The following is a 72,089-nucleotide window of genomic DNA, read 5'->3' as shown; positions in this document are numbered from 1 at the left end:
AGTTAGTAGTAGAACTATCGTGGTTCATGTAATTTGGAACATGCTCAGCAAAAGCGCACCAAGAGTAATCTACCATGTAGGAACGGTCATGGACCTTTAATTAGGATTAATTTTTCCATTCTTCTCGATCCCGGCATATTATAAGGTTCCAGTCTACGTTCTCCGTCGTCATCAAAAACGATTATAAAGCACACAAAACTTAACTCCACATTAAAGATACAACGGGTTTTTTTCATAGTTTTCCACTGAAATCACGCCCATTTGGTCCTTTTTGTAAGTAGGTCTTTCATTATTGCATGTCTTCATCTAATATTCTCAGTACAGCTCCTATTATTTTTCAAACAAACTCCAAATCCAAGGAATTGCATCTAATTCAAGAATTATCCCTTTCGCAATTATGTCTTCTGCCATAGAGCTCCCACATGTTGAAGAGCATCAGGAGTAGCCTGGAATTTCATAGACCTTTACAAGTGCTGCTCTGGCGGTGAACTTATAAAGGCTACCATCTTCAGAGGAGCGTTACAGATTCTATGTCGCGTTAAATAAGTTCGCCATTTAAGCAGAATTTAGAGTCAAAATAGGTTTTTAAAAGGTGATTAATTGAATCCAGAGATAAAGTTAATTATCGTATTCATTTCGCGGAAGAGGGACTCTTGAAGCGCTCTCGACCGCTTCTTGGAAGTGCGGCGGTTTGCGGTTTGCAAAGGCTCTTACACAAGTGGGCCATGTCCGCCTCTTACCCGGTTCCCTTCTTTCCTTCACATCCCATGAGAATAATGATTAAAGTAATGTTAAATCAATATATTGATTTGGTAATATTCAGCTGAAAAGTGATCAAAGGGTTTGAATGCTTTCCTCGTATTTTAAAATTTCTGGTTCCTATTTTTTTGCTAAAATACACTTGATATCTACATAAATTTAAGTTTTATCATAAATCCCACTGAAATTTTTGTTACCATTCATCTTGTGTAATTTTTTATAATACTGAATAAAGTTTGTAAATCAGCCTGAGTTTTTAGTTTTTCTAGTGATACTAGGCAATAGTCATACATATTTTTAATGGCTGGAGCATAAGTTTTTTTCAATCAATGGTGTATTTGCAGCCACGTTTACATTTATAAGCTCTTTAGAGAATGGGTGAGAAAGGAATATTTCACATGAAATCTTTAGGAAAAAGACACAAATGAAATTCAATTAAATAGGAAAATGTGGAAACATCTTTATTAAGATCATGTCTTGAAAATAAGGAGTGCCAATCAAAGTTACTTCAGCAATAAGACTTTTCATCATAAAAAAATGAGAAATTATGACATTTGAAAGCAGACTTTTCTTCACCTTGATCAACTACCTACATTTAGCACACGTTCAATTAGTCGATGAAATAGGACAACATTCACTATTCTCTTGTTCAAGGTGTTTTTGGTCTTCTCAACCATACATAAGTCTACGACTTTGAAAACTATTCTACGACCTTTTTTTAGGGACTGATATTTCATTTTTTGAGCAAGATCTAATTAAGGCATTGAAATTTCACACATAATGGAATTTAGTCTGAAAAATCAACCAGACTCAACAACTCGAAGGTTGGTTTGGCAGGTATAGCTTACCTAGTACTAAGCCCAACGGTGTATAAAATTCACACATACATGTATCTAATTTTACATAAAATACCAAAATGTACAGTGCGGGTATGCGGCGGGAGGTGTTAGGTCCCAAGCAATTTTTGCACGTATATGAGTTCATGTGTATATGCATTTGAATATACATACGGGTACACTTGCCGCTATATTAGTCTGTAATTATTATCTGTCAGTGACGGTGTCTACCTCTCTTCTTTTATCCCTGTGGCCGAATCTTCCAATATCATTAGCAGCATCGGTGTGAAAAAGTGTCCTAGAACTAAGTACCAAAGCCATTATTGTTTACTTGATAACAGTTCAATCATCAATGAAAAATTTTACCCTTCTTGAAGAGAGCAATAATCCAGTGATTTGTCCCAAAAATGGCTCTAAAAGGAAAATTAAGTGTTGCTAAATTTTTGTTATCAATAGATATGCATTATAAATTCAAATAATGAAAATCATTTTTAAAACAATACATGCATTATGGGTCCAAAGAGTGGTATACTTCTCTATGCATGCGAGTTAGAAGAACAATGCAATATGTATTGAATAAATTAATGAGCACACATTAGGCTACTTAACACCAAGCATTTCCTTTCGTAGTTCAGTCGTTTTCAGTTATTCTGATCCCTTATCGTCCCTGAGACAAAATCGCGTTAACAGGTTCTATAGTATACGTATGACAGAATAAGTAATACGCTTTTAACATCATTACAAATTATCACATTTAATCCATAAGTGGCAGCAATTTGATAAGAAGAATCAAATTAAGTTCAGTGGATTTAATAAAAACTTCGTTGCAATTTTCCACAGTTAAAACTTTATTTCCGACCATGGTTTCGATACACTGTATCATCATCAGGTCCACACGTGATGATGACACAGTGTATCAAAACCATGGTCGGAAATAAAGTTTTAACTGTGGAAAATTGCAACGAAGTTTTTATTATGTCTCGATTCCACAACATCACGCCTGACTCGTCACTTTTTGTCAGTGGATTTAATTTCTTACACCAGTATGTGCGTGAAATACAAAGTTACTAAGTAAAATATACAACCAGAAGAACGGTTTAAAAAACTTTATCATTTCCAAAGATGATGAAGTGCTTTACGAAGGAAATTTATTTTCAGCCCATTTTCATTACACATTGTCTAAAAAAATTGGATATCGTCACGAAATCAAGTTTTGTGGGTTTGATTTTACATTGGATGCATAAATATTTTTGATGTGGTAAAATCAGAATTATAAATAATTGAATTATTTATTGGGGGGTCGTCATGTCATTCGGAGTAGCAATCACCCAAAATTGAGAAAAAGCATTTGCATAGACCATTCAATTAAACTATACCGTGGCAAAGGCTAAGAACTTTTCTTGTTTGACGGAAAGGTTAAGCTAAATAGTGTTCAATTCCTTTGGATCAATATACAATATGTCCGGTATATCCGCTAAATCTAGAATATTAATGTGACTAGTTCCGGTTCTAAAAATGTTTTTTAAAGGTTCTGAGAAAGACCAAAACTCCGTGTTAAAAATCGTTTTTGGCATTGCATACATATAAGTGCGCGTACACATAAGTGCGAAAGGGGTGAATATTATTACTCATAGCAGAACAGCAACACCTAATGGTGAATTTGCTGACCAATTAAGGCCATCTAATTAGAAAATAATCCTAAAGAATCACACACTTGTGCGTCAAAAAATAATGAGAAATTTAGGGAACTAATATATCATTTATGAGAAAAGCCTTAAAAAATAATTTGTCATAACGAATTTTATTCCCACTTCGAACCAGCTTACTAGAACAAAAGGACCTAAGGTTCAGAATAACAGACGGACAGGCAAAAGGAAAAACGTAAGCATAGATCACAGAGAAATCGAGACGACGACAAACAAGTTAAACCAAATTCACTAGATCAAAGCGGAAGCAAGTAGGGCGCTGGATTGGGAATTAATTTTGACATCATTACTAGAAATGGTTGGAGAAATTATTCAGAGGGTTTTTCCTTTGATTTCAAAAGGCTTTTAACAAAGTTGTGTGGCTAAATTAATGAAATAGTCTTTGAAATTTAACTTCAATACCAAATTGACTTTAGTAATGAATGAAATTAAGTGGTGAGCGAAATAATTAGGTTAGATTTTCGGCTTAAAGAGGATTATTTCGAAAGCCAAGAGGACATATTAGCCACTTTGCGAACATTACAGGATTATTGGATGAGGAATCAGACAAATTATAAATGAATTCATCGAGACTCTCGAGAAAAAGGAAGGTTGGCGTTTTCAAATTATTTGAGCATTCTTATTGGAAAACATGTAAGGAAACTATAGTAAAAGTGAAAATTGAGAGAGTATCAATGTATTAAAGAGGTGATTTCCTTAGAGGAAATACATGATGACAGGAAATAAGTAAGAAAATTAAGTAGGATATTAAAGACTATTACTGAGCGTTTTATTTTGTTGCGAAAATTAGTGTATGGTAAGACATGGATAATTTTTTAAAAATATAAAAGGCTAATAATCTTAGACATGCATTCATGAAAACGAATGAAAAAACACAAGGCGGATGTTGTGAAAATAAAACCAAGAAGTGTGAAATGAGGTGGTGGATGAAGAAGAGTCGCCAAAGGGAATTCGAAATGGAGGAGAAAGTGGACGGGAGAAATATTGAGGGTAGTGGACCACGGAAAGCTATGGGTTTAGGGAGAACGTATTTTAAGGAAACTTTTAAAGGGAAGAAAAGCAATAGGAATGATGGAATAAATAATAAGATATTAAAATATGAAAAGTTTATAGCAGGAATTGCATTTTGGAAATATGTTCATTCTGCGTGAATGTTTTCGAAATCAGTTCGATCAATTTATGAATTTATTATCGGAGACTACCAACTTAAGTTGGAAGGCCATCTTCAATGATAGTGATAACTTCATTAATATTTAGTTTTTATTTTTGGTAATTTTCTATCCTTGGTAATATTACATGTACTTCGCATTTCTTACTGTACCAATTTTTTCTCTTCAACTGCTTCATAATACCTTTTAATGTTTCTTTGGCGGCGCATCTCACCTAAGATATCCCCAGTCCCTAGTTTATCTAGTCTCCAGTTATCCCTATACCTTATCTTCATTTACATATACACTTATAAAAATGTAGATTCAGTATAAGATTTAGTAAATCAAAAACTCAAGGAAAATAAACAAAAAAGTAAACATTTCGATATTTTCTATTCAACTGGAAAAATTCAACATAGGCCCCGGGAAGAGCATTAGATATTTCAACAGATTCAGGCTTGAGGTCGTGGTTCATCATAATGTCGTGGAAGTTCATCATAATTGTCCTTATTTCATTAGATATTTCTTAATGGAAAGAAGCATAACGGTTTTCCGTAGAACTAAATCGTTGAGTATTTTTCCTTTAAAATGCATCCATGAAATAGCAATTTTGTGCTGTTAATGTCTGAATGTTTTTCTGCCAATGTCTCGGATAATGCTTAGTAAACAAAATTCATTTACGCTTCTTATACCGCCCTCACGGCGCTGATACGTCTTTAGCTGAAACGTATTCACTTTTAACTCAGTTATCGAACATTGACACGGTGAAAAATTGGTTTAAATTTTGAATGCATATTACTATCAGCAATTTATGCGTTATTGTTTACCGTCAATTAAAACACTCCAATCGGAGGGCAAGCGGCAATCTGCTCCGCCATTATTCCACTTTGCGTCTAGAATAACAAGTGTATGCAGAAACCTCGTAGACATTGAATTGAATTCTATTCTTTCAAAATATTATTTAAAAAGAATTGTAAAATACAGTAAACAATTCCAGAAATTGCTTTATGCAACTGTAAAATGTTCGGTTTCGGAAAATTGTGCTTAAAATCCTCTTAACAAAGGTAAACCCTTAAAAACAGTAACTCAGAAATTATGAGATAGAGATAAACTAATTTAAACTGGAGACTCCAGTGTAAATGCTCAAATTTAAGTCAAATCATTGAAAAATCTACTTCAGTACGTTATTACTACATTATGCCTTTTTATTATCTGCTTGGCTCAGATTTTCATTCTTAAACCAGTGTCCTTCCTAGTATGCACCAGAGCTGAATACTATAGACAGTATTTGTGGACTTAGTGGCGGTGATAACGCATCTTTCCTGATTTTGTTTTAAATTTGCCGCGTAAATGAAAACTGGATTTTTCATGATGCTTCTCCCAAATAGTTAGACGTGATGAGGTACTTCTAGTGAATAATGCCTGAAATCTACAAATTACCACATCACATAGGTCCTACATGCGTGTAGTCCTGCTTTTATCAGTCTCCACGGTCTTTAGCAGTCATTTGCTACCAAATCTCACTACTAAAATTGACGATGAAATTTTCCTTCATCGGCAACTCCCAATTTGGATATAATATGCCTTTTTTTGAAAAAAGATAAAATCTTTTATCAGTTTGTTTCCCGGGGTGTTGAAGTAAATTCATTTATTTATCAATACCTCAACAACTCCTGATTTTTTCGATTTTACGGGAGTGGCTGTGCATGGAATGAGCCACAGAGCAAACAAGTAAATTTACTCCACAGGTAATGTTATTTACAAGATTTGTATAAAAAATATCGGTAACAATATTTTCCTGATATGTGCGTGAAATGCTGAATTCAGACTGTCGGTTAAGTGTAAGCACAATTGTAGATCGTATTGGCATTGATTAGATGACAGTGAACACCATTATCACTGAAGATTTGGTGACGCGATAGATCTTCGCTAAACTCGTGCCAGAAGGTCTTGGCGGACGACCAAGAGCAGAGTCGAGTGTCTGCTTGCAACGACCTTCTGCAACGATATTGCGACGATTCCCCAACCTCCTTACAGTCCCGACTTGGCACCAGCAGAATATTTTCTATCCTCTAAAGTGAAATTCTTCCTCAAAGGACACCACCATGGGACCGTAACTGCCGTCAAAGAAGCTTTCACGCGTACCCTTAAGGACCTTCCGGAATCCGCCAACAGGGAGCCTTTGAGCCGTGGAAAAGCCGCTGGCAAGTGTGCCGACGCTCAAATGATGTACTTTGAATAATTTTGAGGCATTGTAGCATTGTCAGAAATCAGTGTAATTTTTTGTAACCTCTCCCGATGTTTTGTATGCAAACAATGTGTATAGATCGATGAAGTAAACAGGGCATTTAGCTAAATTGAATCATACGAGTATTTTGTCATGATAGTTTTGAACATTTATGTAGTAGTGCATTTTTACTGCTGAAATTTTTTAATTCGAGATAATTAGACGGGACATTTAATTCGTATCTTGAAATTATATTTCAAGCAACGTAATTGGTGAAACTAATTCACAATAAATTCTTTGCGCTAGCGATAGGGTTAATTCCTGACTTCTTCCTGTTTAGGATATTGTAATCAGTGGCAAGTTATGGCAGCCTTTTATCTTTCAAATAATATCAATCGGCCGCGTCTCGCCGTCATTGCCCCTGCAAATTTTATCATTAAAATATTACATAAAATGGTTTAGAAGATAAACGAGTATCATTGAGTGGTAATGCAGGAATGAATGCGCAGTAAGTCAGTTGAATTGCATCAGCGCTCTCGTCCCCTCGTTTGATCCCGGGGCCTCAGGTGGCTCCCTATTCCTCTCAATCCCTTAATTTGGTATCAAACAGACCGGATATTGTTGGCCTTCAATTTCTTGCCATCCTCCAAAATGCTTGGTCTCATTTACCTCAGTGCGACACAACCTGGCCCCTCTTTTACTCTGCTCTTCACAATAACAATGCTCTCTAGTTTAACCCTTCTACATCTACATAATATCCCGCAAACCACCGCAAGGCCGTGTGGGTGGGGTTTTGGGTGCATGCAATACTATTAAGATCACCAGCTATACATGAACAATCCCACTCGTGACACCTCTACACAAATACAAACAAATTGTAGACACAACATTAAGCTGCAGTTTCTTATATACGACGGTCGGATGAAAAGTAATGCACGCATGCTTGTAGAGCGCGAACGAAATGACCTTTAGAAGCACGCCAGGTGCCACGTGGAAGTAACTTCCCCCTCAATACTAATGCAAAGGTTTGAAGTCGTTGCGTTTACCCAGTGTATTTCGAGAAGTGGAAGTATTAAGACGTTTTCTAGTACATGCCAACGCGAATTAAACAGCGTGCTATAATTGAATTTTTAAACTGCTGAAAAACTGACTCCTAATGAGATTCATCATTGTTTTAAGGCTGTTTATGGTGACGATGCTGTTGATAGGCCTACTGTAAATCGATGGGAAGTAAAATTTCGTGGTTGCGAGCCTGGAAAAGCCATACTTTGTTGATGAAACTTCTTTTGACTGTGTTTTGGGATGCCCACTAAGTTTATGTAACCTGGAACGAGGGGCAACGGTAAATTCTTCTCAGTATATAGAGATATATATTAACTACCTCCGACGTCGAGTTTGTCTTGTTGAAGGCAGCCCCGCGCCAATAATCTTGCCTCATGATAACACTCGTCCACATAACTCGTGCGCAACTGGAGAGGCTCGGCGAAACCTGAAATTTGAACCGATTCCACACCCTCCGCATTCCCGCGATCTTGCGCCTTGTGATTTTTTTTTCCTAAACTCAAGAGACATCTCTAGAGTAATCATTACACCTCGTACAATGAGGTGAAGGCAGCTGTCAAGTTCGAGAAAAGTCGGTAGAGTTTTTCAGTGGAGTAATGAAAAATCTTGTTACACTTTGGGTGAAATTTGTTAGCCTTAACGGTAACTACGTTGAAAAATAAATATATGTTTTTAAAACTTAAGCGTTGTACCTAAATGTACTTTTTTCCCGATCTTGCTATGTGTTTTTGTTCGCGCTCTACAAGCATGGTATGAGCAGGTCTACAAGCATGGCATAGGCAGAAAAGTAGTGCAAAGCACTACTTTTCAGCCTACCCTCGTATGTTGTTGTTTCGATTCGGTCGTACATATCGCTGAAATGAAAATTTCGTCTATATTGTCATTTTAATAATGCAGAAAATTTACAAGGTTATTGAGCGATATTATTACTCGTCTTTTAAAAGCAGTCATTTCGATCTGGTTGATATGAACAATTATTGACACTAAGTCATGATATATCATATTGCAGAGACCCCCGGCCACCAGATAATCGTGTCCTGAGTGGATGCCTCGCTTTAATTCCCCGACTCCAGGTGGGGATCCTAAGTGACCTACATCCCGATCGAGCTACTTTGGAGGTAATATTAAATGGGTTTAACGATTTTGTTACCTATAAAATTACAATGAGGTGGTGGTCAAATACCGCGGACAGAGAGTGACTTTTGAAACGTATTCAGATCATTTTACGAAGATGTTTAGATATTTTTTGTCCCCGTAACTGTAATCAGTTTGCAACGAGTTCAATGACCTCAAGTTGCTGAAGCGAGTTTTGAGCAGTGCTCACGTGAAAGTGAGAATGCTGTAACAAGTGAATCCTTGGAAAAAAGAATGTTGGCCACGCTGAGGGTGAGCGTGGGAAGGAGTTTTTGTTTGGCGAGCTCGAGAGTGGTTTGGTGGGTTCCCGGTCCTTTTTGGGGCGAGAGGAGGGGTTCTCTCAAGCTAAGTTCACCCCCGCCCCTTCACTCTTCCTCTCGGATCTCCATTTTCCACCGCTTCATCCCAGACCGGATCCCACGATCCCACCCTTTCCCGCCGGACGCGGAGAAGCCGCTTTTTCGGCTACGGGAGCGACTTCCACCGCATAATCACTTTGTCTCATTTTCGTATGCTCCTGACCATCCATCCAGATAACAGGTACCTCCTTGGCACATTTAACCCCCCAAAATTTGGTGATTCGAGGGAGGGGTTTTTAATTTTCCTTCCTTTATAATTTTTGGTCATGACCGTAACGGATTCCAGTGGCTTGTAGAGGTGCCATTAACTGTATATGCCACGTTTTAATTCAATTTAACCGTTGTTGCGGAACCATCCCGCAATTTCTCGGCTCTAAAAAGAATTATGAATCTGAAGAATTCTGCATGTCCGGGTTTTCACCGCGTTGTTGTTTGAAGCCGACAACAGTTTCGCCGAAGTTTCATCCGGCGTCTTCGACCTGAAGACGCCGGATGAAACTTCGGCGAAACTGTTGTCGGCTTCAAACAACAACGCGGTGAAAACCCGGACATGCAGAATTCTTCAAGCCACCGCCGCGAAAATCTACGCAGCGAATTATGAATCTGTTTCTCTAATTTTTATTACATTAAAATAACCTGGATGTGGTGTATTCCTTTTGCACACTGCTTTAAAAAAATCTGCGGTACTTAGCTCGAAGGATACTAAAATGAAATTTAAAAAACACTTATGAAACCAAACGTCGGTTTGATAAGTGAGAATAACGCTCATCTAGTAAAATTTTACTACTCCACTAATGCGTGTAAAATTCACGCATAAAGATATGGGGGTAAGTTCCTTTCCCTGTGCCGCCTATGGTTTCCTGTGAAGATCTGATGCTCGAAAAATCACTTAGCTTGGGTAAAGCTTAGGGTTCCGGGAAGAGTCCTCAGGATTCACCATATAATTGTGATGATAATTATGCTATAATTTTTCATTATTTTCATAGTTTAAAAGGGTAAGTCTCTTCAAAATATTTATTACATTGTAATTTTACTTACTTATAATTAAAGGCAACGGGTGGCTAAACTTTTCTCACCGAATGCTGATAGATCTAATCTAAAACAATCATACATTCAGCGCCATGTTAAACTAGATAGGTTGGGCATTATGCTTTAAGGCAGGTCAGGTTCTAGAATCCTTTACTTTTGCGGCCGGTGATTTTTCTAAACGATGATATCCAGAAAGTCGCACAGCTGTTAATGTAAATCTACGTCTACACAATACCTGGCAAGCCATTGCAAGGACGTGTGTTAAGGGGTGGTAGGTCACCCGCCATTTCTCATGTATTACCTCTATTTCCTCATACACATGGCATCACGCGATCCACCCAAAAACCACGTGGAAAGGGGGTGACCAAACAGTATTCATGCAATATGCTTACATATTTAACGAGTATTACATGGTTAGTAGCTGTTCCTGTGCCTAACAAAGAGGAAAAGAAAAATCATTAATAGAGGGCAGGCGAAAATGCAATTCAGATACTTATCACCGGTTAGTATTCTATATATTCCGGACGAACAATTCGCAAATACAGTGGACTTGATCTAAATTCACCTACCTAAATTCACCTGGCACAAGGGCGCAGGGCGGGGAGCGTTAGGACGTCAGTCTTGAAGAGAGTTCTGTGGAAAATTGAATAATAATAAATTTGTAAGTTCCACTGATTTTTATTTAAAAAACGACCGGTTTCGTCGAATAGTCGATATGATGATGATGTCGACTGTTCGACGAAATACATGAAATTCCATCAAGTTGAGCTGAAAACCATACTCGGATAGTTCTGTGGAAGTTTAATCTTGTATACCCCTATATTTTACAGCGTACTTTCTTAGACTCTGCCCCTTTTTTGCTGTCGCAAATAGTGAGTGGGACAAACGAATGTTTGACAGTCTAAATTTTTAATTTTTTGACAATTGTCGACCCTGCCGATGAAATTATGGGCCTAATAATATCTCCAATGTCGGATGTGAGACCAAACTCTTTATTTATTTGTTGTAATTTTATTCTAGCCCTGAGGGTCTGCATATCTGAAGGTTCTCAACCCATGTAGATCATAAGCATCACAAGAATGAATAGTTAAAAAAATCAGAATTACTTCTGTTTGCATAATTGTGCAACTCTGCATTAACTATGTACATAATAGCCGCAGTATAAATATAATTGAGAATAATATATCTTGCTATCTTCATTGAAGTGTAATAGGGCCGCCTCTTTTTTTTAATATGCATTAATGACTTAAACTCACACGTTTGTGGCAATCTCAAATTATTTGCTGACGATACCGTAGTAAACAGGGAAATAAGGGGCTCATCAGATTGAGAGCTACTCTCTAGTGACCCTGACACAATATCGGATTGGTGCAAGGATTGGAGATGAGTACTTAACATTAGAAAAAGTGCAGTTTTGTAATTTAGGAACTAAGGAAGTGACGAACAGGACTTAAATGGTCAAATAGGGTGTTCAGTACTGCTGCAGTAACAACGGCTGATTAAGCTAAATATTTGGGGGTAGTTTTAACAAATTGAAATTCATTGGGAGCACATATCAGGACAATATGCGGATCCGCATAAAAGAAACTCGGCTTCAATTTAATGAGAAATTAAAAGAGAGGTGTTATTTCACTTTAGTGAGGCATCATTTGGAATACTATATGCCTTTTAGGGGAATCAGGCTGGGAGCCACTTGAGATTCGAGGAGAACTAGCGGGATTGAGACATTTAGAAAGGCTCAGAACGAACGAGTTTAACAATGACACTGAAGGAATAATTATGGCTCAATACCATTTATGTAGGTTAAAACACAAAGATAATATAAGGAAGATACATTTCAGTACATAAAGATACAAATATTCATTTTACCCGGAAAATCAGGAATCATACTAATAAGAAACCAACGTCACCATAGAAGTATGACAGAAATTTGATTTACAAATCAGTAAAAGAGTAAACGTTGCATAGACATTAGGTATATTCGTTGGTGTGTATGTATGTTAGTTGATAGTATGTGTATTGGCATACGTGTGGGTTCTTTAGGTTTTGGCATGAATATATACGGGTACGACTTTATGGGTGCAGATTGGCATGAATTTGTTGATTTTGTATGCAGTTTAATTCTCTTTTATGGGCAGTGACCTATTCCCCCCCGGCACACGCCCTTGTGGCAGCTTGCTGGGTACCTCGTAGATGTAGATGTATATGTATTTTATCAAGAAAACATAATACGAGAACGTAATGAAAGTTATTCCCGAAATACATATGAAAAAGTAATCAGGTAACCACTCATCAGTTTTTGCCATAACCGCCTTAAGCAATTGTGCGTAAACTTAATCTAATACCCTCCATATTTTTATGCAATATTATCCCAATGTTTAAATTAAAATTGTTAAAATGAGAATAAAAATATCGCGACGCTTTCTGGTTTTTTGGATTCAGTGCATGATCTATACATTATCGTCTTTGGTGGGATAAAAACCATTCTAGACTTAAGTAAGTGATGAAAAACACTCTACACTGAGGTAGATAATGCATTAAATATTGCAAAGAAAGTTACAATATTCATTCATTGTTGTAAAGTTTGCGCGGTAAACAGTGATTCGGGTGTTCTCCTCACGGCCAAAAGATTCAGGTTTCGTGCCTGGTGTTCCCTCTTGGTACCACTGGCTAAATTAAATCCATATGATACTCACCTCCCACAAACTCCCCTAGTTTTTCCCCGTATGTGTGAAGTTTTCATTTTGAAGTGTTCGATAACCTTTTAACTTGTCTAGTCCTGTCTTTGGTGTGAATACAGTGGGAGCTGGAATAGTAAATTCATTTAATATTGAAAGATTTTACACAGGTACTGAGAATGTGAAGGCAAACGAGAAATCCAAACCCTTTTGCTCACACGGGAATTGCACTCCCTTCTCATTCGCATTGACACTTAACAGAACCTGAGCACGAATAATTCTGTTGGATTTCATGGAAACATGCTTTGTGGAGGTTGTACTATTTAGGCTGCTAACAGTCTTCTGCTTTCCTGAAGTTCGCGAGTTTGAGGTTCGTCTTGGGTGTAGATCAGTGCGGATGTTTTCGTCCCTGAGACATTCAGTGAGAAATTAACGCCGGATTCTTCGTATCCTAGGAGAGCATATCTGTTCAGCAGATTCGTCCACGTAAACTAAAAATAATGAATTGCTCTTTCAGTTTTGTCATAAATCCGCCCACAAATTTAGTGGGTTCAATTAGTAGCACCGCAAATAAGAAGAGGCAAAGCAAAAAAATATGAATTATCTTCCAAAGAATGCGCTGAAACATAAAAGTTTAGCAAAAAAACTCCCGTTTTTCGTGTGAAAGGACAAAAGTCTACCATATATGTAGGTCGAAACCAAGTTCTCTTGATGTATTTTCACAGAGAACCTTAACAGGGTAATGGAGACTAATTGTCCTATGAATATTGATTTAAAAATATTTTTTTGAAAAATAATCAAATATTTATAGAAAACTCCGCATTAAGATTGATCGAATATTACCATTGAAGATAGATGCATTCTATTCAATTTGTATGTCAATGAATTAGGAAACTTTGACTATCGTATTTCAATGAAAGGGAAATTTGGGAACAGCCATCAAACTAACAATAATATTCCTATGATTTAAAAGTTGTTTTTTAAGATTTCAGCAGAAAACTCTGCTAGACGTTTTATATTTCACCTTCATTGGGAATGCCTTCTCGTTTATAGCTCGTAAGAGATTCCCTATCTGCTTCGAAGCAGCAAAGATTCCGGGATGATATATGTAGTTTGTACTGGTGGCTGGAAGTAATAGGAGCATAAGATTTGTCTGCAGACCGCTCTATTGCCAAAGGCTCGCTCTTCCCTCATCTGACTGCCGGCCACTCGTTTCTCCCTTCCATTCTCCCTCGCATTCTTTCTCTAAGGAAAACTTCTCAAGCCCCGGAAGGGTTTGATGTAAATGCAGTGAATGTATATGATCTGGGTTTTCCTTTTTTTTCAACTTTTGGCAGCCACTGATGTGGGAAAATCAACCCCAAAAAGGAAGACTCAAATGTTTTGGAGGAAAATGCAGAACGATGGGACTCATTTTTATTAGACATTTTTCTTATCAAATTCGTGCATAGATTTTATTGTTTTAAATTCAAATGTGATGAAATTCACCGAGAAACACTTTCCTGAATGTTTTTATCCAAAGTGGATTTGTTTGCAAGAGATTTTTAAGTATAAAATTACAGAAATAATTCTTTTTTAAATAATAATTTGTAGAAATAATTCTTTTCAAATTTTATTTTTCCTTCGGTCATGTGACTTTACTTGAGTTACTCGGGACTTTTTTCCGTTTTAATAATCGCACGAAAAGTAGAAGGAGCCGATGTCAGAGATAAATTTGGCATGAAATGCTGCGGTAACTTAAAATATTGGATACTATCCTCTAGCAGCGAAACATTCGTCAATGCTTTCGCTCCATAATTTAAAAAAGTGAACTCAAAGCTGTGTAACTAAAATGCTTGAATGCATGGTTTCGGCCAGCGAAGTTCATTTGGGAGAAAAGAAAATGAACTAACAGCGTTATGTTTGGTTGGGAGGGAAGGGAAATTTGGCCTGTAAAATGGGGAGAAGAGAAAATTTTTAGGGGAGACGTTGAGCGGTGTCGTCCCGATGAAGCGTGTGCTCAACGGGAAAATATTAGTTGAGGGGGGAAGGCGAGGGGAAGAGAATTTGTGGATCGGAAAACTGCGCAAAAAAGGGTAGATTTTAGGGCACGAAAATGAGGACGAAGAAAGCATAAAAAGTAGTAGATGGCTTTGGTGAAAGATCAAATGCGTTAGGATATTTGGCAATACTTTTTAGGTGTTTTTTTCATTTTTGGCCTAAGTAGAGCATCCTGTATGGGTTGAAGAACAAGCGTGGCCCAGAGATAAAATTTTTAAATGCCCAACTTAGTCTTCCGGAAAGTTGTTGCCACACGGTGATTATGAAGGGGTGAATGGAAAGTGGTCAGGATTCCCAGTGTGGGCAGTTCCATTTTCCTCTCTTTTTTTATCCTAAGGATAAAGCATAGGATTTGGTAGAATTTGCCACAGGGATCGATAAAGGGAAGGAGGGATAGAATATCCTTTTTGGGGCTAGAATGAACCCCTTTTGATGAAGATAAATGGCTGACGCTGCCGCATGCCTTCCAATTCGTTGGGCCCGACCCAAGAACCTCCTCTAGAAAAGAAATCCTGGGTCATTAGGGGCGGCTGTCGGCGGAGACGGCGGTGGGAGAAAGAGGTGGCGGGGAAAGTTGGCTGCTGGCGATATCCGAAGGTGGAAGAGACATTTACGGATGCCGAATGGTGAGTTTGTATTCCTTATCTTGGAAGACAAAACTCTCGCTTCGATTGTCATGGATATCGGGGATCGCTACAGTTCGCCAAAGGATAATTTTACTTGTAACTTCTTAGGTTATGAAAATATTAGTATTTGGGCACAAGTCGATCAAAGAAAGTAAATGAATGAGCATATAATGTAAAAAGTTTAATTAAGTTATAAAGAAAAAATGAATAGTATACTTCTACGCAAATAAAGTGATGGATCTATTTCTTTTATCTTTAGAGAATGTAGAAGTTTATGTTAGCCGAAGGAGCCGATCTCTTGAATTCGTATACCTTTCACTTAACGGCGATCCTAATGGAGTTACAATTCACCCCTATTTACAGAAAAATAATGTTAAACATAGTTTTCGATCATGTTTTTGGATTATTTCATGGTTGCTAGAAAATATGGCTCAATTATTGAAATTTGATGAAAAATATAAAAATAGACATCATGATCTAATTTTTCTGTGAAAGAAACAAAATGCAGTAAAATGACCTTCTTACTTGCGCCGACATATTTTTCCGTAAACCTATCTCAATGTATGCTCTCAGTAAGTATTTATTAATAATATATTGCAAAACAACATATTGCCCGAAACCTTTACCCTTAGCACTTAGACCCTTAACATTTCATTTGCATAAGGTGCAGACTGATTCGCTAGGGATATATATACTATATCAACCTCTTTACTCAAGTCTTTACCGCTTCTCATTTCATACAAGAGATTTAATATGTAATTTAAACTTCGCTCCGTGAGTGATTTCCCACCCATTTTGCCTAATTACCTTAACACGATGATCAGATTATCACAAAAGTATGTTTTGAAATTTATTTCTTTTTTTCCCAGTACACAATCTAATTTGACTACCAGCTGACTTTGTGATGATCCCTTATGCTAGCAACATATTCTAAATGAGGGTTAACTAGCGAAAGAGCACCATTTTTAGCTCTCTCGTCATATTGACTCAATATTCTTCTAATGAATCCTAATTTTTTGTAATTATCTCAAAGCATTCCCCGTATATGCTTGTGTAAGGGTAAAGTTTAACTTTTTAATCCAGTCTACAATGTTAAATCGATATTTTAAATGAAGTAGGAGTTCTGGAAAGAACTAACCCTATTCCCAAGTTTCATCACTACACAATTAATTAAGTTTAATTGGAATGTTTTGTGCCAAAGCTGTATTGAATTTGGGCCGTCCGCTAATGGTATTTTATCCCCAGGGTACGGGTATATCTGTAAACTCATGTACGACATATTATTTTTCCAGGAAAAAAATGAAAAAACACATCTCCAAAATATAAAAACTAAGCCCCCATTCTTGAATTAATTCCTTTTAGAATATTGATGGAACTTGTACTTTATTCAAAAGCAACTTTTATAAGTCGATAGTAAAAGGTTCCGTTTTCGCTATTGTATACTAACCCCCATAACCCACCTCTACATAGTTGACGATGAGGAAGAATGAAATAATACCGAGCGTTTTCTTTGTCATCGATATCCTGTAACCTATTAGAACATATCATAGTAAGCAATACCTTCGTCTGTATTGACAGTAAGAGCACACTATGAGGTAATCATACGGGATTAGGAAAAGGATATCATGGTAAACGAATTTGCATTTTTTATTTATGATAATGCGAAACTGGGGGAAGGGAATATACAAGTGGAGAACGGTATTATAAGATTACAATGAACCCTAAGACCAGATCCCTCTCAAGAATTTGATACGCAAACTATGATATGATGGTTTTCTTGAGTTAATGACGAAATTTATTGGGTATTTTGACTAGGTGTGCTAGGTATGCACCGCTACATAAAATGTCCAGCTGTTTCAATTTATAAGGTGAAACATGTACCTAAATACTTAATTACATGGTGTATTTTTCAGACTCTACTAGTTCATAAAATGTTGCGTGTATTATTTATGCGGTAGCTTAAAAAAACGTTCTGGAACGTATGATACCATTCAGTATTGGAGTTAAAGTAGGATTGGAGGGTGCATACGTACGATTGTACGTGGCAGAAATGGCATTCCCCTTGATTATCCAGACGAGTTTTCCACTTGGCAGTATACTTCATGTCACTGCCCTTGTATCCAACATTGCTCGTCATTTATTGAATATTTAGTGCTATGAAAATATGGGATCAACCAGGCAAATTCGACGCGTACGATTATCCTTTGTTTACGTTAATTTCATCCCAGCGTTATGGCTGAGAAATTCTTAGTAACTTATTCGTTTATGAGGTACTAAACTTTGCACATTTCAAATAGGTTGTTGTTTTCTCGGAAGAAATCATCACTCACTACCGCGACATACATCATAGCACGTGTACCTGTTTGCCTTCGGTGGGGGGTTTTTGCTGTCTCATCCCCTCTTTTTTCACACAAGCCCTTCTCACTCGAAATACCCTATACCTTCAGAGCACCATAACCATTTCCTCCCAAATGATATAATTCTCTATAAATCCTTCGTTGTTAGAAAATAATGCATGGGTACGCACGCACTCTATGCATACTCTTTTTAATTTAAGATGCGGTATACAGGGTTCGTCCGGAAAATAAGTGTACTGAGCTCAGGAAAAAAAATTTATTACACTTTTACATATCTTAAGCTAATATTTCTCAAAATAGGACCCTTGTGAGTCGATACACTTGTTCCAGCGGATTTCCCATCCATGGAACGCTCCCGCGAAGGCATCATCGGGAACCTCTCGAAGACTCGTCGTCGACCTCTTCTCTGCCCTCCACGAACATCTTGTGCCACCGAAAGATCATGTTTCTGGACATGGCTGACTCCCCGTAAGCCTGGTTAATCATACCGACAGTTTCGGTAGACGATTTCCCAAGCTTTACCGCAAATTTGATGGAATAACGCTGCTCCAAAAACTTCGGCATCGCGTTCCGTGACGTGGGTCGAAGCGTGGAGGTTCGCGTTAACAGAGCTCCTCACTCCACACCACAGCTCAGAGCCGACTGCCTTTTTCAGTGTCGCTTGCCAACATACCCCCCTCCAATTGCAGCCCGTCAGAGCGGTGCTGGGCGCGCCTGGAGCGGCGCGCCCAGCCCAGGAGTCAGTACACTTATTTTCCGGACGAACCCTGTAGAACCACAGTTACAGGCGGGATTTTTTTTATCCCCTCCTTCAATAGTTGTGTCACCATTCCATCCCTGCTATGCTCTAACGCCTTAATATACGTGTATGTATGTATAAACCAGTAAACACTGTAATCAACCCGAAGTTCAGTTTGGTTGGTGAGCTCACCCCCAATACTAAGCCCAGCCCTATGCGGCGTATAACATTCACACATCAGGGTAGAGGGGCCAGTTCCGTTACATCATGTATCGCAGCAGTGAGAATAAACTGCTTTACTGGGGACTAATTGCTTCTTTTTAGGAAAATGAAACTATAACGAATTCCCTTGCATACCCCGGGAATTGGATTGGAGATACCAAATTTTGCCATCCCATTCAAAATAGCTCACTGCAGACTGATGTTCTAGCATCGTTTTGGGAAAAATCAATGCTGAATCCCTAAGTTTCCATAGCACTGCAAATAACTTAAACAATTTAAATCGAACGTGAGCGCCAATTGGAGTGGATCACGAATGATTGAAAATTAGACATTTTGTAGCAGAATGCTCAGCTTCTAAACGCTTCAAATAACATGGTCATAGAAGAATTAAACGTTTAAGCAGAAATAAATAAATCTTATACTTTTAACAAAATTCTTACTGGCTTTCTTCTGTCACAACATCCTCCTGACTAGGGTCCGAGTGGGGACTGATTCCCGCGGTTCTCGAGATTTTTTTTCACTGTTCCGTTCCCGAATCCCGAGAAAAGTTGGCCAAGAAATCGGGCAAATCGAATTTTTGACGCGAGCAACACCCACAATTGGAAATAAACGTACTACTTACAAGGTATCTCTTAGACATTTTTCCTATTTATCGCTATCTATAGTTAAAATTTTGCACTCCACCAGAAATGCATGCGCAACGCTAGAATTGGATACCACACGACCAGCTAATTTTAGCCCTTGTAAATCGAGCGCATTTGATCATTGAGAACAGAAAGCAGTTTTTATTTACACAGAGAAATATGTTTTCACAACCCAGGATTTGAGTAAAAAGTCATCTTCAGGTGAACCACTTCAGATTTCCTTAGCCAGTTCACCTTAAGATGACTTACCCTCTAATTTTTTTATAATGTCCAAATTTATCTACTCAAGATTTGCGTTGACCTATTGCATATACTAGGTGTGTCTAGAAAGCCCTGACAGACTGCGCCGGGGCCAGAAACCCGGTTACTCCTTCTCTACGGTTTTTCTGTTTATTAGCATTTTCTGTCGCAGTCATAACTACGGATGTAAATGAAAATTATTTAAAAAAAAATTTTTTCGGGAATTCTCGAGAATTTTCAGGAAATACGATTTTCCGTTCTCGATTTCCGACGGCTACAAAATGTTTGAGAATTTGGTAACCCCACTCCTGACTATCTACTAACTCCGAATTTCAGCGACCGGTGTAGATACGTACGTGATACATATTTGGTATATATGAAGATTTATAATTGATACGCATGTTGGAGGAGGAGGGGAAATCGTTGGGTGAAATCCAAATGAAGCAGAATAGATGAATACAAATCGTTTGTACATATATATATATATATATATATATATATATATATATATATATATATATATATATATATACATACATATATAATACATTCTCATTGGTGATGGAATGTTGAAGACTAATAGAGGGGAGAACGTTAGGCAAGCGGGGAATGGATAGGATAGGGATGTTGGACGAAATGAAGAGGGGAAGGACGTATGCAGAATTGGAAATGGGATTATGGTATTGTTGTCAGGTTGTGTCATTTCGGAAGAGGCAAAGCTATGCATCGTTATACTATTGTATAGTCTGTATCAATCAAAGATCTACAATAAACAGTAGAAAGCTAATAATAATATATCATACTTCTTTGTTAATCTTTTAGCAATGAATTATTTGCACATTTTTTACTGTTGCTGAATCTGTCAAGATTTAGGATATTTAATGGAGGGATATTAGTTTAGTTTAATCGTCAGCGTATACATGAGAGCGAGCGTCTGACTCTCCCTCAACGTCATGGCGACTCACAGGTCAGTGGTAGAACATCGAGGTGCTTCGGTGGCAGGTGCGGGGGACAGACAGGGCGGGTGCACGAGACGAGGACACTACCCTGCGTGTGTCCCCGACCTTGACTCTGACAACGGGAGAGCGCGTGGGATTTTCGCGGCCGCGTGCTCCTTCATGCTCAGTGAGATTCATTCCGAGAGGTCAACGAGTCTGTTTTCTCCCATTCCCTCCCTCTCACCCTCCCCCTCCTCGCTCGCTTGCTGGGCCTGGGAGAGAGAAGAGTATTCTGGCGCCGGTGGCACCACCGTGTGGACGCTGAAGGAATCACTATATGACTGCGAGCTTCGAGCCGTCGCCGCTACGCGCGCAGCTGGCTTGATGCGAAAATGAAAGAATTAGTGGACAGGTTGTCGTGTAGATAGTTGTATAATTTTATCTGAGTAGTAGTAGTAGTTTTGAGGGGAGGCGACCGACAGCTAAGGTCATTTGCGCCATAGGGGATGGATAGGAAAGGATGAAGGGTGGAGAGAAACCCGGCGTCGGCATTAGCCTACTCTTTACGAAAGGCGCCAAGGGGTCCACAGTTTAACGTCCCATCCGACGGACGGCGTACTCACTCAAAGTGCCCTCCACAAAGCACCTCAAGTAGGGATCGAGATACCTCTGAAAAATATTCAACACCGCCGGGATTTGAACCCGCGCCTTCAGGGTGGGAAGCCAGTACGTTAGCCCCCGCACCATCTCGATCCCCCAATTTTATCTGAATTATGAACCAACGATGCACTGAAGGTCGTTAGTAAAACGCGGAGGCGTTTAAGTCTTTAACTAATTTAAAGTATTTATTTTTTCAGGATATTCTTTTTTCATTATTATAAAATGAATTTGAAGATGTTTACCGCATCGTTTTTTTTTTAATTTTAGTTCGACAATTGGGTGACTTAACAGCATAAAATCCTTGTTATACAAAATTCTAATCGACAAACGTTCGTTGAAATCTTAGGCGAGGAAACTCCATGCTATTATATTTCTGAGTGTAACTTAATATTTTTCACATTCATATTCCTCACAAGCCTCCACACGAGCTAGCGTGTCGGGATGTTAGGTCACCTGCCATTAGATACATTGATAATTGGCGTTCGGAAAGTTCGATTGGTTGCTGTGCCTTTTTCCTACTCTTGTGACCTCTAACTATTCCAGGAAAAAATGAGTCCTTCGGTTCGGCAGTCAGTTTACCTTTTAAAATCGTAGTGTTATCGCCTATCAATGTAATGTGACCCTGAAGTTATTCCTTCTCTGTTAGCATTAAACTCAAGCGGTAATTATTTCTCTATCAGTTAAATCCGCTAATCTAATCTCAGTCTCCGAGTCCGTGCTATCCAATGCTTAATATTGTGACAATTTCTGCTCCACAATAACAATGCCGCCCGAAATAGACATTATTTCTTTGCATCTTGTTGATTCCCGTTAGTAAGTCCTATGAATCGTCCCAAGCATGTATTCAAGATGAGATCTAACGAGAAAGATTACTCCTCTTAAAAAAATGCCATTATATGGCTTAACTTGGTGGAATCAGTTTATTAGTGAATATGCACAGCAATTTTAAAATTATTATTTTTTTCACCCCTTCGTAATTATTCGTTCGATTATTTCCCCACTAATCGTTAAATTAACATAAGTTCCATTAATGCAGCTTCACAGATGTTCCTGATGTACCTTTCCCATGCTACAGAGATTGGAGACAGGACTCCCAGATTTGGCATGGCCTACCGATCTTCCCAACCCCACAGAGTTAGTATATTTAAAAGCTTAAGAATACTATGTTTTTTACAAAAAAATAACTGACTTTTGCAATGTGCCGTGCACGAATATTTGGCCATGAGCACATCTCCTGTAAATTATTCTTTAATATTTGTTTTTTTTTCTCGAAGAAATTCATATTCCAGAATTCTATGTGTGATAAAAATTTTTAAGAAAAAATACATCTGAATAATATAAAAATAACCAATCTTTTGAGTGGCGATGAAAGATTTAATCGTTCATTTTTCTCAGAGTATGGTCGCTGAGAAATCACAAGAATACTACAATGGATAATTAAATCTACCTGGCACAATACTCAATGAGGCGCCACTGGTCCTGTGACGTGGGAGTTGATATAAAGGCACCAGCCATACATTTACAAATATGAATTCTTGCATGCCTTTCAATACATATTTGCTCAAATGTACAAACACTCATACACATACACGCTTAGATGAATCTGCAATAATTGGTGTGTTTGACTAAATCATTATATGCTGGTCTTAAAATAAATATATTCAGGCACTTAGGGAGAACGAGTACCTGAAGCTGTCGGTGAACCTAACAGACTTATTTTATCCTGGTGGCCGAATCTACCAATAATTTGGGGTCACAATAATTCCCTAATTATCGCTAGAAACTCAGTTGCCCTATGCCTTTCTTGTAGTTTTCGTGAATCAAGGGACTCCCATTCTAATTCCTTTAATTTACCTGTCACGCGTACCCTCTTCAGCTAGCAATATTTCACAAATCAGTTGGATTCTCTATGACAGTTTTCCGATTCCTTTATTACAAAATAATTTTTCCTAGTTACCGTTGGTCTATATTCCGTCAGCAAGTTTAAGAGGTAATCATGCTTCTCTCAGTTTAATCCTTTCAGAGTTCATTTCATTACTTTATTTTTTAATGCATGCATCGGAAATGACACGGAGTATATGCATTTTTTAAACGAGAAAAAGATAATTTAAAATATATTTGTCGTGCTCATGATAATTTGAACGGAAAGTGACCAGTAATCTCCAAATATATGAATCGGTTTAAATTGTATAAATTAAATTTTTACAATAATGTTCTTACCCAATAATTTGAGTTTCATTATTCAAATACTTACCTTTGTAAAAATTTTGCATGACAAGAGAATAAATTATGTTTTTAAAAGCTTTTCTCTACGCTAACGAGCCAAATCTTGGTTAACCCAATTCATTAAAATAGTAAGATCCTCTTCTAAAATAAAATTACATAAAGTAAAATTTACGGGTCTAATACCCCAGAAAATATTGAAAATGATTCCCGGAACACCTTGTTTCTGTTTGAATAAAGCGATATGAAAAGGCTTCCCTTTTTAAGAGAAACTGTAATAGATAAGAATTCTCCTGGCTTGGTAGAAGTAATTTGGCATAAAGTTATGCTATTGCTGTCGTTATCACTCACTGACTGGTCAAAAAGATAATTAAAATCGAGGGCGAAAATTTCCTAATGGCTCATGTTTTACAGCGCTGGAAATATTGGTCCAAGCGATGAATAATTATAACCATGCGTCGTTTTCAAGAATTAATGAATATGTGTCAATGACTGAAACTGCTGAACCTCAACAGATATCGAGAATTCCTAGAATAATAAAAACTGATATTATTAGATGACTCAAATATGAAAGATTTCATGCTTTTTATTACCCTATAGACATCGTGAATTAGGGCGACTCGAATGATACCGGTTACAGCGCCGTTTTCCGTCGTTCAAGAGTAGTCGAAACCCAGTTTCCCATCCGCTGTTCGCAGTAATCTCCTTGGTTCCTTCGACATCCGTGAAATTCAAAATTTGAGAAAAAATATTGGACATTTTTTCAGTAGCAGTTTTTAATGATTTAAAATTAGATAATCTTGTTTTAACAATATTGTGAACGCAAGCGGCTGCCGCCCTCATTTCCCACATGCCAACTTAACTCTCCCAAAAGCGTTGTTACACTCGACCGATAGAGACGAGCGTGTTAAACACATGATGAAATTAGTGAAAATCAATGCAATTGATCCGGTTCCGTTTATTAATATTTTTTTTTACAGAATTTGTTTTTACTAGTATTGTTTCAAGTTATTATCTTTTACATTAAGCAATTATTCTAAACTTCCATATGAATGAGCTGCCAGAAAAAATTGTTGAGTTTTTAACACTTTAGTTGTTCAAAATAGATGCCATTTAGTTATTAAGTTGCTGGCATCATTTTTATTACTAGGCATTTAGCTCTGGAATTCGGTCATTTTACGACCGTGTTGCCGGCCTCGTTTGGATATTCAGGTTAAGTGTATGCGACCTTTCCACCGGGTGACATGAGCAGTGTTGAAAAATTCGCAATAGTGGAGAAGCAAAGTATAGTACCGCTGAATCTAGCCATAACATGTAAAATGGCATCACGGGTATCGCCAGAATTTACTCTTTTTGGCGGAAGCAGAACCATCAATCACTGTGAATCGTTACCATAATAATAATAATAAAGTGCGGATCGTATTGACGAAAACTTCTTAATCGCTCCTGGCGGGAGCATAACCCAAATGAGAAGTCCAGCTTCTTCGGGCACTTACTCGGGGGATACATTTTTTTACCGGAAAGAAATCTCCCGCCTCTTCATCCATCAGATGGGTGGGATGCCCTCAGGGGAAGGCTCACCTGTGCGGCCCCCTTCCGCCGCCGAAATTCCTCACTGCAATCCCCTCTTCGCTTTACGCGAACGTCTATTTTCTCTCTCGGGCGAGCATGAGCGCGAAATTTTCGTGGGCGTTTCGTATCTCCTACCGCCCCCCTCCCCCAAAGGTGGTCGCACTCGTCCCCCTACCCACTTGGGCCCTCTCCCGCCCAAGAGGAGATCCTTTCTCGGGCGGAAGGGAGACGCAGGTGCGACCCGGATTCGAAGAAAAATTAAAATGAAGATGACGGTTCACCTCTCCCGCGTTGCGTGGCGACGGGTGCGTCTCTCCGCCGCTTGCGTGAGAGAACCGCCCTCCCTAGCCGACACAACCTACATGCGTCGGAAACGGGGGGAGGGGGTTGCAGGGGGGATTAGGGAGACAACATCACAACGGTTTTTTTTTACCGGAAAAGGAGGGGAGAGAGGAAGGAGGGTTAGGGGGCGGGAGGTCGGGGAAAAGGAGGACGTTGACCGAGTTAGACGGGGGGAGAAGGGGGAGGATGGTGGGTGATGAGGATGCTGCCGGATTCTCCCACCTGACGGTTCCCCAGGGGGAGTGAGGGGTTTGGGAGGAGAGGGAATCCCGCCAGTCAGCCAGTCCCCTGGCCGTCCTCCACCTCGTTCCAACTCTCCCTCGGGTGTTTAGTTTCGTCGCCACAGGGGCCCAACTTTAAGGGATACACTTTTACCCCCTCTGACGCGCGCACTCCCTCTCTCTCTTTCTTCCTGGTTCACTCTATCTTCATCCGGGAGAAAACGTCCCTGCGAATGATAGGCGGAAATGCTTTCTCCCGCTTCGGTCACTAAATACTAAGAACACAAGAATGCACGGAGTCGCCCGAATCCGCCGCCACGAAATCCGCCTCGGTGGCCTCCATCGCCCCCAGCCCCCGACTCTCCTCCTCCAACACCTCCCCGGCGATCATCTCCCTCGCCTCCTCATCCTCTCGCCCCAATTGATTCCGGACTCCGCTCCACTTGCCTACTCTCCCAGATTCTGAAAGGAGAGCGAGTAAGCAAGAAGGCACCCCTCCCCTCTTCCTCCTTCTTACACCCCCTTTCTCTCCATCCCTCTTGTTCTCTCTCTTTCTCCACTGCCGAGGGAAACGTCTTTAGGCATCACACGTGAAGTCGACCTCCAAATCTCCTTACCTTACCCCACATCATGCACCCACCCCCCTGCCAGCCGCTCCCCTTACCTCTCCTTCACCTTGAACCTCGGGCGAAGGAGGCGTTATTCACTCACCTTGTTACCTTGTTCCTTCCCCCTCTCCCGTCTACGTCCTCCATCGCGGGATAACAGCCCAGATTTCTCCGTGGTAAAAATCATAGGTGGGAATAGAAAACGACTGCGACTTGCCCTTCTTGAGAGCGGAAGATCCCCCCTCTCCATTCACTTCTCACACATTCGAACTCCACCCCCCGGATTCATACGAGACGAGGCCCTATTGTGGCGCCATGCCACTCGGCGGCGAAAATCATAAGCTAGGGACACAACCTCGGACAACAGATTTCTCGTGATTGTCCCACCCATCAGATTTGCGTATCGTTTTGCTATGTCTATCCGTTGAAATCAATGTCGATTCATTAGTTCTATTATCATTTTATTTCTTGGCTCATCAGTTAAATCCATTGCCATATTTTTTCTTGATGTTGGGCACTTTTTAACGAATATTTCTATAATAATTGGGGATGTTGTATGTAATCGGTGATGCGCTTTAATTTGAGCGTGGAAGGCACTGTTGTAGTCGATAGTAAAACAAGAAATGACGCAGTACCATATTGAAATATACTTTTGTAAAGAGTAATACTGCAAAGATAATTGCTATAAACATGCTGCTTAATCATAATTAGTTATTTGAATCGCCGATAATGGCTTTCATTAAGATTACTCAAAAAGCAGAACAAGCCTTGGGTACTTTCCTATGAGAACGTGTTTATTTCCTCTCAACAAGTGCTGCCACCTATTCTTCCCGCCACCACAGCTCAACTGATGGAACAAAAAGAATTCAAGTCATTCGTTCGTTCGCGGCTAGATCTTCCCTCTACCGGCTGACGAAGTGACTACGTGTTCTTATCCATCATTTTTTCTTCTTCTTCAAGATCGAGTGCTATTCTTCGACTTTCAGGTTTCATATTCTTAGAGCTTAAAATAATGAATAAGCTCAATACAAACCACAAACCTATTTCCACATGAAACCGGTGGAAGCAGAATCGCCAATTATATTTCGGGGAAATTCTTAACCATAATCTACAAAAATAAATAGAATAAATTTTTTATAAAAATTCTTTTATTGTAACAGTTTAAAAACTTATGAATAGACAAAATACGTTAGAATGTCATTCGTTTTGTCGCTAGTCATTTGGTCTGAGGTCGTGGTGATATGCGTCAGTCTTTGGATACGATTAGTCAAAATGTCCGTCAAAAAGAAAACATTCGTCCGTGTCTTAGTCGGCTAGTCGTCAACATGGATTGTACACCACACACAAATCATGTTTTCACTTCAAAGTTTCCTTCAGTGTCTGGCGAAAATTTGTGAAGAGAGGGATGAAGCACACTACTGCAAACACTAGCAAACACAGATGCTACAGGGAAGAAGCAGAATGAAATAATTACAATAGTCGCGAGAAACTTTAAATGTAAGGTAGAAGGAAGACACTTATAATATTTCAGAAAGCAGTTGACGAAGTTCTCTATACACTATTTACAGCGATGCTGGTCAGCACGCGGTATTTTTACAAAGTATTTCTATTGAAATAAAAATATAGTAAACATCAAAACAAAATTTTCTTTCCACATAAAAAATGACAAGATTGTACAATTCTTATGATACAATGTTGGTAAAACAATGGCAACATAGGCCTTGAGTAGGAGTAACGGTATCTTGTCCTCTTTGAGTCTGAGGTGGCAGTAACGTATGGTAATAGTCGTTGGGGAATTTTTTTCTGCATAGCAGGTCGATGACGTCGTGAACGTCGATGAGTAACTGATGATGTCCTGAATTACAGTTCACTGTTCTGAGTGTGTGGAAATAATAAGAGGAAGAGAGGCATGTCTTTAATCACTTGATATACACGTCCGCATAAAAATTTCGTCACAAGTCAAAAAGAGATCAGGAGAAAAAAAGAATACAATAATTCGGTCGTGCACGGCCACTGATCAGGAATGGAAGCCTATAGGCAAGAGTATGCATTCAGTATGCATTCTGGGGACTCTTCTGTGGCACCCAATGTGCCACTCGCCCAACACCCACGGTGCGGGGCGAGCGCTTTAGAAATTTTTTCAGCCAGTGAGAAAAAAACAAAAGCCTTTGGCTCGGGCACCACCTAAAGAGACTTGACGTCGAAATGATGGTGAAATAATTGGCAAGAGGAGTCGGAAACGTTGGGATGGAAGATTGAGTAAGGGTATTGACGGGATATCGGGAGCAGGTTGAGCAGGGATGTCTGCGAAATACTGCGATTGGTTGGGTTAACAAAAACACTTCAGGGTGTGCACACGGAGGAAAGAAGATAACAACTGAAAGTTGAGCGTCGGTTACACAAATATACATAAATACGAACCTTAATTAAGGATATAAATTAAATTGTTATTTTAATGCGTTACATTAATAAATTAATCAAATAAGGTTGGACGGAGACAATCTTTTTCGAATGATATAATGCCGCCGCGGCCAAGCTGTCTGGTGCTTCGGGCGACGCACGTAGTAGGCCATTGGACGTCTTCCCAAGCGTCTTCTTCGGCTGAGTTGTGGACGGAGGATCATTTCTCCCCCACCGGCGGGAGGGGAGGATGTGGGCGGGTGGCGGAGACAGCTTCTTGAAGGGACGAAACGTGGAGGGAGGTACTCCCCTCCTGTGGGGCCGGAGGGGGCTGAGGAATCCGGAGAGATAAGGGGCGGCGATGACTGGATAAGTGTTTGTGTCGTTGACGTCAGGCCGTGCGGCGCGGCGGTGGGTGCGGCGTGGGCGTGGACCCGCACCCTTGGTGCGGCAAAGCGCCTGGAGGGCGCCGGGCCGCGCCTGCCTCGATGATCTGCGAAGGGCGCGGTTGAGGAGATCTGCTGGGAGGAAAGAGAAACGAGAGCCTTGAGAGTGTGCAGGTGACACTTGGGAAGTTGTGACTGTCATTAGGGAAGGAGGGTAGACGGGCGCATTTCCCATTGCGATTCACGGAACCAGGCATAGGTCAAACCACAGTTTTGAAGGTTAATTCCAGATCTAAGGCGAGGGTCATCTATCTGTGATCCTTACGGGATGTGAAATGGAGTATAAATTCAAAGTTGGGATGAGGGAGGTAAAGAGGCCTCAATTCATTATATTTAAAATTTCTGTTATAGTTTAAATAGTATTTAACTTAATAAAAATTCATTATGCAGCTGTGCTGACCATTACAAACAGATTTAATGATTTCGATGCCTTCACTGAAATTTTAACTTAACTTGGATCGTTAAATTAATATCTGCTTATTACAGTGAAAGAGAGAGATATGGTGGATAACTGGTGGATTAGCTTATTATTGATTCTCTTTTTTCTCCTTGCTTATCTGTAACATGTGTTTAAGGTTTAAATAATAACTTATAGTTATGCAGTAAATATTACGTCTCGGTGAGAGTAGAGCTCACCTAGTACTAACCCCAACGACGTGTGAAATTCACACCTAAACAAGGTAGGGGGAGACGTTCCTTTTTATGTACCACATGTTGTTTCCCAGGAAGATCTAGCCCCGGAAAAATCTTACAGTTCGAGCGAAGCTACAGGTGCTCAGAGCCGTCACCTGGACTCGAAACTGACCCCCCAACCATTAGACCAGCGCTCTACCCACTGGACTAACATGTCCCCATGCTTTTGGAATATTTCAATATGTTGATTTTAATGGATAAAAAGCTCATATAGGTCGATATTTGGCTATTTTTTCCTCTGCACTGTATCCGTATTTAATCACTTCGGTTTTTAGTAATATTGATATCAGTAATTATATGTGCACCTATATACGCACTCACATAAATATATTATGCGTACTAGTTACACGTTTTGTGCTTAAATATAATGTATTTATTTTAAATTCTATTAACTAAATTGCGTGTAGCAAAAACTTGGATATTTTAAAATAAAATATAAAATGAAATACTAATGAAATAAAATCTTTTCATATTTAAATGAAACAGTTTCTGGCGTCACTTGGTGTAAATTCTTCATATTGAAATTAAATTTAAAATACTTCGCCTTTCCACATAAACCACTTTTATTACTACCTAGGTTTCGTTATGGTATAACATCATCAGGTAAAAATACAAATACTTGTATTTTTATCTGATAATGTTATACCATAACGAAACCTAGGTAGTAATAAAAGTGGTTTATGTGGAAAGGCGAAGTATTTTAAATTTAATTTCAATCTTTTCATATTTGCCAAGTTTCATTATTATCTTAAAAAATAAATAGATAAAGGTACAGAGGAGCTTTGACTGCATATTGGTCCGTGCGTTAAATGAAGAAAATTTACTCCGAGTTCAAACGTAAATAAATAATTCCATTAAATTTCTCTGAATGAATGCGCCTTAGGGAATAGCATCTGCGATGCCTTTCCTGAAATGGGGAAAATTACTGATAAAAACGATGGACCATTATCAACGTGTCATCTACACGAAAGAAAACAACCTGTTGTAAAGATTTGACCACCTCAAACCATCCCCGGAAAATGGACTTAACTTCCGTTTTAAAAAGAACGATCACAGAACATACTAATGAATATGGGAGGTGATTTTATCTAGCATTAGTTGAGATTTGGCCTGTCGTATCCTTTATTGGACTCAATATAAAATGGAGCAATGTCAGTCTCTATGTGCCCTGTATAATATATAATGGAGTTTGGTCATTTTTTATGCAAAGATATTTGGACACATGACCATTTCCATCGTGATATTCCAAAATGAGAATAATATCAGGAGTGTATTTTCTGTCTTCAATTATATTTGCATCTCCTGATTCCATATCATGGTGAAATCCCAATAGACATAATGTGTGGCTGTCTTGTAATGCAACCATACTCACGGCTATCATTGCTGGCTGTTGGCCTGGGGCTGTGGCTGGTGTGCCCTGTAGGCAAGGTCCTGTGGCTCCCAGCCGGAGGGCGCGGCGCCTTGGACCTCGAAGCTGCGGCCCCAGCCTCCGCTGCTGCCGCTTCCACTGCTGCTGTAGCTGCCGCCGCCGCCGCTGTAGCTGCCGCCGCCGCCTCCGCCCACGGAGTAGCTGTCGTCGTGACCACCGGAGACGATCGAGTGGCCGTGGGAGTGGGAGTGGTGCGGGTGCGCCACCACCTCGTAAGTGACCACCTTCTCCTGTGAGAAGAGTTTCTTGAGACCGAGCACGATGGCCAGCACGAGAGCGAGCTTTCCGATAAGCAGGGCCTTTCCGGCGATGAGGGCGATGGCGGCGATGGCAAGAGGGATGAGGGCAGCGATCTTCAACTTGAGCAGCAACAGAAGAGGCAGGAGGATCTTGAGGGTCTTAACTGCTCGCCGTGGAGGAGAGGGGAGAGAAAGGAGTTCAGTGAGTAAGGACTGGGAAGGCATCCATTCGCTCCAAACGGAGCAGCTCTGTCAAATATCTCAAGAGCTCTCGTCTCCGTAAAGGGGCATATTCTTTTTATCAAACGGACCGAGGGTGGGATCAGGCAAAGAAATTCAGTCATCGTGGAGTTATACGAACTATGTATATATTTTGATTTGGATTAGGTAAATAATGGCAATTTGGCATAATAGTAAAAGGTTACAGGATTTGGTGTAAGTGAACCACTGGAAGAATTTTATTCGTTTCCCAATCGAATTTTCTGAAACTTTTTTCAAATAGTTCATTCCATTGTAATGGCAGGGAAATAAGTTTCTCCAATTATAGTTCTTTAAAGTATCAACTCTTCACTGCAAATGAGAATTCAATATATAAATGCGCGTTGGAAATATTTATCGTGTTCGTCTGGCATTGTTTTATTAGCTAGATATATTTATTCTTTTAAATGTTCTTAGTTGACGCCCACGATGGACTACTTTAACAAGAACATTAATTCGTTATGTGACTTTCAGCTTATTATTTCGATCGGTAATATTTCAAATATTTATGTAAAAGTTTTTATAATTTTAGAGTGAAAAATTTTATTTCCGTTATCTATAAAAAGTACGAATTTTAATATCGCACCTGATTAATCTAAGATTTAATTATTTTTTACGCCTTAAAACATTAACTGTATGAATACGAAGCATGAAAAAGGTATCAAAATAATCTGAAATTCATGCATTTACATTCATTTTCAATAAATGCATGAATTGCATTCATGTGTCTAAATGAAAAGGATGTGCCTTTATGATAGCTAATATGTGGAGCAGTCTCATTTATACGATTGTTTGTCCGATGTCCATTCCTTTCAAAAGCAATAATAAAGAAGAACGTAGGCTACAGTAGTCACAGGTGAGAGATGCACCATATTTTAAGTGAATGAAAATTCAGTGATCTTTAAACCTTATCCAAGGTAATTTAATACCCGCGACGTGTCAGAGATAGCCACTTCAGTTCAACAACCGTTACATATGCCGTCAAGCCTTTCGAGACCAGTCGTTCCACAAGGAAATACCAAATCTCATTTAATCTACTCAGCAAGAGCGTTCCATCACATGCTGACCCAGAGGCCGCGTGTTACTTACGGAAGCGTTTCAACTGCGATATGGTCGGAATGTGACTGTGGTTACGCGTTATATAATTCTCTATTCCTGGCGTTTAGCTTTCATGGCTATGCTACTACCAAGGGATGAATTTTATACAGTTGGCTGCTTACGTTTACTTTAAATTCTGTATAGTAGGTTTTCAATACACTTTAATGAATTACAAAACAGTTTACCACCTATATGAGCTGTGAAATTAAGAAAAAATAGTTTTTAAGAACATCTTATTTATTCCGATATTCGGAACCCACGATTATGAACACTTCGTAGTTTGATATTCATCGTCAGTGTTACCTGAAGTATCCTTATCAAAATTTTCATAACTTTGCAATTGTAATCATCGCATCAACGCAATCATTTATTATTGTCTATTTCTCATATATTATCCCAGAAGGTGATGGTACCCTCGTGAGGAAAATCAAATTAGCCTCCCTCTGTGAATGCTCGGGGAAACACTCAGGTTGTGGAGAACATGGAAGTGGAGCGAAGGTGTTCTTTAAAGCACCAAAAAAAGGAAAAAGAATCTTGTAGTATCCCTTTCAAGGTACAAGGGCTACTCTGAGTCTCTTCCCCAACTCTCCTCTCCCATACCCTTACACTTACCCCACTCCCCTTGAGCTAGTCCTTAACACGCCCACCCCCGTCCTCATCATCCGGCCCCACTCGACTGATCAAGTGTTTGAGGTCAGAAGGAATCTTTCAACTTGACCCGCCCGGTGAATCGCCTCTATTCCGATCCCTCCCGCCCGCCCCAAACACCTCGCTGGGCGCAGTTACGCTGACCGCGCACGGCCTCCCACCGCGCCTCCTCCCCCCGCCCACCCGCCAAAACCACTCGCTTCACTCCAGAGGCCGACGAACCGTGAATTCGGGCGGGCCGCCAGCTGATAAAGTCGGTAGTTTCGAGTTAAGTGCCCATCGCATCTCTGCTAGTTGCTTCAACGGCTGATTCCGCCAGAAGCGTCATTTTCCTCTTCCGACGGAGAAAATATATGGGCGGGGACAGACGCTCAGGCTTTTATCATTTGACCGTAGACAGTGGGGTCTCCCCAAATTTGTAACATGAGTTTTCAACTGTGATAATTTGTATCCCATAATTGAAATTCCAGCGCTCTTGAGAGACGAGATCAATTTCGGAACGGGTTAATTCCGTCCTGAATTTGGAAATTGAGAGCACACCCTAAGGAACCATTTCTCCAGTATCCGGATAAAATCCCACAAAACGCTCAATAAAAAGTTTTTCCGCGAAGTTGTCGATGCCGAGATAGCTTGAATCAATTAATGGGACTTGATTATCTGGGGACTAACGGCGTGGAACATAAAAATTAATTTTGCGAAAAAATCCTCGCATATGAAATACTGAAAAAATATAAGAACTATTTTTGCATGCTGGATTTACGATTGATGTTCAAAGAAATAATTGTCCTCTATAACAGTCAATCGTTATGAATATTTATCGCTCCGACTAATTTCAATCGCCAAGCGTTGTCTCGTCAAACCTCCCTTCTCAAAATTTCAGGTCAAGCTGACTGAGAGAAACGAGGATCCTCACCCTCACTCCCAGTGCGCGCCCTATTTGTGAGCATATATGGGAGTGGATTAATAAGGAGGAATCTGCTTATAAGGAGGGCTGCAGACGACGGGAAGGAAAGAAATGTTTGCGTTCCCGAGTGAATCAGGCGTCAAGGGTGAGAGATTCAAGCTCCCACTCCCTTCCCCAGAGAGAGGGAGGACTCTCCCACCGCCATTAATCTCCTTCACAACATCCCCCACCCCCCAACTAACCCCCCTCCATGCCCATTCCCACTCGTTTTACATATACCCGCGCCCGCTTACTCCCCAACCCACCTTTCCCCCCTTTTGAATCCCATTTGCCGCCCCGCAGATAACCCGTGTCCCCGACAACGGGGTCTCGTATACCGCATAACGGGAGTTCACCTCTGCCCGCCTGCCCACGGGGTGGGAAGTTGTGCTGGGAAGAGGGAAACGGGGAGGGATACGGGGAGGGATGGGGAAGTACGAAAGGGGTTGGGTGGGCAGGAGGGCAGTCGGTCTGCCCTAATCACCTTCCCCTCCCGTCCCTCGTCATTTATCCAAATTCTTCACCCACTTAGTATGCCACTAGTCCGAGTAGGTATGGGGATATGGAAGGCTTCCTCAACAATGTTATCTGTGATCGCGGGAAAAGTCTATTATCTATAATGGGAAATAATGATCTCTCATTTTAAATGTTTATACAAATATCATAGATGAAATCATGTTGCAGTTTATATGATAGAAAGAACTGCTAAGATAAGTAAGCAGTAGTTTAGATTTAACGCGGGATTGAAAACAATGCATTGTAAAATGAGCCGAATGGGTTTTGGATACAAGCCTAACCCCGTGAGAAGAATAGCAATGGCGGGCACATGCTGGAAAACAACCCATAAACTGGAAATACGTTTATTGGCTGAGTTGTCCACCCTTCATCCTTTCGCTTCTTGGCGGCGAGTGCGTACTAATTGCGTCGACCTTTCTCCAAGTTTACTCTTTAGGCTCGAGTTCCCTTTTTACAGTCGGCGAGGGGGAAACCGATCTGGAGTGAAATCTCATTTCCTCGTCCAACTAAGCCATTACCGAATGGTTAGCTTATCGGCTTCCGCGACGTTTTTATTTTAACGCCAGGTGTGCAAGCAAGGAGGTAGAGAACAATGGATTGGTTGAAATATTTTTGGTGAGGAGATTAACTTAATGCTGAATACCTCTGATATTTAATTTTGGCGAATACTAGATCAACTCTGTTTTGTTTTAGAGAAAATATCATCGGAAATTAATGCGTCGGGAATTAACAGTCGGGAAAATAATAAATTAAGGTGAGATAAGCTAAGTGGGTCACAATGATGATGGTCGTGGAATCGCATTTATTTTTCATTTTACTTTGGGTACGATTCTTGAAAAATAATGAATATCATTATTAATGAACTCTTTAAATAAATGTCTTAGGAATTGGAAATTCTAAAAATACAGTAATATGGAGGGAGTTTTAGTCAAGAATTAACGTATAGGCATAGTTTACATTTTCCTTCGATAAAATGTTCTTAGAAAATAAATAAACATATGTACACCCAAGGATAAAAATATCAGCACATAAGTATAAGCAAATTTTATGCTATTTCAATGGCTATGAAAAGCATAAAGCTAGTACTATATTTAACTTGACCATCTTGTTAAGGTATTGAATAGCATTTGGTGAGATTTCACTATTTTTAGTGGTTGCATGAGTCATTATTTTTCAGAAGATTAAATTTGGACGTAATCCCAAGAATACCACGATCCATAGTCATAGCTAGCCAAAATCTGACAGTAGTAGCATTTGCAAAATATTTGAGAACGTGTTTAAGAAAAAAATGTGAAAATGAGAGAAATTATTCATTAGTGATTCGAAATTTGGAATTTATATGCATCGTGCATTAGAGACGTATATAAAAAATAGAGTTAAATGTAAAATTTCATGAGACCAACAACTGAAAAGTTTTTTGAAGAAATGATTTCTTATCGGCCATGTTGGACATAATAGTCTCAGTATTATGAATTTGTGTTTGTCAATATGTTTTTTGGTGCAATGTATGTGCTTAGCTCACCCTTCTTGCGACCACTCTCCTCCACGCTGTCTCCGAATCCTAGGGACTCAGCGACGTCCCCGAGGGTGCGGCCTACGTTGGAGATGGACTCCGCCACTTCGGATCCCTTGACGTCGACCTTGACGGTGTGGGTTCGGAGGAATCGGGAGAAGCGGCTCCACACCAGGTCCTCGATCGGAGTCTGCTCCAGGGACCTCGGGGAGCCGTCTTCAGTCTCGGCCTCCACGGGGGCGTCCGTCTTTACCACCTCCACTCCATCCACGAGGCTGAACCCTTCCTCATTGGCCTTCAGGGCACGGTCCACGGCTGCAAAGAGTTTTCCCTTGACGCACGTGACAAGGGAGTCACTCTTGCGAAGGCAGTCACCCGCGATGCCCCCCACGAGGTCATCGGGGTCCGCGGAGGAGACTACGTTGGCGACCGGAGTCGCGGCGACTAGGGCCGAGGCCAAGGCCAGGGCCAGAAAGAGGCGTCCCTGAGGATTTATCATGTCGGCGGCGACGGTGATTGGGGAAGAGGACGATTGGTTTGGACGGCGTCAAGCAACGCGGTATCAAGTCCCGTGGGAACGAAAAGATTCGGTGGCTCCGTGAGGCTCACCCAGACTCCGGGAATCGTGATCCACAAGCGAATGAAGACTCGGCGTGTGGAGGGCTCTTTATATGGCGGGGCGACCGAAAACAGGAGGTACTCTCCTCTCTGTGCCTCTCCTCCCAATCCCCCCCTCTCCGATTCACCCCCTCCCATTGCTGTCTCTCCCTCCCCGAACCTCTTTCCCTCCCTCCCCCTTCCCAGCATCCCACCATCCGGCACCCTCCTCTCGCAAGAAGGGGCCTCAAGCGGATTGCACCTCCCCTTCTCGCCGACAAGCATAAACTCCCGCTCCTCCCAATTTCAGTCTCTCCCCCCGAACCCCTCCAAGTTTCCCTCAAGGAGGCGAATGAGGAGAAGAGTTGCCTTAGACAAGGTCACAACACATGAAACTCAACAAGCGTTCAGGCTCATCACAGCGGCAAGGAACACGAATGGCCACATGTTCCTGCGGGGGCAGCTTCGTGGGTCAATGGGCAAGCGACGAGAGAGCGAGAGGGGAAGGTCGACTCTCCCCTCCCGCCCCTTCCTCTCCACACATGTGGAGGTATCGGGGGTGGAAAGATAGAGTCAGAGGTGGCCCATTTCACGATGGACATTGGGGGCGAGAGGGGGTGCGGGGAGGCCGAGGCTAAACCAAGGTTTTCTCGCACCCTATTACGCTCCGGAGGACCTTATTGACTCCAATCACCGGTGCGAGGGGCGTAGGGGTGAGTGTACGCAGGGTGGCTGTGTGGAGATGGTGTCGAGGAGGAGATATCGACGCCTCGTAATCGGTGGCGACACACTCGGGAGGAGGGACATATTTCTCGCCATTCCTCTTCGAGATCCCATCGACGTAGTTGGCCGGAAAATTCCACCTCACTCAGTTTTTCGGTCATTACGTGTCAAGTGAGCGAAGTTCAAGGGTCTTTTTCTTACTCTCAAATTGAGCTGCGTATTTTTCTTTTTTATTTTATGTGAATTTTCCACCAAAATTCTAACAAAAAATGTTTTCAGATGTAGCATTCATGGGTTTATAACCATAGGCTCACTTGGGTGAATGTAGTAATATTTATTTTCTTCTTTGAAGGTGTTTGAAACGACATTTTATTCATGATAACCCATTTTTCATTCATGATTTGGATTCTGTCACCAATAATGAATTATAAATTTATAATATGAGAGGAGGCGACGAAAAGAAAAAAAAATGACTATAGAGATCAGTAGTGTGTGGCTGAGTTTTTCAATTTTTCTCTGATCATTTCAAGAATTGTACAATTGAGGTTCGTTTTAAGAATTATACAAACGGTAAATATAAATAATTTTGTCGCGCATTATAAACGTTCAATGTGAATGCTATCAAAGGCATATGAACAGAGGCGAACTAATAGAGCAATTAATAAAATATCTTCCTTTTCCACACAACTGTTGTGTATCTTCATGAATGTCTGAGTGTAAACATTTTCAAACAAAATTTTACCATGACTACATAAAGATTACGACCTAGCACACCAAAACGAAGTTGAAAGCGGGGAAAGAAGTACACTTCAATTTAATGAAGGAAGTTTCGCGTGCGTATGTCGCTCTCACAATTCCCTCATGTACTGGATTTTTTCCGACCGACGACTCATAAAAATCTCCTCCGTCTGCATCGCCTCCCAGTCTTGGTTGACCCGAATGTGAATAGAGCACCGACGCTTGTTTTGTGTCCCCGAGGGAATGGAGAGAATGTGCAACGCTTGCTTCCATTCATCCGGTTGCGGACTCACTCCATTCCCGCCGGGTTTCCGAATCGGACCCGCTTCTCATCTCTCCTCCCTTCAAATCTTCTTCCTCCACCCTTTCCATCTTTCTCCCCACCTCCTTCGCTCGTCCGCTCCCTCCTCCCCTCCTCTGGCCCACTCGCCCCCCCCCCTCCGAAAACATAAACCCCACCCTACTGAAAAACCGCTTACCCTCCTTTGCTCGCCCTCTTCCCAACAATACCCGTCCGCTTCTTTTGAATTGCCTTTTTCCGTCCTCACATTAGCTAGCCTTTCCTTACTCGTTAATATGACTTCATTGACTGTTTTTAACATTTTAGTAGCATTATTCGGACCTGCGGCCAACGGCGAACTGTTGCCGTGCTCGCGGTATCTCCCTCTGCGCCACCAGTGAAATTGCTTATGTGGTCCATGGAGATCGAGGATCGGGGACGACGCCAAGGAGCCCACCACGGGCTTCCGCCGTTTCCGTCCTCACTTTCATCGCCCTCCTCCGGACAAACCGCTCGCCTCTCCCCACCTACCTCCGCTACCCCCTCCTCACCTTACCTCCCCTCGGCCTGAGCGAATCTCCTTCTCCTCCTCGCGGGACTCCACGGGCCAAGGGTCCTCCACTACACACGTGTGCGAAATCCTCCGCGACTTCGCACTTTTCCGTATAGATATAAGTGAATACTTATTTGATTTTGATTCATCAGGATTACGGGCGGATAACTATTTTCGCATCACTTTCGCAAGTTATAGATACCCCAAATTTAACTGACCTCCAGTTTATTGTTTTTAGAGAAACATCCTAAAAAGTGGACGAGACGCTTTTTATTTCATGCAGTAATATTGTTTCATTTCCGTAGTGGGAATCTCTCACTATCATAGATTAAAACTTCTGTCATATTTATGATGAACTTTTTCCTTCAGCATAATTTTTTCGATTCCATTTCAATTATTTTCCAATACAGATTATAATAGTTTTTGATTGGAAAATGTAACTAGTATTAGAACTAGATGTGCTAACAAGTATAGTCACAATCGTTTTTAAAGAATAATATTTTGGAGGGGTACCTTAAAATCATGTATATATGTAAATGTATATATATATATATATATATATATATATATATATATATATATATATATATATATATATATATATATATATATATATATATATATATATATATATATATATATATATATATATATATATATATATATATATATATATATATATATATATATATATATATATATATATATATATATATATATATATGGTGGTGTTATACGTCAGTATTGAGTATACAACTGAAATAATTCACGTTGGCATTGAATGAGGAGATACACAGGCAGACACGGTGTAGCCACCGTGTCTGCCTGTGGTGGCACTTCTGTCGTGTGAAGGAAATAAAAAAAATCCATGATAAGGACGTTGCGACCGAGGAAAGCCTTTAAATTAGGATGAGAATATGGAAAATGCTCGCAAAAGGCTCTCTTACGGAGACCAGATGCGCCAGTGAGCGGAGTTGTTGTCTTTCTCCCTAAGAGAGTGAAGTACTAGAGCCCATGATAATGTCAGAGTGGACACTTCTGTGTAAACTCGGAGAGAAAATTCATACATTGCCGTCACACTCCACTCTCGCTGTGCAATGTATACCTATCCTCTGCTCTGTGAGAGAACTAGCGCCTGAGCGTCTTTCAGAACTGTGATTCCTAGGTGTCAACGAGTGTGGTGAGAATGGAAAATACATGATGTTAATCATATGCTTAGATGGAAATATCCATATATTTAAGAATGCGTCGGATAGAGAGAGAGCAAAATGTCAATTTATTAATTTGACTTACTTGTGAGTAGTAGAAGAAATTGCCTGCGGATGAAATGTTTTATACCTAATGCTGATGATTAAAATCATTGATAAATATAAAATTAAGTGTTGGACTTTAAACTTTGCCTTCAAATTAGTTAAGTGTCACAGGAATATGGCTTTTTCGCAAAAAAATAAATGCCTTTAATACAATAGATTTTGCTATGCAAGAAACATAAGGAGAAAATAGTGTAAGGCCAGATGAAAGCGTTGGGCATAAGATTACAAAAGAAGGACGAATTTGTAGACAGTTAAAACAATGGCATGAATGAAAGAAATATTCCATGAATGTGGAGGGTTGTTTACACCCTCCGCATTCATGGAATATTTCTTTGCGATGATTTCCTCTTGAGCTATCCGGAAACGTATGAGTGGATGGATTGTCATGTGCGAAAATTGCTTCTTACCTAAAAAGACTAGCGTACCGGATTTGCGCTCATCTGCCTACAGAATGCCTTAGATAATGCGCACCTCCATAGCATATTTCTATTTCACCAAGTATTTGTCAACTAGTTGGGTAAGGTAAAGCGAAATGAGACAGAATTTTAATGTATCATTAAAAGATAATAGATATTATTTTTTCCGTCAATCATTATTACATTACTTTCACTGAATATATAAAAATTTTGTCCTGGAAAAATTTTGAAATACATGAAGTGAATTTACATTTCCTATTTCAGAGAATTGTCTGAACTTTTTCAGTTCAGGTTGGATGACCATTTTATATGGTTCGTTTTAAAACATAATTTTAAAGACGGAGTGTTTGATGAAGTGACACTTTACCGCGAAAGACGATAAACAAGAAACAGCTCATCTGGGTAGCCGTTGAAAAGATTTCTTCACAAGAGAAGGCAAAAGTGTGTTATATCCGTCAAAGCCGTTTTACATAAAATGCCTTTTTACATGTGCTTCAAGGTAATAGGTTTTTCTATCCCTTCTCATCATAGAATTCCTTTTCTCTGGCTCTTCCATTTTGACAAAAATCTTTCGGTGAAAATGGTGGGTTGTTCCTAATAATTCGCAGTCTTCGTGACCACGGATTTTTATCAAAGCTAATGCGTTTTTCAAAAAAAATACCAATTCGTAACTTTCATTATTTTAATCACAGATTAAAGTTGCTAATTATATTCCTCCGTGTTGAACCAATTGAGTCATATATAGTTATACTCATTCAGGTTGTGATTCCGTTTAACAGAAATTTAAACTGTACAATTATTTTACTCGGCTAAGAACTTCATTCAATTACCAACCCTCCCATCACCATGAATCTTCTGTTTCTAAAACATTGCAATTCTTCATCAAATGAATTTATCTGTATTGGGCATGACGGAAAGAAGACATTTTTTCATCGGCGATGTTTTTGTGCTCCTCATTGAGGCATCGGTCACGGAAGTAATGAAAGCCATTGAGTAGTTTCTGACTCTTCTGTGGGGATTTTAAAGAAGTTGTGGTCCCAAACGCATCTTACGTTAACGAACTCGTTTCTTGGTTCGCACTCAAATGCACTAATTACTCACATCGGCGTGACGAAAGTGCAAGGAAGCAGTATCTCTCCTTCATATGATGCGTGCGAGAAGGCACTCGGTGGACACACCTTTGGAAGCTCCTGCTTCCCTTCCACATTGACTCCTTCCCTCCCCCCTTCCAATCGCATCCCCACTCTCTCGTCCTCATTCACGGCCTCCTCCTTCCTCCCACTTTCGACCTCGTCTCCCCTCCCACCTCTCCTTCCGTGCCTCGCTGCCCAACGAAAAATATTGCCGCATGCCCTAGGCGGAGAAGAGGCAGAAGTGAAGAAGAATCAGACATTCCTTCTTAGCCACGGTGAACACAAAACGAACAGGTTCATCGAACGAGAAGACAAGGAGCATTCCACAATGCTGCCTTCATGATCAGGACCGTGCCCTTGCGATCCATTACCGTGGGACTCTCGACGATGGGCTTTACTTTGAGTCATAGTTTTTTTACAATTGTACTTTATTACATATTTAGAGCACGTTTCTAATACCAAAGTATTCTCTTGAGTAGTCCATCTCATCCACCTCACTTGCAGCAAGTTATTATTCCATTTTAGTCCTACCGTTTTTAAAGGCAGTGTTTTAATGAAAACACCGAAATAACTGCGGGAAACTTACTCTCCTCCTCGTATCTAAAACTACATAACATTCTGCAAGTCACTGTAAGGGAATGTGGTGGGGAGTGGTAGGGCACCAGTCATGCATGGTAAATATAAATTCAAATATTTGTGAGGACTCAAGGTTAGAAAAGTTAACTCAATCATGATTTATATTCTCTTTATTGGTACTTCAAAGCCTTAGAGAAGTTATTAATGGTTATTTATTAAAAAGCACGTCTCTCAGTTATCGTCTTTTATAAAACATTCTCGGTAAGTAAGGAACACTGCCTGTAAAAATGAACTCGTAGTAGTGAAGGACTGTATTTGATAGTGTACCAGCCATCTTCCATGATATACCATCGGTGTTTATTTGCCTTTTTAATTATCTAGCCTATCTACAATTTTTTATTTTTGAATTGCACAAATCTAACAAAATTACCAGGAAAGTAAGAGTCGAACAAGCTTGTTATTGTATTAATATCGCATACTTTTTGCATACACTTTTACATGTTCGACCTTATTTTCTAAAATTTATTAGGTCACTTGAACACTGATTTGAGGTCCAAAACGAATTCACTTTTTGTGTATGTAAAAACTTTTGTATTCATAATCATGATTTTAGGATTAAAATATCTTGTGGCGACAGTATTTGCTGCACTCGTGAAACACGCATATTTATCAAATATTCCTTTTATTTCTCGTTGATTATATCAATATTGAACACTATGATGCTAATCTTTCAACAATCTTTAAATCCACATTAAAACATTATTAGAATTTCGTAATTGGAAACGCGGAGTTCAACTCTCACTGAGTCCAAAGGTGTGTGAAATCCACACATAAGGGTAGGATTCTTCCACCACATGTACCTCTTGCAGTTACCTGGATCATCTTAAATCTAGGAAAAGCTAGTGCTAGTATGGAACTTAAGATGTTCAGAGAAATCGCTTGAAATCAAATCTGGTCCGTGGATGAACGCTGTAAGCGATTTAGCACAAAACTATTTGTTTTGAACCTTATGATAGAGTAATTTACAGTGAACTAAAGGATATCCAATGTGGCATTACTGAAATTTCTGTTGATTAAGAATGTCTATGATAACAACTAGTGTTTAATGCTGTGTCAAAGCATGCGATCTAATAATAACAAAATAAATTCAACAAAATTCATATTAAATCTAATATCAATTATCATTTCGTGCTCATTAATTCGTTCCACTAGTTTATGATGGAGATAAACCTTCTTTCTTTCAATCAGGCTGAAATGATCCTGTCATCCAGTTATTGGTTATATAATTGAGGGCTCTTATTCATGATTTAATGAAATTTGAACGTGCATACATATCTTTGTTAGCGGATCTTCTCTCCGTTTTTCCTCTGAGGACGGACCTCCATTATTAAAACATAAAGAGAATTCAATTCTTCTCTCCCCACCTAATACTGCTCCCAAATATTCCTCTCTGTCCACACACTCGCCAGCGTACCCCCTAATTCGTTCCTTGCTCAGAGAAGAGAAAATTTTATTAAGCTTTTACCCTTCTCTATACTTCCACTTACCGTATTTAAATTATTTCATTTGGCCTTGTTCATGGTTCTACTTATCTTATTTGCTTATTTTCCTCCAGTCTGTATAGACGGCCATTAAAACTGAACTAAAATTATCCTAGGTGTCCCATCCTAACTTTACTATCAGGATTATCTAATTTTTTCCACATTATTCCGCTTTTCTTACATATAATTTCTTCTACAGTCCCCCTCAAATTAATAATTAAAATTTTAAAGGCATGAAAAATGCCTGCAGAGGCATTAAAGTCACTTGTTAATATTAATAATGCTTTCGATTTCCCCTTGATTTTCCTTAGCTATCAACCTTGTATTTTAACTGATGAACCCTGACTAAGATTCAGTTGGAAGTGCCATGCGTCGTTCGGTAAAAGTTAAAGCTCTCAGCTCTGAGGTAACCCTCTCGGCTGTATATTGTCACTCAAGTGAGTTCTCTAAAGTTGTATCGCCTAGCAGATTTTTTCTCAATTCCTATACGCTTGGTAAAAAAGTTAAATTTCATTTAAATTAACCATGAAAATTTGGTTGATGAGTATTAATGTGTAGTAAATAATTTTTGCAGACTAAACATGTCTACAGCAATGAACTAATAAATGGTTTTAAAACAATTTCTTTTGTCAAGGTTTCGAATAAGTGTTCTTTCAAGCTTAAAATTAATGGCATCGTTAATTATGTTTTATAGCAAGCATAAAATAGTTGAATGGTAAATTGTTATTTTTTCTAGAGATGGATTATTGTCAAAATGCCAAATAAGCGAATTAAATAGATATGGAATACCAAGATACGGTATTATCGTGAAAATTGTTTCAGCATCCCGTTATAAGTTCTTCCCCCAAAATTATATAACTCTTTGAAACCTAACTGAATAACCTGAAATTTATAAACAAAAATGAAAGAAAGATTAAAAAGTGGTTTTTACAATAACAGTCACCATCATTATTTGAATCTTTTGAAAAGAATTTCATTCCTTGATAAGAATGGTTTATAGCAGCTCTTAATTCTTCTTTATTCATTGTTAATTCTCTCCCTCACGATTAGATTTTGGGTTTTACTTCTTATTTTTGTCTCACATACTTGCTTCTCAGTCTTTTTTCGAGCTATTCTCTAGTTGCTCTTTTTATCATGCTTCTAATTAATTATTCCTCGAGGTGTATCCAATGCATCAAGTTCTTCTGTGTGACAGAGTTCGCCATAGGGAAATTTCATCTTCTGCTCTTTCATATAATTCCTTGTTCTTCTTTTTGTTTTAATCTTCAACACTTACCTTCGAATTTTATTCCATTATTCGCCTCTCCTCCCCAACAATACCCAGAACTTCCTTATTTGTTTTCCTTTCTGTTCACTTCAGCATCTCAATCCTTCTCCAGATCGACATTTCAAAAGCCTCTAATACACGACTATCATCCTGCTCCAAAGATCATGTTTCCACAACTTGCTGAACTACTCTCTATATCAAAGTTTTATCAAGCCTTTTCTTAACATCCTCAATTCAATGTTACAGCCTGCTAGGGCCTGTGATCAAATATCTCTTCTTTGTTAAAGCTTTACCGAACGCAATTCATCTACTTATTTCCCGACAACTTTGTCCAAAACACTTCCGAGATAAGTAAACTGTTCCAACGTCTTTAGTTTTTGCCCTTCTATTTTAACGTATAATTTAGCCATTCTCTTTCTAGAAATAGCATAACTCAGCATAACTTTTTTTTATTCATATTTATCCCCATCTCATTTCTGTCGCATTGAATTTCCATTTCAGTCAGCAATGCTTGCAACGCCTTGGCTGACTGAGAAGCTAAAGCGTAATCATGAGCAAACCCAACTGATTGAACAACTATTTTACAATAGCAACATTTAAAAGGACACTCATTTTCGGCCTCTGAGAGTGCCGAAAGCTCGAACAAGTGAGAGTGTCCTTTTAAATGTTGCTATTCTATTTGTGTTCCATTGTGCCGTCCCATTATTGTGACGCTCGTGTGAGTTTTTCCGTACAATCGTTATATATATATATATATATATATATATATATATATATATATATATATATATATATATATATATGCACACACACCACATATATATCTGTACTATTTATAATGAACATGAAAAAATATTTTTTACCCCCCACAATTATACGGAACTGTACGAATTCAATACAGTACACTGATTCTCGTACACTGATTTGTTGCAATAGAGGGTGTTTGATTATGTCCTACTGGGCGAGGATGGAATGAATCAAGTAGCTAGTCTTTGTTCATCCATTCATAATCTTCCTTAAGCTGTGGGCTAGCGAAATAATGCATTTCGCCCTTTTACAAAAACCATAGAGCATTGCCAGGAAATCAGTAGTTAATATAATATAGTATACTTAATATATATAATATACTTTTATTGATGCATAAATTTGGGGATCATTTCATTATTTTAACAGAATTTCCCATCCCTTCTTCCTTAATGCGCCTTCTGCATAATGTATATATATATATATATATATATATATATATATATATATATATATATATATATATATATATATATATATATAGGGTAACACACAATATAGAAACACAAAAAAAGAGAACACTCACTCGTATTTTCTTGATATTTCGACGGAAACAATCCGTCTTCCTCTGAAGATATAGAAGTAATGCATTACTTCTATATCTTCAGAGGAAGACGGAATGTTTCCGTCGAAATATCAAGAAAATACGTGTGAGTGTTCTCTTTTTTTGTTTCTATATTGTGTGTTACTGTGTATTGTACTATTCGGCACTTCCGTGCGACACCACCGCCGAACAGACGACTCGTCCATTACATTGTCTCCATACACCTCCTTTAATTGGCGATGAATATCACATGGGCGAACGTTTCTTGCATTGAGGAATTTAATCACTGCCCTCACTTCACAACTGGCGGCGTTCTCAATTTTTTAAACATTGTAAACAATCACAGAAACAACACAGGCAATGCTAGCGTCACGCAACTTGGCTCAGAGAAGGCAGACAAGCCACTGAAGCTACCTGACCTCGTCCAGCGGCTACTCGCGTCGTCAGCACTTCATGCGGCACGAACGGGTACTACTTTCCGGATGACCTCTAATCCTCTCTCTCTCTGTTATCTCCTTTTTATAACTTCTATTCACGTTTTTATTTATCTATCAATCCTTCGTTTTCATTTTAGATACCACGCCGATATTCGCTATGTACATGTATATCTCTCATCTTCCATCCGTTGCACGTGTCTATAAAACTTTTATTGATGTGTTTTTAATGTCATCTGCTATGGTATTAATTAGCTTAATAATATTCGTAATTCTTTCGATCCTTATCCTTTTTGATTTCCCAGCTGAGCTTTTGCAAAAGTCCATCTCTGTAGTTAATAATAATATTTTGGATTTTAAACTATTGGCCATACCGTTCAGCAAAACGTTAAAGAGTTTTTTATGGTTTTATTTTAAATTCTGTTTGTTTTCTTAGGAGATGAACTGGCTTCACTGTGAACTCTTCAAAAGAGCAATTGCTCTTTTAGCTTGAATGAACCTTTCTTTTATGACCTCATTCAGTTTTCCATTTTATGTAACTTGTCCTTCAAGGCATCTATACTCTGTTCAGAGCATAGTATTTTTGTGACTTAAGGGTACACTTTGATAACTATTGTCATACAATACCAATTAAAATAGCTTAACATTGCTAATCAAGGCCGACAAAAAGTGTTCAGTCTTTAACGTGGATTTTTAATCAGTCTTACTTACGTAACCTGTACAGCGTTTTTTTTGCCTACAGTTCGAGCCTGAGACTTCGCAAAAAATGGACCAATCCACTAATGGCAATTTGCCGGTAATCGGCCAGAAAGAAGCACGCACCTCACCAGCAACCCTTTGGGAGAAGAGCCCCTCTATAATGATAGGTGGGGAGATTCATTCGTTTCCCAGGCAACTGGCGACCGCGACCATTCCCACGGAGAGCAATGCTGAGCGTTTCTTCCCGGGAACGCGGGCAGTGCGGGTGGTTGATGCCCTGGGAATAGGCACGAGCCCCTCATTGACCCCCCCAGCGCTTCCCTTCGCCCCATCTACGACCCACCCTTGCCGCATGAGTCGCTTTGTCCGTCGATTGAAGAGCCGCGTGGATCACCTGCGGGAGTGAACCTCATCTCATTCCCCGATATTGACAGTACATGTGACCTGCCCCACGCCAAGGATGCTCTCATTTTCTACCGTTGAGAGGTGGAGGTCTCTGCTCCTGACCGTGCCACACTTCATAATGAGGTTGGAAGTTAAAGAAAGCAATACAATGCAATTATAGTTGTTTACTCAGATGTAAACTGGACCAGAAAAGAATGTGACGCTTTATTTGTAAGTGTATTCCGCAGAAATTGACATTGCATGCCATGCCATTTGAAGAAAAAATATGCACATGCATGATTGCCGCGTTGTATTAAAACCTTTGGAGGAAGTGTTGTGGCACTTCGGAGTGAATGTATCTCAGTATTCCCTAATATTGAGGCTAGTTTTCTACTGACATTGAGCGGTTTACGATGAAAACGAAGGCATTATTAAATGTGCTCAAATTGAGTAATAAATGGCTTTAACTGAAGTTTTGAACCAACGTTTGAAAGGATATCATGGCGAAGGAAAGTCACCTTTTAGCCGTAATTGTGCCATCTGGTTCATATATACTCGTACATGTACATAGGCCAAAAATAGTGGCTACTGTCCGACTGCCCATCATCCTTCAGTAACTTTTTTCTAAAGTAGTTTCATGAGCTTAGTTCCTACCTCTAACATATTGACAGCAATAAATGTAGTTGTATTCCTTTTACCCAAATGCAATGTAAATTACTCAATTTAAAACTATATTTGCCTCAACGGTCTCAACCCTGTGAGAAGGCGGCCGCCTAAGCATTCAGTCAATTATCCCTGGGAATAAATTTATACATTACATATAAATACAAATGCCATAATATTATGGTGAATTTACAAATAACTTTAATATATTCTGCTTACATTACAACCTAATAGAGCGTTCAAGACTCTGTCACAGGACCTCATTTTTAAGATGGAAAATATCATTATCAAATATACGTAGATAAGTCACGATAAAAATGGTAATGTATATAATTTGGCTTACTGCATTTCGTAAAAGATATTTAAAATATGATGTTCAAAATACACGGTCTAAACTAAATACACTAAACTAAATACATGGTCTAAACTAAAGTGATCATTCAAGATTATAATATCAATATTATTATCGGCAAGGATCCATTCCTTTACCATTTTTAGTAAACTGTTCCTCTTTCTTGGTTTTTTTAAAGTAGCACTGTATTATGTTGTAAAATTTTGGTCTAATGTACAAATATGATTTCTTATTCAATGTGAGTTTTGGCTTGAGAATATTGTACTTACCGTTTAACTTACAACCAGGATCATCCTCTGAAACTTCCGGAATGATGCAAATTCTTGAATAAAATGGTTTCAAGACGTTTAATGTCTACATATGTCTTAGAGATATATCTTTAAGGTTTAAAAATAATATAAAACATAATACTCTTGAAGATTACTCTTATGAACCATCCTAATTACTTCTCCGGTGTTATTATTGCAGGGTTAATGATTTATAATATGTCCCTCCTCGTATCATAATGTAATAATCTAGTCTAAAGCCTACTAATGAATTATGTATAAATATTTGCAACAATGCGAGGAACTTATCACGAATGTAGTATACTTTTGATAAGCAATATCCTAATATATTTGTATTACATTGCTTCAAGTGCCATCTTGATATTGAATAAAAAGCACATCAAACATAGATTATATTCCATATGCATTTCTAATGATATTCTATTTATATTTACTTTCCATCTATAGTAAATGGACCCCCGCCGAGTTGCTTGCGTTTATAGTTGGCCTAAAAATGATAATCACTAAGTTCCATTTTTTTCACTACTGGAATCAAACTGATGACACAAGAGTTATCACTAGCGGCATCTCTACTTTTTTTTAGATTTTTTTTAGAATTTAGAGCCAAACCCTTTCTTGTAAATTTTTGAAAGAGCCTTAATGTAGCAGATTCTTCCTTTCATTTGTGTGTAAACTCCTAAGTAATTCTGTGGGAATATAATCTTTTCCTACGCTGCACGATCTGCTTTCGTTTCCCGTGATGCATTTTCGATCTCGCAATCTAGTACTCGATGGTAGTGATCGTCGTCCGTGATCCATGCCCTTCCCATGAATAAACTAAAGGACCTCTTGTTTTCACGTAAGAGGTTTTCTGCTTAGTCTTCCTACCTTTACCCGTCTGTATTGGCTCTGGTAAATAAATGCCCTGCATCATTTGACTACTCTTCTCGAAAATTTTACTCCGCATAAATTGTTTCGGCGTTTAATATTAAGTTCTTTCCATATCCGTGCTAATATTCATCCATGTTCTATTCAATCCTCCTAATCACCTCAAATATCTGTCCTGTGATTCATGAATGCTCGTCATGCGTTCCATGCCTATTTTTTTCTTTGCAGTTCTTGCAATGTCATTTTTAAGGCCTACCGATCTTTCCTCTACAGTTGTCATCTACATCTACATCATGCCTCGCAAGTCACCGCAAGGGCGTGTGGCGGGGCGTATTAGGTAACCAGCCATGCATGCATACAATCCCAATTTTTTCACCTTATCCGCTTTCATAATTTTTTATGATTTTCATAATATTTTTCAATCCAATCGAAGCTTCATCGTTTTTGTTCATCATGTCAAAGATGAAAGCAAAAAAGTGTTTTCTTTTAATTTCTAGTTGGTAGGAAAGTTCGACATATTTCTGTTACATTGGTATCTTCCAAAGTAATAGGTAACTTCAGTATAAAATCAATAGTGCAAACTTTTCTGGGGTATTCGAGAAGTTTGAAAAGTAATATGGAAGCTCTTAATATCTCAGCTCAATGCGTTGATCCATCATTTTAGGTGACACTTTCCCTACCATCCGATTCTCCCCATGAAGCATTCAAACCATTAGAAGGGCAAACATTTACTCAGACATCAACCAAGCATTTTCATAGGGGAAATGTCTCAGTTCCACTGGTAGAAAGTTTGTATTTTTTTCGCCTTCTGCGATCTTGTTTTCAGATGGAATTCCAGGCTCATCCAATAACTAGCAAATTGAAGATGTAGGTCTTTGGGCTCTATGTAGGGGAAATAGGAGGGGAGGCTCTAGCGGCCGGACCCACCGGGCCTCCCTACATCGTTAGAGATGGAGCAGGAGAGAGAGGAGGGAAATAGATGATTGGTCCCTTGGCTTGGTTTATTCGCGCCCTCCGGATGGCAGGACCACGGGTCCAATGGGTGACGGGGGAGGGAGGGGGGAGTCACTCGCCGCTGGAATTCGGCCATAGTGGCGGGAGAGGTCTCGTTTCCGCGATAGCTACAGTTCCCCCCTCCTCCTTCACCCGCTGGGAATGGCATTGAATAAGGTGGGACTTGGATTTCGGAAGGGGGGAGGCGTCGAGGAGAGGCGCGGGGAGGGTCGACGGGAAGTAGAGGGATTTGGGAGTTTGTAGGAAAATTGCCTGTGCGGGGGGGGGGTTGTAATTTCGGCTGTGATATGCCGGATGGAGTAGCATAACCGCTAAGAAGGTGGCTCGAACGGAACTTGTTAGACTTTGGGTTTGATTCCAAAAAAAACTATCCATCGGTCAAAAAGAGATTTGTAATTAAAAGTTTGATTAAGGGTGGCATAAAATTAGATTTCGTCTTAAATTAATCTAGCTTAAGTGATGCGCTTTAAAATTTATTATTTTTTTGATTTTCTCGGCTCGATTTAGAGGCTCAATTATTGATGAAAACATTATCTCACTCAAATTAGGTGACCTATTGTAATCTGGGATGCATTCACTCGAGCGTGGAGAGAAAATTAATGTAATTTATTGTAATTTTTACCGGTCATAATTCATTAAAAGTTAAGATAATGTAAATGGATGCAATTTGCCTGGCCTTTTACGGATACATGAGTCCTATATGCCTACTAAACGAAGTACCTACATTCGAGTGTTTTCCACAAAATAAGTTTGTAATTATTGCTGATAACATATTTACCCTGGTATTACTTATAAGCATTTATTTTTCCATTATACTATATGATTTTGATGATAGTGTTCATTTTTATTTTTCAATTGTGTGTACATAGGTATTCTACATTGTATCAATAACCTTCCCCAGATGCGTTCTGACTTGGACTCAATCTGATGATGAACAAATTACGATTCTTAAAGCTGTAAAAATCCACTTTGCAAAAATATCCTCACGTATTCTCAAGCACCACAGTCATCACTGGCAGGATAAGAATAATTAATGTTCCGTTGACATTTTAAAAGAAATTATGATTTGAGATTATTGAAAAATCATCTTGTGCTTTATTTCATTTTATAATCTTAAATATAACGCTAAGGATTGAAAATATTTATTCGGGACAATTTTTTTGTGAAACCCTCTTCAAGTTAATTGCACTTTTTTGCTTATAAAAATTGCTGATCTAATATTATTTTCATTTTTAAATTATTAATTGTTTTGAAAAAGCAAATCTAAGAGTGACTATCAAGGAAAATGCATTCATTTAGTCTGTAATACTTAAGAAAATTTTGTAATAATTTAGCTAAACGACACTAAAAAAAGGTTCAATTTAAATGTCACTTAAGTAGATATAATTACGGGAAATTTTTCATTAATATCTGTCATTTTCAGGGCATGCCGTTGCGAGTATGTTATTTAAGACACAAGTTTATTAATACTCTATAACCACAGAATTTTATCCAGGGTGTTGAAACTCTGAAAGAGGTCACATTCGAAGATTTTGTGTATGTACAAAACGAAGTTTCCTGAGAGTGGATGTGGTCTCGAGTCACAATTTAGTAATTATGAAGTCTAACGTTCAATTAAAAAAAGATAAAACAGGAAAGGTGGTTTAGGAAAGTTAACGTAGAAGCATTTTTGAACGCATTACCTGGATGGAATAGGACTGAGTATCATGAGTGAGGCAAGGCAGCTGGGTACTACAGAGAAAAAATGGGAATATATCAAAAACGGGATATCAAAAGCTATATAATAAACTATAGGAGCAGTTAAGGACAATGACCAGGAAACCATGGATTATGTATAAGATTATAAAAAAGATAGACGGTAGAAGGAAATGGAAGAATATAAACTCAGAGTTAAGTAGACGGAAGTAAATAGAGTTCAATAATTGTCTGAGGCAGGTGAGAAATAGAGCAAATAAAGCGTAATGGTAGAAGCAGTGCGAGGATATGGAAAGTTTGCGTAGGAAGGGTGAAATTGGTGCGCTATACAAGGAGGTTAAAACTATTGTCGGGAAGTTAAAAGGGAAAATCTGAGTACTCGGTTAGAGACAAGTAGGGTAAAATTAATGCTGAAACAGGTAATGCCCAAGAAATTTGGAAGGGGTTAGTAGAAAAACTATATGGTAAAAAACTTAGGCCAGCAAGGTTAGGCTTGGAAAGAGAATATGACGTAGATGAAGATAGCTTAGGTCCATGTAGGCTCGATGATGAGATAGAAAGGGCATTAAGGGAAATTAAATCAAGTAAGGCCGTGGGGTTGGACAAAATTCCTGCGACACTACTTAAAGGTTTAGGAAAATGTGGAAGGAAGAGCATTCATAGCATATGATATTCATCTTTATTCAATTTATAGTGCTTATGAGAGTTATGGAGATTCTTAGGATGAATAAATAAAGTGTCATCCCGGTTACTTCCTGAATAGTGTTTTTAACGTGGCACCATCACTCAATGACCACCCCACTGGGATAAGACGCCTTTAAAGCTGCTTCCCTGAAGAAGAGATGCTGCGCGGACAACCTTTTGTGTGGTTTCTATCCCTCTACCAATCTTGAGTGGGTAACACTGCCAGGTACAACTATCATTGCTCCCGCTACAACTGCTCTAGAGGTAATCGGAATGCCCCTCCATCATGTTAAGATTTTATTCCATAGGTAGGGGACATTTGATATAGACATAATTCAAACTTAGACATGAAAAAAGACGACAAAGATATTTAACGTTTCGGCGGTTAGGTCACCATCTTTGGAGGTATAGAACGAAATTCTCGGAGAGAAGGTGGGAGATGGTCCGTTTAAGATAGAAACAATTACAGAGAGAGATTAGGGGAGTCTCATTGGCCGTAGTAAGAGAATATTGGCTATTGGTGCGTAGTAATCTTGGTCAAAACGGCCAATTCAAGTTCTTCAAAAGCAGCCAAGTGTGTGCCAACCCACGGGTTCTCGTCTTAATACTGCCTGATAATTATGATAGAATTTCTTTCGTTGTTACGGTAAAGCAATTATCGAACAATATGCTTCCCAGAAGTGGTGTGTTTAGAACTGGGAGATCAAGGCTTGTGAAAGATTGTGGGGAGTAACGGGATTATTAATAAGGAGTATTGGTGCATTCCCCTATGTAAAAAAAGGCATGAATTATAAGGCAGGCGATATACTATATGATATTTTTGGAAGCGTAGTTCGGCTAGGTTTTTTTGGGAAAAGAAACTTTGTAGCAGTAATTAGGGGCAGCATCTACACCTTTGGCGGTGGCAAATTGAGGAATATTAAAGACGGGACAGCGGAACGAAATAGGGTTCTTGCGGATTTTTATTTTTAGCGAAAATTTGCAGAACGTTTGAAATAAACGGAGGGCCATGCTAGTAGGAGGAGGGATGCGTATTCATCGCTTTATATTGTGAGGTAAATGTTCTTCAGGATCTGTCGGATTTTTTGTGTACCGGGAAAATTGCTGGTGATGAGGATTAGGACTATATATAAGGGCGGTGTGTATTGGTAGGAGGAATGCATTTTGAGGTGGTGGTTGGGATAGAATTTTTCTCTTAAGGAAAATGTCGAGGTGCGCGCATTTGCCAAAGAAGTGGTGGAGGATGATTGTGCATTGCCGTAGGAAGGGCGCTATTGCATAAACGGTGGCCTCAAACGGAGACAAAACCTTTTATCGAGCGTTTAATTTGAGATGGATAAAAATTGCGAAAATGAAAATGTTCTCCGTGGTTCATTGATCCTTTAAGAAAGTAATTGCTGAATGTATTATTTTGGATGCGTGTGTCAATATCTGAGACGTCATAGAGTGATCCGAGGAAGAATGTGTGAAAGGAAAATTGAAACTTTCAATAATGTAGGATATTTTTTCTTATCCGTAGGACCAAAGAAGGAAGATAACGTCAACGGACTCAAAAGAGAGATTTGAAATTTTGGTTTCGGAGGATCGTATTTTTCAGAGGGCTCATGAAAATATTTGTTTGAGGAAGGTTCTTACACGGTACTTTTTAACTGCAGGAAAATTTTTCATTTAATATCAAGAGGTTTTTTGTCTATACTAATTCTTCTAGGCGGACGAGAAAGTCAGTAGATAGAATGTTTGTATTGTGTCGGCCGGTTAGCTGAATGATAATGGAGAAATTCTAGTATTTTATAATCTGAAGGATGGACTGAAATATTTGCCTGTAACTCCACATGCGAGTATGTATATAACACGGCGAAAGCCCGCAGTTCGTTGGAGAATGAGTTTTCAGGGTGAAAGAGGGGGGAGGGAGTCATTTTAGGATGTACACGTAGTGTATTATAAGGAGAGGGTTGAAGAGGTGAATCAGTATTTGTGCGGAGGGAGTGCCTTTTGGCTTTTACTTCGCTTGATTTAGACTAGGTGTTCCAAATGCCTCAAAAGCATCAAATTATGTACTGGAGTCCGGGTTCTCACCTCAAAGCTGCCTGCTGTTTTTCTCCTCTTATAGGCAGCCGTTTAAACCGATTCTATCTCAAAATCGACCGTAAAGTTTTGAAATAATAGTCTAATGTCATGGCATATCGGGCACACACAACCATCATCTTCTTCACCTTTCCACCGACCTCCAGCTTATGAATTTATAAAATACAGTTGTCTTTCGCATAAGTACAAGTTTAGATAATTATTTCTATAAGCAAAATTATCTATTCCATTTCAACCCTGTCGCTGAACATGATTCCTGCAAGTCTAAAATATTTTACTACTTATACTCGACGCAATTTACTATGGACCAGGGCTTGCATTTTCTACCTCCAGCTGGTCTGTCCCTTGCTTGGAATTTGGAGTATCGATATGCTAACATTGTTTTTCGAACGGTTGCATACTTATTAAAAATGAACTTTGGAGTTAGTTTCCGTTCAAATGGATGGTGTTATCGGTGGTTTATTCCTACAACCTTCTAGATTGAAATTGGAAGAACCATATATAGAAGCACCAATGTTGATGTGACGATTGATATTTGATGATTTTATTCGGCTCTTTTCATTCAGGAAATTAGAATCAAAAAGATTACTCGTTTGAAGCATCCTAATGACAGTTAATATTTACAAAGAGCGAAATATCCATGAATACGGATCATGGATGTTTTTGGAATGGAGTACAGTTTTAAAAAGTCCTTTTTTCTGTTCTCGAGTGCAAGTATAGGTTCTTATACTGAATAATTTAGTATGATATTAAGCACGACGGCAACTTTATATTAACTAAAATAGTCTTTTAACGATAAGGTCTTGGTGCATCAATCATTACATGGGCGAAAAAAGTCATAAACTTCGGCATATTATTGTTGAAAATTCGCTGTACGTGATGATTCGTTGACGTCTCATCTGGGGTGTCGGCGGTCCCTTCCCCAGGTCGCACCCCCCTCCCCTTTCTAGTACCCGGACTTCCTCGCTACTGCGTCCTCGAGACCACCCAAACAAACGCTCTTCGCTCCAGACGCGCGCGTGGAAAAAAATGCCACAGTCCGCTGCATCGAGAATTTCTGTTCGTAAACGGAGAAAAAGTTGAAGAAATGAAAATCGTCTCACTGTTTGGCCTTCTTATTCAAGAAGACTCCTTCGGATGGCGGGGAAAGGGCGAAAGGCGAGACGAGACGGCGGGGAAGATGGTTGTGGGAAGGCGGGAGGGTGGGAGGATTCCTCTGACCCACTAAGAAAGCCCTCCCCCCCCTCCCTATAATTCTGCTTCTCTTCTTCCCCCATCGCCTACTCCTCCCCCCATCCCTTCTCGCTCCGACGGAATGTCCACATACACACACACCTCCATGTAATTACACCAACCGTCCACCCCGCCGCACTATTTTTGCCTCTCACAAAAGACGAGTCCGGCCGTCATTCCACAATCGCGATCGCGCTCTCATCCGTCAAACAAACCAAGGCGGACGGCCGCCGCGAGCAAGTTGCTCCCTGTCCTGGGCGCTCGAATACTAGTGACGTCTTATCGAATGCTTCTGGGAGCGCCCATTACTCGTAGCGTTCCCATTCGGGGGGATCCAGAGTGTAGATGTGACCTCTTGATTACATCTAGATATTACACATAAAAATTCATCAGCTTAAAATGGAGTCAAAATATGGTTTAAACTGAATATATTAACTTCAACGAGAATAGAGGCCACCGAAGGCTACACCGTGTTGAGAGAAATCCCTTCTATTATCCCCAACAAGTAGAAAAACCTGAGAGACCAGTCTGCAAAGCATGTGGGCACATTCACGATAAACTGACTCTGAGGAAAAAGTCACGTGGAACAAGTGAGGTGGGTCGGGAGAATTTCATGAAGCTTGGGTGGGGGGGAAGAGAATAAGGGGAATTCCGATTTGTTCCAGAGAGCTTCACGTAAATAACGGACGCTCCCTTTCGTGTGTCGATGGAAATGATCCAAGCTTTGTGCCATGGGAGAGTGCTGGCGCTCAGCCCTTGGACAGGAATGAGAAAACAAATCAAAACAGAATGTTTTCAGGAATGCTTGAAGTCAAAGTAGAAATACTCGGAGGTTTGTATCAGTAGAAGAAAAATAAAGCAAGTAAATTCAGAAAAATTGTATTTGACCTTCTTCTGACTTGCACTTTTTTGTAATAAACCCCTAATTTCTCTATGAACCAACTCTGACTAATTCTAGCACAATTATAAATTCGTGACTCCTAGCCTCCTTCTTGTGACAGTCCTAATGTATAATACGACGGAGACAGAAATTTGGCAAACTAAGTGATAGCGATTGGATTTGTGGGACTTTCAAAGGATTATACATATAAAAAAAATGAAGTTCAATGAATAGGTCATTAGATTTTTTAGTGTGGGAAGAAGTTAACTTGTCTCATCAAAAACTATATTATAAGAGAAAAAGTCGCAAATTATGAGGAGCAGATGATGAAAGATGCCAAAGAAAAGAAGAAAGAGGCACCTGAGTGAAGATGTGTATAAAGGAATAGAAGGGAACAAAAAGGCTTGGTGAGCTGGCACAAATTAATCTACGATGATATCAAATTAAATGATACACTGTAAAAGAAAACCAATCTGCCTTCATTGACTAAGATAAAATTTATGATTCATAATTGTGGGAAAGCTTATAATGAGTATAGTCTCAATGATGTTTAATCTTAATCGTATCCAATTAAAGAAAATTTTGAGGACAAAAATAAAACCAAACTTTTCTCTCCAAGGCGTTTCCACTGTGATCTGTGTTGCCCTTGGCACTGCTGCTAGCCTTACTTTCTTGTGGTATAAGAGAAAGAATGGATTCCAATAGCGATTGCTATTACCACTATTGGGTTGACGAAGGAAACGGGACGTTGCGTGCATCGTTCGATGTTCAATGATGATTACCCTCTGCATTGCCTTGCAGGTAATATGCACCTTTTATTTTACTTTGGCATGCTTTCGCTGGGGGGGAATAGACTTGAAAGATATTGTAGGTCAAACAGATCCTTTAAAAAAATATGTAATATTTATCTCGTTATTTTTTACTTCTTAATAACGTGGAAATATTTAATATATTTGGAATAGTTTCATAGTCATAAATGTTTGCCTTGAAATTGATCCTATCGCAAATCCAGCAGAGTTTTCTCTATATTTTCTGTTTTCGCGTTAAATCATGCTATTAACGTTTCATTACAATACGCATAAGCGTCTCTTAAAGTTCATGATTATATTTTGTCTTCTCGAAAATTATACGTGGATAGATAAAACTTAAGATGTTATTAATCAGAAAGTTTTATGGCTTGAAAGTCAAATGAGTATCCGTAAATAACAAGGGATGGTGAGCTGGTGTAACCTTTTAATAAGCATAAAACCTGATAATGAGCATAGACTCCGATAGCTGTAAGATTACGGCTAAGGATGATCTTACAGCCATCATTGCCTTTTCCCATCATTTGGATTTTTAGTGTATGCAGAAAATTACGATACTCCCAGGTAATGATTAAGGATTTAAATAAAATTTTAAAGAAAAAATTTTTCACATGAATTTAATGATTTCTTTCCTCGCTAAAGATGAAAAAAAAAATTCGTTGATCTTTTGGGTGAGAGAACTTAACAAATTTACTATTTAAAATTCATGAAGCCCTCTAGCAAAAGTAATTAATTATATCTCAATGACGTTGATACAGTTAGTTCATTGGCTGTCGGATAATATGTGAAATAGTGAATAAGAAATGATATAGCTGACTAAAGGGATATTTGTCAATTTATGAAGGTGAAAAAAGTAATGCATCAGTCTTCATAAAAATAATATTTTTAATGATAAACCTATGGAACTCGGTTCATTTTCATTGCTGCCCAAACCGTCCATAAATTACTATATAATATGTTAAAAATAGAAATGACAGTTTATGCCCATGCTTTAACTGATTTAAAATAGTGATTCATTTATTATATTTTTCTCATTGAGTGCTTGAATACAACGAGATATTATTCATCGTACCTTCTGCCTGAGAAATTATATGATGACGAAAATTTAAAAATTTGCCTTTTATTTCCAAGTCCATTGAGGGGGGACACGTTGGTTATTTCGCAAGGTGGTATTGGCTCATATTTCTATGGTATGGTTCACTTTTAGATCCTGCGTTGCTTCGACAACATGGCTCAAGACCCTAACCGTACCTTGAGAGCGTATTTTCGCGATTGAAGATTCTTCCATTGTGTCTTTTTCCCTCTCCGCACTGCGCACGTACGTGCTCTTATTCGTCATGCACGCTTGCAACAGATTGCTTCTCTACTGTTTCCCATCCCTTCCCCACCTTTCCTCTTTCCTGCACTTCGCAGACCTTACTAACCCTCTCCACTGGTCCTCAAACGCTTTCATCAACCGGGACATGAAACCGAAATTCCCATTCACCTCTCGACCCAGATGGTACCAACACAAGCCATTCCTCCCGAATTTCTGGGCCAAGAGCCTACCGCTACCGATCAGGAAACCCTCGCGACACACAAATTTGGGTCACAAACAAGGGTTTTAGGGTCCGAAACGGAAACTGAACTGACCGCGTAATGACCTCAACCACCATTCTCCCTTCGCTGTCCTCCCCCTCTTCCCCCTCCACTCCACTCTCCTCCGCCAGTCCACTCCCCTACTCTCCCGGGATTCCCTCCACCCTCCGCCCCATCTCCAACGGTCGTGGATGTGGACGTGGATGATGAAACGGGGCCATTCCCGGTGCAGATCAGCCATCGGGTGCGGTAGGTTGTCAGCTAGGTCCAGGGCTAGATGCGTATGCGTGCGCAAATACTATTATTTGATTGCCCACCTTGATTCTGATTAAGACTATCGAGTAAATCCTCAACTTTTCAACATAGGGCATATCACTTGACAAAGTGTGAAGACTGGCATCTCACTCCCTAATTCACTCACTCTCCCCATTCTCCCAAGCGATGAAGAGATAGGAAAAGAATAGGCATGTTGGAGGGAAGGAAGGGGGGGAAGTAAGCATGTGGAATTGAAAAAGTGTTTCTATTAGAGTCGGATATGAGGTTGTGTGTTGTTAGGAGAGGCAATGAAATGTATCGTTGTCCAGTATGCATCCATCCCAAAACCTATTTAAAACGGCAGAATACAAATAAAATACGAATAGTAACTACTTTTTTGCGTAGTCATTATTTAATTTTAGTCATCAACCGTTCATCTCACATTCATAAGCAATTGTTTAGACTAAGATTGTATGGCGTGTAGAACTGTGAACAACACACTTAATATAACCTTTACAATTTATTAGTTTTCATAGGTCCATAAACTTTCAGTAACGTGTACTGTGTATCGTACTAGGTTGTATGCCGAGGGTATTGTGGATATTAATTCAGTTCTTGGTGGGTAGCAAAGATAATGGAGCCACCCCATCGTAATGGTATGAGGCTAACCATGGAAACGCACATATTTCTAAAATGAGAACGTCTCTCTTATCGATCCCACCAATCTCCTTATGCTTTTTTAAATACAAGGATCAAAACTTCAAAACGCTCCTCTTTGTAACTTATGTTTTCAAACATTTTCTTGTGGACATTTTTTTGAGTAATTCATATCCTTTCCAGCTTTTCTTCTCTCCTAATATCTTCGATTTACTTGCTATAATGTCCATTTTATCCAATATTATACCCTAATTTCCTAACACATTAAATTTTGGGCATCTTTAAAAATATGTTCTCCTGCTTCAATTGTAACTTCGCCGAATGAACCCTTTGATGTACTCATTACTTGAAGTTTGGTAATCAATCAGCGCTCGCTTTGTTACTACGTAGCACCCAACCACTGCTTCGGTTCCTAAGCGGAGTGGTTAACTGAAACGTTATCCCTATTAAGTCTCTATGATGTAATTTATTAGCCGTAAATTATGTCACATATTGAAACGTGGTAACCTAATGTGCAGAGCATTTTGCTCCTGAAAGGTAGGCGCGGGTTTGCGTCCGGATGATATTGAGCTCACTGAGTTGGACTCATGCTGTAGGACACTGCAAGCAGCAAAGGAAATCCACTTAGTTTACGGATTTAATGCGGCTTAGGAAAGTGTAGTTCGAAGTCTATTTTTCACACAAAGTGTGCTGTCTTCACATATAAAATCACATTCTGATTGACTGGGGTGTTTGTTTGGTGTACTGCCTGCACCAATAAAATATGTATCCCAGACTGTATGACACACAGCTACCCTCCATGGATCTATTGTGCTCTAAACTCAATCATTCATCTTTGCCTTCGTCTCGCCAGTTAGATACATTGTATCGAAAACACCCTTTCTATACGTTAACATTTCAGTCCCTAGAGAGGTATACGGATCCCTATGGAGACGAGATTGAATTTAAAAAGTTTGAGTCGTGAGTATGGATCACAAAAAAATGCTATGAGAGCATAAAATTTGGCTTCAAAGATTGTAGAATAATATTCAATTTTATTTGAAATCGAATGGAGAAAAGGTAGCCGCTAAAGAAAATTTGACTCATTCGAAAAACTTTTCAACAATTTGAAGAACTCCGCAATCTATGCATCAAATTCATCATTTTTTAATATTTATTTTGTTTAGTACATCAAATAATGGAAATTTATATGAAAAATCGACATCGACCGCTAACTGTTCGCAGACATATTGTCACTCAGCGTTGTAACAGCTGTTGGTATACTCATACGGTTTTAATGGCCGATATTTTGGGTTATGCCACCTTTACCCACTACTATAGCGTAATAGTGTCATATTTTCCGTATATGAGAGTTAAGATATAAAATCTCCGGTGGATTTCATCCTTAAATTTTAACAAAAGAGCCTCTTTGTGTTTTAAAAGTCATGTTTCCAAATATCGGCAACAATAGTCTCCATATAATGTTAGCGCAATGCAACATATGCAATGTAAAATGAACGGTGTTGTCACTTGAGGTGTCATCATATTTTTTCTAATCATGGTAATTGGTCACGATATATTTTGTGGATCTTCCCATCATCTGTAATAACTTGGTTGGTCCAAATATGCTTCTTCATGGTCTTTAATGGAAGATTGGAGATGCTTCCTGAAAATTAAATTTTGCACAGTAACTTAGTTGTTGAGCAGAGCATGGTAAGGGTTTTTGCATCCCCTTTTGACAAAGTAAAATATATAGTCAGACTTGTGGCGTTATGTACGGGTCTTTGTCAGTTTTACTGATTGACATCTGAGTCTAACATCAGCCTTGAAACGAGGTAAGCGGCATCGCTTTGCAAAGGGTGTAACTTGGGTGGTGAACTTAAATATAGTGAAAACGTACCGCTAAAAGGCGTATTGTCGCGTTGTGAAAACAAAATATTTCGTCTTCGGCCACAATGTTTGTAAATTTTCCGGAGGAAGAAATCATTCAATGAGTGAGGAGCATTATGGGGTTACGTGTTGTTTGTACATTTCACCAAAACCTGATTTTCATAACAGGATGAAAAATAAGTGTCGTGTGTCCATTGCTTCCTCAAATTTATTCTGGGACCTTATATTATAATTTCATCACAAGACTCAACCTATTCTATAATGGAAAACTAACATCCTGTCGAATTTTACACTATCGGTATATACCGCGAAGTTGTCTAAGATATTTTTCAAATATTTCCATGTTTCAATTGAAAGTTATTTTATATACATTGATTGAATGATTTTCCCTTTATTGTTTTCAGTAAACTCCTATTCTGATATATCTGAAACTTTTGTCTACTATTCTGTGCCTGCGGGAAATACTGACGTTTATAAAACAACTGTGACCTTGAAAAAAATCTGAAACATCCTCGGCCATTGAACGATGTGGGCGTAGGTTATACTTACTAACACCGAAACGTTTTCATTAATGCGGTTTTAACTTACCCGAAATCATTCTTTAACGACAACTTAAATGCCCAATGATAAATATTTTCATTTATTGCCTAACAATGTTTACAGTTATCCCGGGTGTTAATCGTATTTTAAGAACCCTGACGAGTACATGTTCATTCTATAGCGCAGAATTTCAGTACTAAGGATATTTCAGAAAAAAATAAATTCTATAATTCTGTGATTGAGTTAAATTAGACCATATACATTTTTAGACCTCATTTTCTAGGTTATTAGATTATTTTAGGTAACCTACTACGCATTCCTCAAAACATTTCCCGAAATATTAACTCGAGTTTTGAAGATATAAGAGGTAACTTCTTAGGAGGTCTTTCAGTGGTATATTAGAAACGCTAATACCATTTTATAGTACGGTAAGGTCTACTCAAAGTATAATTGAAATTAAGATACCTTAAAACAATTAATTCACATGATCTGATAATATGATTTTCAGCACCGTAAAATATTTTACCTCAGGTACCCCCGATAGAATTTACACGTATCTCACGGGGTATTGAACCAAGAATCCCCACTATATCTATCCAATCACATGTTTACCTTAGCAAGTAATAATTATTATTTTCACAAAAGTGTATGAATTCTAAGTGTCTCAGTCCATGTTCATATAAACATGCAATATCCGCATCAATAGAACGTTAATTTAGAAGCATATACCAGGTTATTACTGTGGGGCTTGGTTTATCCATTGGGAACAACACAATACAATTTATATTTTATTTTTATGAATAAGAAACGAATTCATTGAGATAAAAATTCGTAAGTTTACAAATTACAGCATAGTTAAATCCTTATATCTTTCAAGTAGTTATAAACCTTGGACTTTTATGCTAACTAAAAATATTCGCATCTCCGTTAATGCCATATTTCCATATCAAGTAATTGTTTATTTGGATCCACAGTCTTTGTGGGGGCTTTTCCAAGCTTGGACGCGAGAAGGGCAAGGAGGGTAGTTTGAACCATTACTTTCCCCCGGGGATCGTGGGCAACGAATGGCAAGGGGAATTCGCTCCTCTCTCTCTACCTCCTCTCTCCTCTACCGTCTCTTCCGTAACGACTGAAGTTCACCTCCTCTCGAGGAAGCCAGTCCGCGCCCGCCCCTCTGCTTCCTTCCCCCTAAGGCAGTGAGACTTTTCCCTTCGCCCCGTTCTGGTTCACTTAAGGAGAGGCCGTGATTGGCGTCATCAAGCGTCAGCAAAGCCACAATGCCAACGAGTGCCTGCAGGGCAAGATTACACTTTCTGTGTCTCCGCTAGCCTCTCCAAATTTCAGCCTCCTTCTGGACGATTAATGTTCGATCTTTCTTGCTCATGGCACCTCCATAGTGGTACTTGACAACACTCAACGAAGCTCGTATCATCCTGCTCATTGCCGTCCAACATCATAAGCTCTCGACACTTCTAATCTGGTATATGCCTAAATCAATCTTTGATTATAGAATTGGCAGCAAAAGAATACTACTTTTTTATGGGATATCGTAAATTATTTTAGCGGTGGAATATAATGACTAAGTGTGTGATCATTTATTACTAATTTTTCGAGTATGTGAGCTCCAATACTTAAAAAAGGGGTGGCTGTGACAGACATGCCTTGCTATGGCTCCAGGAGTAATGGCGTTTGCTCCTGGTAGAATCACCCATGCCAGATAGATTGAAAGGTAGAAGGTAGGCGAAGGGTGGTCCACAGAGCGTGTATTCCTCCCTTAAGCGACTGCAAAGGCGTCTGGCCCCATTGTGACGGTCATCTGATTGAGTGATGATCATAACCATCAGTATTTCAATCCTAGGATTATTTACTGCAGCAGCTGCTACAGTCTACTCTCATTAGAATGCAAGTCCGCATATTCTAGGAAGAATAATGTGATGGTTTCCCGTTGCCTTCGACATCGCAGTACTGCGGCCGATACCGTGAACTTCACCTTCGCACGCAGCAGTGGTAGCTGATGCCGGGCCGGCCCACTCGGTCTGCGCCACCATTGCCTAGTTGTGAAACTGCTGCCTTTCACCATGGGCTCAGGGTAACTTTTTAGTAGGAATTTTTCTCGCTGTCTCGTTCCGAGATACCATTATTGTGGTTTTTATGTTTATTTGTGGTTGCCTCTTTCCGAAAAGTCATGAACAATTTTTTTTCAAATTGAAAATTTTTCACCGGTCATGGGAATCAAACCAGCGACCTTCGGGTTCACAGGCAAAAGGATAGACAAAATATGATTGAGGAATGTAACGGGTAACCACCTCAATTATTCATGCCAAGACATTTTAGAATAGATATTAAAATGAAATTGATTCCTAGCAACTATGGGCCTCGGCCCAATCGGCCGTGTGTCGTGCCCAACAGCAGGAGAGGTAGGGTTACCGGGTCGTCATCTCACGAAATCTTGGCAAATTGGAGGCTATCATAGAACAGGAGAAGAGCAAGCTAATGATGATAGGAAAATGGAATGTTAGGATAACGTTGAGGACAGGAAAATTATACCATATCAAGTGACATGTGGAGGGAGAAAATATAGATATTTTAGGGCTGTACGAGGTGAGATGGAAGAATAGAGGGGATTACTGGAGCGATAATTACAGAGTAATATAAGTTGGAGAGGAAGAGAGCCAGAGAGAGGCTCTATTGAATGAAAAGCTTAAAAAGAAGCGTAGTAAACATTGAGGAAGAAACTGATACCAATTTATTAGTAGATGTAAAAGCTGAGCCGTCGAAATTGATTATTATTCAAATGTACATGCCACCTAAAAACGAATTAAGGAGGAAATCTATAGGGTATATGATCAGTAAAGAGAACATAACTGCCGGGATGGAAACATTTGATAGTGATGGGGATTAGAACATTGCGATAGGCGGATGAAGAGATTGTAGATAGGTAAGGAGCTACGGCTTAGGAATAAGAAATTATCGAGGGGAGAAAGCAGTTAAGTTCTGCAGGAGACAGGGGTTATTCATAACAAACAGCGCAATAAAGCGCAGCTACACATGAATAGTGCACGGGGATTCAGAGGGTTATCAGTTGGGCAATTTTATGGCTAGGTAGATTTGGGAACAGCAAACTAAATTCCCGAAGTTTCTCGGGAGCGGATGCGGATTCCGAGTATAACTAAGTGATAATGTAGAGTAGCGTCCGATTGTGGAGGATTAAAACAGTGAAGTAGGTTGAAGAAACTTTAACCCGAGAGACATAAAAGAAGTATGAGCAGGCCTAAGAAAAATTAGCAAGTGAAGAAAGAGAATTGAGTCCTGTATAGGAGAAATTATAACATATCATAAATCCATGTAAAAAAAAGCGCAAAATACAAAATAGGAAAAAGACAAGGAAACCATTGATCAGGGATGAGATGATTAGAATTATATAAGATAAGATGAAGGAAAATATTACCGAAGATAAGAGGTAAATGGAGGTATAAAGAGTTAATTGATAAACTAAGGCGGGTAAAAGAAGAGTGGTGGAAAACACAATACGAGAGCATAAAGAGTTTTTAAAGGAAGGGTGGAATTGGTGCGTTATACCGGAAGATGAAAACACTGTCAGGAAGTAAGAAGGGAAGTTCCGTGCAAGAAGTCAAAGATAAGTCAGGAAAGTTATTAATTGAACAAAGTAAGATAGGAGATGGTTGGAAGAATAGAGTAAATATATGGTAAAGATATTATTCCACCAGCTTAAATATAGAGAGACAATATGACATTAATGAGAATGGCTTAGGATCAGTTATACTGGATGGCGAGATAAAAACAGCATTAAGGGAAATAAAATTAAATAAGGCCGTAGGGGTAGACAATATTACCGAATAAGATGGAGAGCTAGGCCAATGATTACTGAGGAGATGATCAGTGTGGCATCATGAAGGGGGGAGCCACTTGTGGTATATTTCCAGTAATGAGGTCATAGAGAGGGACATAGAATACTATCAGGATGTAGTTATCTGTTGCGCAGACTTCGAAAAGGTATTCGATAGTGTGGATTGGGTAAAAATAATGTATATTCTGGATAGCGGATGTATTTGTAGATTTCAAGGGAGAATTTGATAGAGTGAGCGTGAAAAAATGAATATATTTGAATAAATAGGCGTAGATTGGAAGAATAGGAGACTTCTTGTACTCAACTTGTACATATCTCACACAGCACATGTGCGAGTGGTGGGTGGAATGTCTGGATAGGCAGTGTTAGGAAGAGGAGTAAGACTTTAGGAGCGATTATCACCAGTGCACTTCGGGTGCAGAAAATATATCGTACATAAAAAGTCTGGATTATCTGTTAGATAAACAGAAAAATTCACAACGGAATACTCGTAATTATTCAGAAAATTCTTTTAAAAGGGAACTTAATAACTGAATTAATTTTCCAAATTACATATTTGATAGGCAGAAAAGTATGTATTTGCTACAACAGTCTCAAAAGAATAATCCTAAGTAATGAATCATTTTCGATTATGGTAATTTCACATCGGAACGCAGCAAGTTATGAGAATTGTCTTCCATTGCTTCCATAGGTTTATCTAAGTTCGTACGTCATAGATTAATATATATCCATTTATTACACCAATTCTATTATGATGAAATGGAACGACTCCTGTAGGTAAATTTGGGACCAGTGGATTTTGAATATATTATGTAAGTAAATTTATCTTCGTCTTAAACAAATATTTAAAAAAATATTATTATAAATTTACAACATTTTCCTTGCATATCTTTATATACTAACGACTGTTTTTTCAAGAATATTGATAACCTTAATTGTCAGAATCATGAGTTTTTATGACAGAACATAGTCATATCTTATATGGAAGGACTCACAATTATGTTTTGAGGATAATTATGAGTCCTTTGGGGATATATGAGTGCCAGTCAATAATTACCTTCGGCTGTCTTTGCATCGATAATATTTTCCAGAATTTGTAATACCGATATCGTATTTCGACAATGATTAATGACTTTGAGGGTTCCTCAGAACTCCCAATCGCGCACAATCCGATATTCAGGACCCTTTTTTTGGCATTATATAGATAAATTTATATCGTAGGATAAAATCATGGTCAACACTTTCGTTTCGCGTGGTGGAATGGAATTTGGAAAATGTTGTTGGATGGTGAATCGAGAGGTTTAATTCCTCCAACCTTATCCATCCCGTCCAAGTTGTGAACAGACGTATGCGCCTCCCTACATATATTCAGCACCAATGAAAGTCTAGATGTCCCAGTAACTAAGACTTACTTTCGCTGAAAAGGGGAACGCTGTAGCCACCGTCTCGCGAGCTGCTGGTGAACCGGAATCGAGGGTAATGCTTATAAACGAACATGGCGATCGAGGGGATAGGAGAAAATGATGAGGGAGTGGGAGAGACCGGAGAATGGACTGAGCAGAATCTCTCGGAATCCGTATCACTTGCTGAGCAAATAAACATTTTTATGAAAATAATTACAACAAGATTGAACGAAAACAGGGTAAGTATCTCGAAGAACAGCAGTATTATATCGAGAAAATTTCACCATTTACCCTCAGGCATATGCCATATCGAAGATAGAAAAGACCTTTGAACTTTTATAACCTTCGTCGATTCAGGGAAAATATTTCGAAAATCTTATTGAAGGAAATGACCGTCTTTCTTGAGTAAACTAATGTCTTATAAAAAGAGTAAAATGATGAATTTACATGATGATGAAACAGCTGACAGTTGACACACAACACGAGAACAACAGCAGAGAGGCTTTTACATCACATATCACTTTCTAGAGCACTGACGCATTACGTGTTTACTCATAAAAGATTACCTATTACTACGCGGGATACTCGTTGCCCAAGCGCTAACATCTGGTGGTGATTCCGAGAACCTTTCAAACTGCCCTCGCACTTTGGTAATAATCTTTGAAGATATTTTTCTTCAACGAAACCCATTCCACGTAATACCTCTAATGGCGTTTCAAGTTTCGTCTATTTAGCTCTCCCTGCGTCTGTGTGCACTCTCTGAGGTCTCGGAGCCAACTCGTAAGAGTATCGGTCTAGAGTAGCTTTTGCCGAACAATTCAGTTGCAAGGGTCCCGACATTTCTAGAGGCATTGAATGGGAAACTTTAGATTTCATTGCGAAAAGATACCTTGATGACTACTGCTCCGTTATTTGACTTCCATAGCCATGGCTGAGTGTGACAGGCCTTTTAGGGGAATTAGGCTGGGCACCACTTGAGATGCAAAGAGAACAAGCGGGAATGAGACTTTCAGAAAGGTTCAGAACAAAGGAGTTTAACAATTAAGGGAATTATTATGACTCCACACTATCTATTAAAGGGAATTATAATGACTCCACACTATTTACGTGCACCACAGAGGGAGATAGATTCCAGTACAGATAGATACAAATACTCGTTATTTCCCTGAACAATTATGAATGATAATAGAAAGAAACCAAGGTCACTGTAGAAATATTAAATACATTTATTACAAGTCAGGACAAGATTTAACGTTGCGTAGACATGAGGTATAATCGTTGGTGCATATGTATTGTATATGTGCCAGTTGATAGTATATGCATTTGCATGCGTGTAAGTTATAATGATTTTTGCATGAATATATGCGAGTTTGTGGGTGTATATTGAAATAAATTTGTGGGTTTTGCTTGCGGTGTTATTCTCTTTTACTGGTGGCGACCGAACAACCTCCCGCCATTTGGTCTTGCGGCGGCTTGCGGGATACAATGTAGGTACAGGTATACTGGCACGCGAATCATTGCTCTCGTGAACTTCGTGGTAGACATCACTTACGGGTTTCCACCCACAGAAGAGGTGTGTCTGCTTTGTTTCATTGTCCCCTTTATAAGAGGGTCAAAGTGTAGACTTTTATAATAGAAAATTTAATTTATTTTAATGGTATAATATTTACAAGTGGTTATAGAAGGAAGAAGATAGGAGCAAAATTGTGTTAAATAATTAAGCATTAACAAAGTCAAGGGTTAAGTTAATGGATATTACGTAAAAATACAAATAATTGATTTTGGAAAACATTGAGGTTGACATAACGGTGCAAATGGTCGCAGTCGTCTTGTCACCTGATCATAAAATTAACACTACTTAAACGTAAAGTTCATTGTATGGCTTCGAATTGGTCATTGAGACAAGATGTTAAGCATTGTTTGAATGGTTTTGGGAAGTGCGTATATAAGAATTAATAAAATAAAAATGGACGGAGAGAACTAACACAACACACGATATACATAACTGAGAAGCGAGAAGGCTTTTAGGAGAAATTTAAATGATTTAGGGAAAGTAAATGAAAAAGATAGTACGAGGCAGTGTGACCTTTAAGACTCTTGATAGGACGAAGAAATTTAAATGAGATGGATAGAAAGAGAAGTAATAGTAAGATTTTGAATAGCACGAAGGGAAGCAGAAAGTATTTGGATCTGAAGTGTGATTAAGCGTAAAGGTTTTTTGCGTTTAATATTGTGAGTTAGTAGAACCCTCTCCTTCAGGTGAACCAACATTTACTCTGAGAGAATAATTGAATATGAAGATGTTAATAAATATTAAACTCCGGATACGTTCAACGTAGAGTCCCTAAAATACCAATATCAAAGTTTTTGAAGACTTCTGATATTATTATGCATAAACACTTCAAAAACGCTATTACACCAATTTGGACAGAGAACGCGTCAGACGATATGATGCATTCGGGTTATACAAGTCCAAACGCTACGAAAGTGAGTTAAATTTTGTATGTTGTTCGTCTGTTTTCGTATTAAACGACGCGGAAGAACGGTATGAACTTTGCAGTCCATTTTTAGGCCACAGGAAGTAAATGTTAGTAAAGTGAGAATCGTGATAGAAGAATGCGTAAAATACGTTCTAAAGATTTTAATTAATACGGCAGTGATAACCAGAGTTCCCATTACCGAATTCACGATAAATGGAAAATATATCATTTGTCAAACTTGCGCTAATATTAATATAATAGGATACTTAAAAATGTTGGTTTTTAGTGAACATTGAATTATGTGACCGTTGCATTAAA

The 72,089-nt window shown here is 39.1% G+C and overlaps 1 protein-coding gene across 1 annotated transcript; it reads right to left on the bottom strand.

The window, feature by feature from the left end:
• Nucleotides 1–31,286: 31,286 nt before the first annotated feature.
• Nucleotides 31,287–37,052, bottom strand: Osi7 (Osiris 7). The gene is made up of 2 exons (XM_071584922.1): nucleotides 36,563–37,052; nucleotides 31,287–31,744 (listed from the first exon to the last, which is right to left on the bottom strand). Exons 1-2 carry the CDS (start codon nucleotides 37,050–37,052, stop codon nucleotides 31,287–31,289), a joined length of 948 nt encoding a protein of 315 aa, XP_071441023.1.
• Nucleotides 37,053–72,089: the final 35,037 nt, after the last annotated feature.

Source organism: Hetaerina americana, unplaced genomic scaffold (genome assembly GCF_022747635.1).
Source record: "Hetaerina americana unplaced genomic scaffold, ioHetAmer1.1.p SCAF_2, whole genome shotgun sequence".
Lineage (NCBI taxonomy): Eukaryota > Metazoa > Arthropoda > Insecta > Odonata > Calopterygidae > Hetaerina > Hetaerina americana.
This window is presented reverse-complemented; position numbering and strand designations above follow the sequence as displayed.

Excerpts from the sequence above, each read along its gene's own strand:
- Osi7 (XM_071584922.1), bottom strand. The coding sequence starts at position 37,052 with ATGATAAATCCTCAGGGACGCCTCTTTCTGGCCCTGGCCTTGGCCTCG. Across the intron at positions 31,745-36,562 it reads GGAGAGTGGTCGCAAGAAGG|CAGTTAAGACCCTCAAGATC; the intron begins GTGAGCTAAGCA and ends CTCCACGGCGAG.